The sequence below is a fragment of the Carassius auratus genome, unplaced genomic scaffold, assembly GCF_003368295.1.
Source record: "Carassius auratus strain Wakin unplaced genomic scaffold, ASM336829v1 scaf_tig00215374, whole genome shotgun sequence".
NCBI classification, from domain to species: domain Eukaryota; kingdom Metazoa; phylum Chordata; class Actinopteri; order Cypriniformes; family Cyprinidae; genus Carassius; species Carassius auratus.
The window spans coordinates 114,180-186,268 of NW_020528052.1; the positions used below are offsets into that span (position 1 = coordinate 114,180).

At 38.3% G+C, this 72,089-nt stretch overlaps 2 long non-coding RNA genes across 3 annotated transcripts; both read left to right on the plus strand.

Annotated features, from left to right (window-relative positions):
* The first annotated feature begins 40,810 nt into the window (after nucleotides 1–40,810).
* Nucleotides 40,811–41,637, plus strand: LOC113094357 (uncharacterized). Its single transcript, XR_003288062.1, has 4 exons — nucleotides 40,811–40,942; nucleotides 41,042–41,103; nucleotides 41,241–41,275; nucleotides 41,430–41,637. It is a non-coding gene; the product is annotated as an uncharacterized LOC113094357 (long non-coding RNA).
* Nucleotides 41,638–61,272: 19,635 nt separating this feature from the next.
* On the plus strand, nucleotides 61,273–62,855 carry LOC113094358 (uncharacterized). 2 transcript variants are annotated; one of them, XR_003288064.1, is made up of 5 exons: nucleotides 61,273–61,355; nucleotides 61,438–61,557; nucleotides 61,774–61,920; nucleotides 62,028–62,227; nucleotides 62,677–62,855. It is a non-coding gene; the product is annotated as an uncharacterized LOC113094358 (long non-coding RNA). The 2 variants fall into 2 exon arrangements; XR_003288063.1 differs by having other exon boundaries at nucleotides 61,438–61,920.
* The last annotated feature ends 9,234 nt before the right edge of the window (nucleotides 62,856–72,089 follow it).

Sequence of the window (72,089 nt, forward strand, 5' to 3'; positions counted from 1 at the left end):
CACGCCTGCCCAGTCCGTCCGCCTCGCCCAATGGTGAGTACAGTCTCAATTACCCCATCAGTATCTCACATACCTCATATCAAAGCCCAGATAACAATTAACTCACGTAATCTTTCCATCCATGTCCTGGTGGATTCCGGAGCCGCCAGCAACTTCATCTCATCTCACTTCGTAACCAAGCACCGTATTCCCATCATCCAGAATGAGACCACTTACCGTATCACTACCATCCAGGGATCACCATTAGGCGGTGGCAAAATAACTAGAAGGACACACGAGCTACAACTCGTTCTGCCCCACGGACACCGGGAACAACTGGCCCTCCTCGTACTTCCTCGCGCTACCGTTGACGTCGTCCTGGGTAGGCCGTGGCTGGCCCAACATAATCCACAAATCAACTGGAGTACAGGGGAAATCCAGGCATGGGACCCGGAATGCCAGATTCACATTCACCGTTCACCAGTCCAGAGTTCACAGTCTGCGCCACCGCACCTTCAATTGCACTCCACCTCCATAGGAAGACCTGCCCTTTACTCCTCCTACTCCGATGTGTTCAGCAAGGAACAAGCCACCCGATTACCGCCTCATCGGCCCTGGGACTGTAGTATCGACCTGCTGCCAGGTGCCAAGCTACCGCATGGGAAAATATATCCACTCTCCCGTCCTGAGCAGGTGGCGATGGAGGAATACATCCAGGAGGCTCTCGATCAGGGGTTCATCAGGCCATCCACATCTCCAGCTGCATCCAGTTTTTTCTTCGTCCCCAAGAAGGATGGCGGACTTCGACCATGCATCGACTATCGGGTGCTAAATGACGCCACCGTCAAGTTCGCCTACCCGTTACCACTCGTTCCGGCGGCTCTGGAGGAACTGCGCGAAGCCAAGGTGTTCACCAAACTCGACCTCCGCAGTGCCTACAACCTAATCCGTATCCGAGAGGGAGACGAGTGGAAGACTGCCTTCATCACCCCTGCCAGGCACTACGAATATCAGGTTATGCCCTATGGGCCTGCTAACAGTCCATCCATCTTCCAGAGTTTCATGAACGAAATATTCCGTGATTATCTCCACCAATTCGTCATTGTCTACATAGACGATATCCTGATCTACTCCCAGAACATAGAAGAACACCAAACCCATGTCTGCCACGTTTTACAACGACTCCGAGACCATCACCTCTACCTAAAAGCTGAGAAGTGCGAGTTTCACTGCACTACTGTCTCCTTCCTCGGATACGTGATCTCTGCGGAGGGAGTTCAGATGGAGTCTGCCAAGGTGGATGCTGTGGCCAACTGGGCGGAGCCCACAACGGTGAAAGAACTCCAGCGTTTCCTTGGCTTTGCCAATTTCTACCGACGCTTTATCAAGAACTACAGCCTGCACTCGGCTCCTCTAACATCCCTCCTAAAAGGAGGTCAGCGCCAGCTGCACTGGACACCCCAAGCTCGAGAGGCCTTCAGCCATCTTAAACACCTCTTCACCTCAGCACCCATTCTTCGACATCCTGACCCGTCCAAGCCTTTCGTCGTAGAGGTTGATGCGGCCAATCACGGCATTGGAGCCGTGTTATCCCAATGGTCTGGTGAACCTTGCTCACTCCATCCGTGTGCGTACTTCTCTAGGAAACTCTCTCCTGCCGAATGCAATTATGGTATCGGAGACCGTGAGTTGTTGGCCATTAAACTCGCCCTTGAGGAGTGGCGGCACTGGCTAGAGGGAGCCCAGTTTCCATTCACTGTTGTCACCGACCACAAAAATCTCCAATATCTGCAGAACGCCAAAAGACTCAATGCTCGTCAGGCTCGTTGGTCACTCTTCTTTGCTCGCTTTAATTTTCAGATCACGTATCAGCCCGGTCACAAGAACACTAAAGCAGATGCCCTGTCCCGTATGTACTCACCAGAACCAGACACCAACGAGCCTGATTCGATTCTGCCACCCTCCGTTTTCCTCGCGCCCATCCTCTGGCAGATCGACGAGGAAATTCGAGCCGCCACCCTCGAGGAGCCTGCACCTCCGGAGGTTCCCACGGGTCTTATGTACGTGCCCACAAGCCAGCGACTCCCTCTACTGGAAAGTGCGCACACGTCACCTGGCTCAGGACACCCTGGCAGCAGGCGAACCCTCTCGCTCATCCAGCAGAAGTACTGGTGGCCAAACATGGTTCGTGACGTTACCCGGTACATCCTCGGATGCTCGGTCTGCGCTGTTACCACCACGCCTCGTCAACTTCCCGTGGGTAAATTGCAACCACTGCCCATTCCTCGCCGACCCTGGACCCATCTAGGGGTGGATTTCGCCACTGACCTTCCCCCCTCACGGGGGTACACTACCATTCTGGTTGTTGTAGATCGTTTTTCTAAATCCTGCAAACTAATCCCTTTAAAAGGTCTTCCCACAGCGTTCGAGACCGCCGAAGCCCTCTTCACCAACGTGTTCCGGAATTATGGCACTCCAGAGGACATTGTATCGGACAGAGGTCCTCAGTTTATTTCCAGGGTCTGGCGAGCGTTTTTCCAACTCCTCGGGACATCCGTCAGTTTATCTTCTGGATATCATCCTCAGACCAACGGCCAGACCGAGCGGAAGATTCAAGAAATCTCACGGTACCTCCGTACTTACTGCTCCCAACACCAGGATACCTGGAGCCAGTATCTGCCGTGGGCTGAGTATGCCCAAAACTCCCTTCGCCAAACCACTACAGGCTTAACCCCTTTTCAATGTGTTTTAGGCTATCAACCACCGCTGTTTCCCTGGTCAGGAGAAGTCTCTGAGGTGCCCGCGGTAGATCACTGGTTCCAGGAGAGCGAGAGGGTGTGGGACTCAGCTCACATCCATCTCCAACGGGCAGTTGGGAGGCATACAGAGACCGCTAACCACCGCAGATCGCCTAATCCCGTCTATCTACCTGGAGACAAGGTTTGGCTCTCCACTCGGGATATCCGCCTCCGACTGCCCTGCAAAAAGCTGAGTCCCCGCTACATAGGGCCGTTCACCATCCATTCCCAGATAAATCCCGTCACCTACCGCCTGGACCTACCACCACACTACCGGATTTCACCCACGTTTCACGTCTCACTGTTAAAACGTCACACTGATCCAGTTTCTCCTTCCTCCACAGAACCGGAACCGCCTCCCCCTCCAAACCAACCCGAGATCCTCGGAGACAACATCTACCAGGTCCAAGAGATCCTCGACTCCCGGCGGCGGAACGGCCACCTGGAGTACCTCATAGATTGGGAGGGGTTCGGTCCCGAAGAGAGGTCATGGGTACCACGCAATGACATCCTGGATCCGGCTCTCCTCGAAGAGTTCCACCGACAACACCCGGACCGCCCGGCTCCCAGAGGTCGTGGTCGTCCCCGTCGCCGCTCTAGGGTGCCTGGAGTCACCCGTGGGGGGGGGGGGGGTGTGGGGTGGGGTAGTGTCACACCCTCAGCTCGTTCCCTCAGCCCCAGTCACCATTGCCAGTCACCATCCACTCAATCTCCCATGCACCGCCCACGTGAACCGTCACCTGAATACTAATTACCTGCACCTGCACCAGCAATCACCACACCTTTTAAATACTCACCTCACTCACTCACTCACCGGCTGGAATCAAGATTGCATGGACACTCTTTGTGGATCTGCCTGCTCCTTGTGGACCGTCATTGTGACTCTGTGGAGATTCAGACACAGCGATTAAGGGAAGTGACTATTTGTTGTACTGGCTTAGCTCTGTACTTGAACTCACCAGTTGATCAGTGCTTGAAGATTCACCGTCTGTGACCACACTTACCTGCTCTGTTAAAGTGCTATGCTAATAAAGCTTCACGAAAATACTTACCCGTCTTCTCCTCTCCTTGTGTGGATGTGACATAATACAAGTAAAATCAATATTTTATTATGATATACTGACCTATTTACAGTAAATGTAATTAAGTTTAGCTGATGTAATTAAAACAGTAAACTGAATATGTAGTTAATAATAATAACGCGTCTGGTTTGTTTTCAGCAGATTTATAAACGCTTCTCAACACAAATGTGTGAAGATGGTTGAAGTGTGTTGTGTGTATGTTATGTGTGTTATAAGAGACTCAAACTGTTCAAGCATCAAATAAATCCATCTGAAATCTGTTTGAAAACGCTGCATGTTTTTACAATAAACTGAAGGGGTTTTGGTGTAAATCAGCTGAGCGTCTGTGACGGTGAGATTTGTGTTTGTAGAGATAACAAGATTTAAATGATAATAAATACAAAAATTTACAATTGCTGTAAAATAAAAAGTAAGTATATTTATTCTACTACTATAACAGTTATGTTATTATCTTATAATAATAAAATAAAATTCATATTTTGGTTAATCTTAATAAATACTAACTTTTTAATGAATAAATGTTGCAATTATAAAATTTCTGATGGATTTTTTTATTTTTGTCTTTCAAATAATTAAATTTAACAATTAAACAAAAAAAAAATTGCCATATGTATAAATAAAATGTCAGTATTTATTAATAATAATATGAATAATTAATGAGAAAATAATTTAATATTTAATGCTAACCAAAATATAAATGATATATTTTTAAATTATAACTATATATAACTAAATATATATATATATATATATATATATATATATATTAGGGATGCACGATATTGGATTTTGGCCGATATTCGATATGCCGATATTTTCAAAATAATTTTGACCGATGCCGATACCGATATCGATATATATACAAATATATACTAATATATTTAAACTTTAATTTTAAACTTTAATTTAAAGAGAAATCCATGTATCTCTTCTGTACTGATTCTACCATCAATTTATTATTTTACAAATGTAGACAGACATTCACATCTGAAAAACAGGTCAATTATTTCACTTGGAGAATATCGGTTTGGCTCATCGGCAGAAATATTCATATCGGCCGATACCGATAATGGTCATTTTAAGCTTTTATCGGCCGATACCGATATTGTGCCGATATTATCGTGCATCCCTAATATATATATATATATATTATTAACAAAATATTATTTTTATTTTAAATATATTAATTAAACAGATAAATAAAAACTATTTCTATTGCAGTATATGAAAGACTAAACCTGCAAAAACAATAAATAAATACGCCAACTAATAAATAAATGTGTGTATAAATACATCCATTCTTGTTTCAATGGATATATAAATAATTAAATGTGTGATGAAAATAGCCAAATAAATTAAATAAATTGGTGAGTAAATGGGAAAGTTTTAAGGAAATGTTAAACTCATCTCAACTCTTTTCTTTTAATCCCTCGCTTATTTCTGAATGTATTTTCACATGTATCAACCATGACTCAGTCGCTCGTGTCATATCTGGGGGCGTGGCTTTCCCTCTGACAGGAAATGAATGTAAATCTGTAGAGCTGCGTAAAGTCACTTTTGCTGAGATCAGTCCACACAGATGAACTGCAGGGGCTTCAAGCTCCTCAATATATATAGTCTACATTCATGATGCTGAATTTTAAAGTTTCCTGGTTTCTCAGACAAAGCTTAAACCTAATCCTAGATTCAAATTTATGTTCGATCTGTTTTAATTGAAAGCAACTTGTTCTGAAGTATCTTAAAATATCTCAGTGCTATTGTTTTGTCTCTACTTAAATGTCCTTATTAAACTAAGTCCTAATTCTGTCTTAAAGCCCTGTCTGTAAACCAGGCCTGAATGTATGAAAGGGATGTTGATGTTGGTTTATTTACACAGGTCTCAGATCTGGATGGATCTTCTAAATGACTTGAATTAAATTTATTATACAATTACTATTTAGGTTATTATTAATAAAGACCCCTTTTTATTTTACAGTACAATTGGATTATTGCAATCATAATATGTTTATTTTCTCATTTGTTATAATTATAATTAATAAAAAATATGACAATATAAAATATTTTGGTTAAGTGTATAATAACAATACTATTATTCATATTATTATTAATAAATACTGACATTTTATTTTAGACTGCAATATGAATACTGCAATAGCTTTAATTGATTTGTTTAATTGGTATATTTAACATAAATTAAGCATAATATTTAGTTAATAATAATAATAATATAAACTTAATAAATGCATAAAAAATTGTAAAATTGGTGTAAAATAAAAATGTCAGTTCTACTACTACTACTAATACATATTTTATTTTATATTACAATAGTATAATTTTCAATTGTACCAGTTATTGTCTTACAGAAATAAAATTCATATTTTGGTTAATATTACTAATAAATACTGACTTTTTATTTAATACAAATTGCAATAATATATTTAATGGATTTTTTATTTTAATTTAAATAGTACAATTATAATTAATAAAATATATTTTTTGCACTCTTAAATCAAATATCAGTGTTGTACTACTAATAATAACCTAAATAATAACTTAATTGTACTATTTTATTATAACATTAAAGAAATGTTATTAATGCAGTAATCCTATCATATTGTAAAATAAAGTGAGAATTTTATATAAACCAAAAATATTAATTATGTATTTTTATTATTTAAATGATAAGTTACTACTATATTATCCTGTTCCATTGTAAAATAAGTAGTATTTATTATTATTATTATTATTAATATTATTTTTATTATTACATACATTATTGCAATAGTAAGATTTCTGTTTAATTGTTATAATTAACAGTAAATTAAAATGTATATTTTGTTGTTGTTATTATTTTAACAAACTATTATTTTACTTTATTTTAAATATATATTAATAAACAAATCAATAAAAATTCAATATTGTAGGAATCATACTGCACTGTAAAATAAAATGTCAGTATTTAATAATAGTGATAATAATTATTATCATTATTGTATTTTACAAAAAAAAATTAAATACAACAAAACATTTAATATTTAATGCTAACCAAAATATAAATGATATATTTTTAAATTATAACTATATATAACTAAAAAAAAATATATATATATATATATATATATATATATATATATATATATATATATTATTATTATTAACAAAATATTATTTTTATTTTATTTTAAATATATTAATTAAACAGATAAATAAAAACTCTTTCTATTGCAGTATATGAAAGACTAAACCTGCAAAAACAATAAATAAATACGCCAACTAATAAATAAATGTGTGTATAAATACATCCATTCTTGTTTCAATGGATATATAAATAATTAAATGTGTGATGAAAATAGCCAAATAAATTAAATAAATTGGTGAGTAAATGGGAAAGTTTTAAGGAAATGTTAAACTCATCTCAACTCTTTTCTTTTAATCCCTCGTTTATTTCTGAATGTATTTTCACATGTATCAACCATGACTCAGTCGCTCGTGTCATATCTGGGGGCGTGGCTTTCCCTCTGACAGGAAATGAATGTAAATCTGTAGAGCTGCGTAAAGTCACTTTTGCTGAGATCAGTCCACACAGATGAACTGTAGGGGCTTCAAGCTCCTCAATATATATAGTCTACATTCATGATGCTGAATTTTAAAGTTTCCTGGTTTCTCAGACAAAGCTTAAACCTAATCCTAGATTCAAATTTATGTTCGATCTGTTTTAATTGAAAGCAACTTGTTCTGAAGTATCTTAAAATATCTCAGTGCTATTGTTTTGTCTCTACTTAAATGTCCTTATTAAACTAAGTCCTAATTCTGTCTTAAAGCCCTGTCTGTAAACCAGGCCTGAATGTATGAAAGGGATGTTGATGTTGGTTTATTTACACAGGTCTCAGATCTGGATGGATCTTCTAAATGACTTGAAAGAGAGTCAACTCTTTAATGGCAGTCATGAGCAAATATGCTTGGTGCGGTTTGTGTTTTTAAGTGTTCTGCAGATGGACCTTATATGAAATATTAAACTTATTTGCATTTTATAATGGAAATGTTAAAATGATAGCTACCACAAAACTTCAATCTCTGCCATCATGTACTCACCCTAATGTTAGGCCATGAGTTTTACTTTCTTCCATGGAGCACAAAATGGAAATATTATGCATGTATTATGTATATCACCATTTACTTTCATTCAATGCTTTTTCGTAAAATTAAAGTGAAAAGAGACTGAGGCTAACATTATATTCCACAGCATAAGGTCATTTAACTTTGAAATAACATGAGGTTTAGTACACTGTTATTTTTAATATTTTCAAATTATTCTGAATTATTATGAATTCAATACAAATTAACCTTTATTACTATCAATACTGTGCCTTGAATGTTCACACCAAACAATATAATGGTAGACACATTTTCCTTTTTTACTCGAAGGTTTAATGGGAGAGAATGTGGATTTCGTGTCTCCCAGGAAGACTTTTTCATTGAACCTACTATTAGTTCATGTGGAGATGAACAGCTTCAGGCAAACGTTGAAGAACTACAAACTCAAAGCTATCTGACTACACCTCACACTTGGGAGACTGGTGTGGAGGACTATTTAACTTTAAAGAACATCGCCCACATTTACACTCTGGTTAGTTCAGAAACGTTTGTTATGAAAAACATAAACTGTTAAAGGGATAGTTCACCCACAAATAAAAACAGTCATAATATACTCAACTGCATGTTGTTCCAAACCTGTATGAGTTTCTTTTTTCTGAAGGTGATATTTTGAAGAATGTTGTTAACCAGACACTTGATGATACCCACTGATTTACATAGTAGGAAAAAAAAAATGTATGTTTGGGTGAGCTGTCCCCTTACATTGTTCTACTCTGTGCAAATCAAAACCAGTTGAGTTTTGGATACCAAAGTCCATTACATTCATAGCTTTTGGAGATTGGCAATTTGATTGTGTTGGCACAGGTGCTGCGATGGGAAATTAAGAAGTGCACTCAAAACTCAGTCGAGCCGAGGCAGAACTGTTGAAGGAGGCAGTGAATCCAGTCCTGTAGCAAACATCAGGATGATCCTGAGGAAGACTCCAGTTTCTTGTTCTGAAAAAAGAAAAGAAAAGAGGTAACAATGGAATAATATGAAATATGTACACAACAACAATAAAATGTGACGTTACAATCTTTTAGCTCTGGTGTCAAGTCTCTCCAGTATCCTAGGATCATTGTTTCTTCTTGTCGTCTGGTGTTACCAACTTCACTTCACTGATTCTTGAAGACAGCCTCCAATGATTCAGCTTTAGTTTCTCAACTTTCTCTGTAGCACATGTAGGGTCTGAATACACTTGGATGTTGTTCCAGGGCATGGATGATATCCAACGTGGAAAACCATCCCTAAATCTGGAAGCCAAACAAGATCACAAATAATGTCAATGATCACAAATAACAATAATATGAAACAATTCATGTGTAAATTAGAAATCAACTTACCTTTGTACGGAGTACTGATTATACTCTGTATAATATGCAGCACTGTGTGAAATCCTTCAATCCTTCTACACTTTGTGGTTAATCAAAAAAAGGCTGGCACACTTCTCAATGAGTGTGTTTAATTCATCTAATGAAGCTGCGCTGGATATCTGGTGAATAGATTACATAAAAACATTCAAAGGGAACACATTTCATTCTAATAATCTTTTCAAAAAGCCAGTACAAAAAAGATTTAAAACTGTTAATCCTTGATCCATAATATTTACAGGAAAAAAATATTAAAATAAGCTAAAATTAAAGTTGAATGCACCTCGGTAATACTTTACAATAATGGTCCATTAGTTAGTGTTAATTAATTTATTTATTAACATGAACAAACAATGAATAATACAACTCCTATTGCTCCTCAACCACAAACCAACAAATTGAAAGCTGGTGGTCATACTTCAGAAAACAAAGCTATAGTCTACATTCATGATAATGTGGGATTTTAATATTACTTTTCTTGCTGAATTTTAAAGTTTCCTGGTTTCACAGACAAAGCTTAAACCTAATCCCAGATTCAAATTTATGTTCGAGCTGTTTTAATTGAAAGCAACTTGTTCTGAAGCATCTTAAAATATCTCAGTGCTATTGTTTTGTCTGTACTTAAATGTCCTTATTAAACTAAGTCCTAATTCTGGTTTAATCAAAGCCCTGTCTGTAAACCTGGGGCCCGTTCTTCGGAGCTTACGGATCTGTTGCTATGACAGCAGCTCCGGGATGAGCTTCGAAGAACCAAACGATCCAAGATCATTGTTTTCCCTGTTTGAAGAAAGGACATGATGAGCACAGGATGTCTGATAGTTTTTTTGGAGACAATGATGATAAAGTAAAGTACTACACAGGGCTGCCAAACATGGGGACCTTTATGGCCTTGCTAAGTTTTTTTGGTGCCTCTCATGTCAGACCAAAAAGAGGAAAGTTCTTAGTCCATTTCAAATGCTTCTCTTAACCTTTATGCGCCTCAGACTGGATCTGCCTGCACAACATCTAGCCCATCTCTTTCGTGTTTCCCCAAAGACAGTATACAGAACATTTCAGGAAATTGTGTCATTTATGTTTGCAAACCTGAGCCCTTCCAACATATGGCCAGATAGAGACACTTCACAAAAAATGATGCCTCACCAATTTGTGGAGTCCTTTGGACGCAGAGTAGCAGTGATCATTGACTGTTTTGAGATTTTCACAGAGAAACCATCAAATCTAAAAGCACGTGCTCAAATGTTTTCCAGCTACAAACACAACCACACTATGAAGTATTTGATAGGTATTACACCCAAGGGATCTATTTGTTTTATATCCAAAGGGTGGGGTGGCCGTACAAGTGACAAACACATTACAGAAAATAGTGGTTTTCTTGAAAAATTGTTGCCAGGGGACATTGTATTGGCTGATAGAGGTTTTGATATAAAGTAAAGTGTTGGCATGTTGTGTGCAGAGGTCAGACTCCCAGCCTTTACAAAGGGTTACTGTCAGCTAGCTGCAAGAGATGTAGAGGAGACACGAAAAGTAGCTCACCTAAGAATCCATGTTGAAAGAGTGATTGGAAATATTTGTCAAGAATATAACATTTTAACAGGAACCATTCCCATCAACATGATCCTCCCATGTGAAGGTGAGGATATCACATTTTTAGATAAGATTGTCACTGTCTGTTGTGTGCGCTGACAAACCAATGTCCAACTGTAGTGTAGTACAGTGTTTTTCGACCCTTTTTGCAATCTATGTTAGTTGTCGGTAGACTATGGCTCTGTGTAGTAACTGCCGCTCCACCTGAACCAGTGTTGCCAAGTCTGCGACTGTTTTTCATGTCCGCGGTTTGAAGCAACCCCAATATCAATAACGTGATATTTAGCCTCTAAAATGCTAATTTTACGAAGGCAACCCTGCCAAAAAACGTATATTTTAACCCCGGGAAGTGATTTTTATCGGGGAACCTCCTGGAAGCGCGATTGAGCTAGTTTTGGATTAGTTTTGAGAAGCAACTGGGCAGAATTTGTTGTCAAAACCTGGCAACCCTGATCTGAACGCACGTGCTGGAGATATACTTCTAATTACAGGAGCGTCTTTACTGATGAGATGCGCATGAAAATCGCATTCGATTTTTTGCACAGCCCTATAATGTGCTGATGCTTGATCCTGCTTGACTAGCCTTGCATTAACAATAAAACATGTATGACAACATTTTTCATAAATTTGTTTTTATGTTATTCACTTTGACAGCTAAATGAAGTATGAAAACAATACTTGCATATTTTGACAATTACAAAATTGATAACTGCAAATCAGTGATGCACATGAACAGAATATTATATATTTATTATATAGTTTATATATTTGTGAATGCAAGTAATCATTAATGAATTAACATGAATTAACTTTTAAACTTTAAACATTAAAGTGCAGACACTCACTTTAGGTCATGCCTTTTTGTAGCATTTTATGTTCTACAACACACGTTTTTGATAACCTGTGTGTTTGTAAATGTGTTTTTGATCAAATGTGTTTGTAACCTGAACTGTGTCAACAAGAGAGGAACAGTTATTATTACTAGAAGTGTCTAGTAATACTTTGACAAAAATCTGAGTGTGTTTGCTTCCTGCCCTTCTTCTGTACTATTTTAGAGGTCTCGTGAGTTTTCTCCCCATCTGGAACAGGAATTTGTTTAAGTGGCATCTGAGTGAAGTAACAACTTACAAGTTCAGGGAGACACGCAAACTCAAAAAATAGCTGTGCCTTTTTAAGAAAATTATTCCAGAGCTGTGGGTCAGGTGCAACACGCAACACAGTGCAGTGTTTTAGGCCCCGTCCACACGGAGACGGAGCTTACCCCAATCCGATCTTTTTTTTCCTCGTCTCAAGAAATATCCACGTCCACACGAAACTGCAAAATGATGTAGTATACATGCCAGACCAGCATGTGGCGCTGTAATTCTGCCACAGAGATACACTAAAAACAGAGAAGAAGACTTGGACTATGCTCATAAACCTTGCGCGTGGTACACAAACGAACATGGAACAATACATTTATTAATCAGTGTTAATGTTAGTTAATAAAAAGACAATCGTTCAGTGTTTGTTCATGTTTTTGTTGCCGTTACGTGACGTAGAGGTGTCTGACTAGGGGGGAGACGTGGGCTGATGACGTCATCGTTTCAGAAAATATACGGATTAGCCGTCCAGACGAAAACGCAAAGACGGCGTTTTCAAATTTATCCACTTTGGGACCCGGTTTCAAAAAAATAGCGGTTTCACCTTACGAAAACGCCGGATCCGTGTGGACGAAACGCCTATCCGATCAAAAATTTGTGCGTATTCACAGAAACGCGTCTCCGTGTGGACGGGGCCTTAAAATCCACAAAATAAAATCGCAGTACTCTGCATCAGCCACAAAAATTTGTGTCTGGACTTGCTTGTAGTATGGACTAGTTCACTGAAATCCATTTTTTTATTGCGTAGCCTTCGCAGTGAATCTGGTGCTGAGAACGGCTGTACTGGGACTGTAAAAGCGTCACAATAAACAGGCAAAGTTGACAGAATTGCAGCTTTTGGAGATACTTTCTGCAGTTGTGCAAGAAATGATTCCCACTGCTCCTGTGTTGCAGTATTGAACCTACACATGTTCGATGAAGTCCTTAAAGCAGGTATACTTGCTACCTCACCATCCAGGAGATTATTAAGACACTTTCTTTGTGCTTTTGCAGAAGTAAAGTCTATTCTGTGCCCTACCTCCGCTCTCACTTTTGTAATGTTACTTGGTATCATCCAGTATGCAGGTTGGCCAGTAACTGTTGTTGTCTCTCTGCATCTGACCACTGCTTCCAACTTGAAGAGCAAAGCTGCAGCATGTGTGCATGTTTCGGCTATTCCTGCCATACATGTGCAGTGTCCAGAAGTTATGGCACCTGATAAGCTGATGATGACCCAGGGCTTGAGTGGTGTGTCATTCAGCAAGATCTGTTGATAACAACTTACTTTGGCTGCAGTTCAGCAATATATCAGACAATTTGTTTCATGATGTTTTATTGTGTTAGGTATTGGTTTGTGTAATTTATACAATAAAGAAAAAAATTAATGAAAGAGAGTACAGTATAACAATTTATTTGTAACAATTTATTTGACACGTTCAAACTAAAACTAAACAAACCATCCTTAATCAGTCATAAACAGTTAACATGACATTATCATCATCATCATCATCATCATCATCATTACAGCAAACACACCTTTGCTGTTACTACTGTGTTGTCGCAGTCCTTCGGTCGGGATGTAAATAAATCCTGTACCCAGCCATCGGTGAAATGTCCGTGGGCTTCCAGAGGTTTATAGTTTTTAAATTGTTCACTGGTATATGCGCTTATACCATAAACAAGATAATTTACAATGTCTAAGTATGAGGATGAAGGTAGAAATGCGGGGTCAGCACTCCAACTTAATGCAGTCAGCTCATATAAATCTATCTTATGAATGGATGACAATTTCTCCAAATAACGGTCCCTAGCATCTTTATTGAGTATCTCGGTACGGCCTTTTCTCAATCTTCATCTGCTTCTCCAGGTTTCCGAGTTATATTTACTTATATTTACTTATTATCGAGATAGTTATCTAAGTAGTTATATTAGTTATTTATTCTATTATTTACTTCTATTCTTGTAATCGTGGTTGTTTCAGTCAATAGCGATAACTCAAAAATGGCGCCGCGGTGGTCACACACAACAAAACCATGTGTCTGACAAAGAGTGATATAGATTATTAAAAAAGTGCTTATTTCATATTGCAGAGAAACTCAATGTGCAGAGTGAGAAAGAGGGGGATTGATGATAGAGACAGTGAATGCCTTGATACTTCTTGATACTTCATTTGATTATTTTACCCGTCCAGTCTAAGGATTTTGATTTATTTTTTTAAGTATAACCCAATTCAAAGAACTGAAAGAGCCAAAGAGTTTAGCAGTCCGGTGGACACATGAGTTGTGTGGTGTTGAATGCAGCATCAGAGGAGGCCTGGGGTGGAGACAGAATTGATGGTCTGGAACCTTTCTGCCTTATTTTTACTGAGGAGGAGGACATGGACTTGTTCCTTTAACATGTAGTTGATGTCATGAATTTGAAAGTATTTGATCAAACTGAAACTAAAGAAAATACATAATGTGCTTCTTTTCAGAAACAAAAGAAAATGCCTAATGTGCCTCTTTGCATTCCTTCTGTTTTTATTTTTTGGAAGTGTTCTAAAGTTTTATTCATTTTAATATTGCACTATTTTATAAAACTATTGTCAGTTTATCCAATAATAAAAATTGTACAGTAGTTGTAAATAGTTTGTCTTCTTGTGACAGGTTTAAAAAAAAAAAAATACAAAAATTGCTTCAACCTTATGTTTTTTTTTTAATCCATAATTTTGTGTTACTATTTAAACCTTTTAGTTTTCTTTTCTTTGATAGTGATTAGCTTTGCTGGTATAAATGTTAAAAAAGTTGCAGCCCACTTTAATGACAAAGTAACATTACAACATTATAATCATACAATAAACAAGCAGCAAAAAAATACTCCATATTCAGGGTTGGATAGTCACTCTCACGCATCTGGGGCCTGTTTCAGAAAGGAGGTTAAGTGAAAACGCTGAATATGTTAACCCTGAAATGAGGGAAACTCTAGGTTTTCTGTTTCAGAATGGGAGGTTTATCAACCCCCCCCCCCCCCCCAAAAAAAATTATAAGCCATTGTGGTAATACAAAATAATCTTAATGCAAATGGAAAAAAAAAAGATTATTCTGAGTGTCTATTACTAAGAGCAAATCTACTGTAGCTCCGCCCTCCATCGACACATAAGGTTAAATATGTCAACTCTAGTAATAAACAAATTACTTTACCCAATAGTATGTATTATGTACTATATAAAAGTATCCTACACTATAACAGTTTATCAGTTCACTATAGTCAACACTACAATACACAGTAGCATTTAGTTTTTTCAGTCTATGCCACAGGTATCAAACTTGGTTTGTGGAGGGCCACAGCCCTACAGAGTTTAGTTCCAACCCTGGTTTAAGACACACACACACACACACACACACACACACCTGCAGTTTTGAAATAAGCCTAAAGTAGGGGTGGGCGGATCGATCTAAATATCGATAGTATCGATGCCAACACTGGTACTGGTATCAGATCGATACAATTGTAATTGAATCGATATTTTAATTTAAATATCTCTCATCTACATTCATTATACTTTGCTCGTGTCTTCTACCTCTACAATCCTGAGCAAACGATGCTTACACATCCTGGCCCACTGTGCTACTTCTGCTGCTCTGCTGTGAGTCGTCGTTGTGTTGTCACATGACTCACTGACACAACGCGCCGAGGAACAGCGAACTGAGCGAAGCTGATAGCACATTGAAGTCCAGAAGGGGGGCTCAGGGAATGTAATTGCACAGGTATATTTGTTCTTTGTTTGTTCTTCAGTAATAATTGTGTGCACTTTATTCCTTTTGCTTTTAAAACCAGAAAAAAAGGGAAAGATTTGTTATTCTTTATTTTTAATTTTAAAAAAGGCTGTAAAGAATTAATTCTACAGTACCTAATAACTAATAATTTTGTGGACTTCAATACATTAATAAAAAATATTGCCTAATTAACTGATCATTCATTCACCTAAGAAATAATGACATAGACCTACTGCTCTCCCCTACACAATTTTATTTTATCGGTATCGGCAATACTTACCCTATATGTACTTGGTATCGGATCGATACCGATTTTTGCAGTATCGCCCACCACTAGCCTAAAGGACTTGATTAGCTGATCAGATGTTTAATTAGGGTTGAATCTAAAGTCTGTAGGGCTGTGGCCCTCCAGGATAACGCACAAGAAAAAATAAATCTTATTTTATTACCACATGTTCCCAAGACATTCTAAAACAATCCATCAATTGAATACTTAAGGATTGTTTAGTTATTCAATTAAAATCAATCTAGGCTATATGCTGCTGCAGATGTGGATAAAGTACAGACCAAAAGTTTGGACAGACCTTCTCATTCAAAGAGTTTTCTTTATTCTCATGACTATGAAAACTGTAGAGTCACACTCAAGGCATCAAGGGCTATTTGACCAAGAAGGAGGGTGATGGGGTGTTGCGCCAGATGACCTGGCCTCCACAGTCACCGGACCTGAACCCAATCGAGATGGTTTAGGGGTGAGCTGGACCGCAGACAGAAGGCAAAAGGGCCAACAAGTGCTAAGCATCTCTCAGGGAACTCCTTCAAGACTGTTGGAAGACCATTTCAGGTGACTACCTCTTGAAGCTCATCAAGAGAATGCCAAGAGTGTGCAAAGCAGTAATCAAAGCAAAAGGTGGCTACTTTGAAGAACAGAGAATATGACATATTTTCAGTTGTTTCACACTTTTTTGTTATGTATATAATTCCATATATAATTCCACATGTGTTAATTCATAGTTTTGATGCCTTTAGTGTGAATCTACAATTTTCATAGTCATGAAAATAAAGAAAACTCTTTGAATGAGCTCCGTCACTATGTTCTTTTCATCGACTATTTTTAACTTAAAAATTAATTTTATACACCATCGTTTCAGTTTATATAACGTGTGAATATATCCTCTATTGTATTTATCAAGTTCTGTGTGTTGATGACTGACCACAGCTTTGCCCAAACTTGAAAACGGCTTTATCTCTGATGAACGGAAAGGACAACTCAAAACTGTTCACTTTCTTTTCTTTTATTTTCTTAAAGATGGTTTGATAGATTGGGTTGGAACAGAATAGGTTGATAACCTTTAAGATACACAACCAAAACCATGAATTAATTACAGATAAATCACAAATAAATTTCAATACCACTTTCTCAAAGTAATAATAAATAGATGTTACTGAATCCTCAAACCAAACCAAACAAAGTAATTTAGATTAACCTAGGATCTCTAATAATTAATTATTAAATTATTAATTATTAATTAATTATCATCCCCAATTACATTCCTGTGAGCTGTGTGCCACTTAGTCCGGACAAACAGGTTTGGTCCGGCTAACTGGCTCCATTTCCTCCAGAACCGGTCAACTTCTGCTTGGATGGTTCTTAATCTCTTGTAAGAGTAGCCTTCAAAGTCAAAGATCCCTGGATCTCCTCTGGGTCCAGTTCTTCCAAGCAGAAGTGAATTTGGGCTAATGTATTCTACACAGTCCTCCCGGCTCTGAGTCCTGGCATCAATAGGTCGTTCATTGGCGAGGTTGGAAGCCATATAAAGAAAAGTCTGAAACTCACCCCATGTGAAGACTCCATTACCCCCCAGATAGTCCGGACAAACAGGTTTGGTCCGGCTAACTGGCTCCATTTCCTCCAGAACCGGTCAACTTCTGCTTGGATGGTTCTTAATCTCTTGTAAGAGTAGCCTTCAAAGTCAAAGATCCCTGGATCTCCTCTGGGTCCAGTTCTTCCAAGCAGAAGTGAATTTGGGCTAATGTATTCTACACAGTCCTCCCGGCTCTGAGTCCTGGCATCAATAGGTCGTTCATTGGCGAGGTTGGAAGCCATATAAAGAAAAGTCTGAAACTCACCCCATGTGAAGACTCCATTACCCCCCAGATTGTGCAATGGCCGCTTCACAGTCCGGACAGCAGCTTCAGCAGCTCCGTTCCTGTGAGGTGAGTCTGCTGGATGGATCCTACAGTTCCATTCTGTGCCATGCTTGGAGACTTCATATTCAAGCTTTGATTTCTCCAGTCGGTCCAATAACATGTAGAGCTCTTTGAGGGCAGGTCTGGCTCCGACAAAGTTCTTTCCAGGATCCGACCACAATTTCCTCGAATGTCCCCTCAGTGCCGTAAATCTTTGGTAGGCTAACAGGAAGCCTTCAGCTGACTGGTCACTGACAAGGTCTGTGTGCATAGCTCTGGACGCCATGCAACAGAAGACAATTCCCCACACTTTGAGTTTCACCTTCTTTCTCACCTCATCCTTCACTTCGTAAGGTCCAAATAAGTCCACTGTCGTGTACTCAAATGGATTGGCTGGTGTTATTCGCTCCGATGGAAGGTCACTCATAATCTGTTGGCACCTTCGGGCCCTAAGTCTCCTGCATGTCACACAATTATCAACGATCTTCTGAGCTAATTTCCGGCCTCTTACCACCCATGCTTTCCTTCTCATCCGGAGGAGTGTGCCTGCGATTTCTTCATGATTTGCCTTGTAGGCTTCTTGAGCTAGAAGAGTGGATACCCAGGATGTGCAGGGCAAGATTGGTACTGCAGTTTTTTCTTCATTAAAGATTTGGAATCTTCCTCCACAGAGCAAAAGTCCAGTGCTTTCCTCTTTGACCACAGCAAGCCTGCTGAGTGTGGTGTCTGGCAAGGTTACCTCCTTTTGAGCTGCAAGGAAGAGATCCCTGAGTGCATCTTCACACTCCATGATGGTAAGTGTAGCTTCCTTGACTCTGGACTTGATCTCAAGAGCTGAAGGAATCTCCTTCCTCTTTGACTTGCTTGTGGTTGAGGTCTTGGCCAGCATTTTTTTCCACTTTGTGGCAGCTCTCCACACCCAGGCAATGACTCTCATCAACCTGGTTAAACTGCTGAACTTACTGATGTTAAGGATTTTCCCCACTGAAGAACCAGAAGGTGGCCTCCGGACTTGGATTTGGTGCCCTTTTCTGCTAGGGCTGCTTTGCAGGTCCTTGTTTTGGTCAGAGGTTGGAGACATTTGCATTGCAGTGGTAGGTGGAGCATGTTGGTTTTTTTCAACCTGTGCTCGGGTCAGTGCTGCTGTAAAACATTTCCTTTGGAACTTGTTTATACCTTCTTTGGCATCTGCAGCGACATCTTTGGCTGATTTTGTCGGCCAGTCCTCCACTTGTCGTTTCAGAAACTCTGGGCCATTTTGCCACACAGAGTTCTCTTTGAGGTCTTCTGGGGTTGCTCCTCTTGTTGTGAGGTCAGCAATGTTTTGTTCACCTGGAATCCATCTCCAGTCTTCAACTGATGTGGACTTCTGGATCTCTCCCACTCTGTTCGCAAAAAAGGTCTGGTACCCATAACTGTCCCTTTGGATTGCACCCAGCACAGTTTGACTGTCCAACAGATGGATCCAACGATCAACTTGCATCCGACTGTGCTTTTCAATGTATTTCCTGAGTCTTGCAGCGAACACAGCACCACAGACCTCAGCCTTCACTGGTTTTCACTTTTGGTCAAGTGGTGTGAGCTTGGCTTTGGAGTCAACAAGCCGGACCAGGATGCCTTGCTCGGTTTCCCACCTGAAGTATGCAACAGCTCCATAGCTCTGGTCGCTCCCATCTGAGAATGTTATTCCCCAGGGTTCTCCAATCCTTTTGACTGGTGTTAGGCTTCTATGGAAGGTAATTTGGTTGAGGCATGTGTATTCCCCAAAAAGGTGGATGGCTTTGTGTCTCGTGTTAGAGTTTTGCCTCCAGCTTCTTGAAATGCCTTTCTGACTAGAATGTCTCCTTTCTGTTTGGCCGGTGTAGCAAGGCCTATTGGGTCATACAAACTAGCTACTTGGCTAAGCAATTATCTTCTAGTCAGTGGGTTTGGAGTTTTTCTTCTTACCACTTCTCCGACGAGATTTTGGCTGATTCTCATCTTCTTTTTTCTCTTTGAGAAATGTATCGAGGTCATAAGATACAGTTTGTCTGGTTCAACCAGGTAACCAAGTCCAAGGGCTTTGTTGTCTCCTTCTCTCATTTGGATGGGGAGAATGAAGACTTCATCTGACGATGCTGGATGTTCTGATGTAGACGTCTGCCTCCCACTTTGGCCTGATCGGACCCAAGGCTTGAGGAAGAATCCGCCTGCCTTCAGAATTTCTTCGACTCCTTTGGTGGTTTCATCTAGCTTTTCCAGGTCATTATGAGATGTCAGTATATCATCTACATAGGAATCCTCTTCAAGGACTCTCCGTTCCTCCTTCAGATGAGTGAACATTGGCAGCTTTGCTGTCTCTCTCATGGCCAGTTGTGCGATGCACCCTGCTGGTCGATCGCCAATGTTGACCCTGGTGATGGCATATTCCTCAATTTCTTCATCTTCACTGTTTCTCCAGAGAAATCTATGGAGGTGCATCTCCAGGTCTTCAAGCCACACAGAATTGTACATCTTGATGTCGCCGAGGGCAGCATGGACTCCTCTCCTGAACCTTAGTAGCACTGCTCATAGACTTGAGTTGTGTATGCTGCACACCACTCTGGTTCTTTCTTGAGCTGTTTCTCCATCCTCAGAAACGTGGCTCCCACTGCGCTTCTGTTGTTGGGGAGGGAACTTGGATCCTCAATCCAGGGGTATTTTGCATCCCAATGAGGCTCCTGACTATGCGCATCTGACTTCATATAACTGAGGCCTTGCCTGATCATCTCAAGCTCTCTTTCTTAACTCAGAGTCATGTCTTTGCCTCCTGGTTGACCGTTACCACACCGGCATCCTCCACACATGGGTTCGCAGGCCGCACCAATGCTGTCCCACTTCCACCAGTCCAAGAACTCTCTGCCAATAACAGTGGTTTTGGTTTCAGCTCTAGATTCCTGCATCTCAGCAATTTCTTGATACTTCACTGCTGTGATTCTCATCGATCGTGCAAAGTGAGTCTCAGAATTGTGCAAGGCCATGTCCACTACTTCACAGAGGTCTGGATGTGCTCCGCCAACTGTCTTTCCTAAAGGGCTTTCCCACAGGACAAGATCTCCTACTACCTTTACTCTCTGTGGAGCAAGTCTTCCTTCACGGTGGCTTATGAGAAGCTCCACGTGTTCTGGTCTGTGAAGATCTTCCAGGTTGGAATCGGGGAAGAACCTCTTGAGTTGCTGCGCTTTGATTACTCTGTGAACTTTTGCAATCTCATCCAACCCATAACAGATCAGCTCATGAGCTTTCTCCGTGCCTCTAGGTGTCTTGACTCTTACCTTGAGTAAGTATCTGTTGGTCTTTACCTTCATGGCCATGCCTCCAACTCCATGGACGACAAGCGTGATCTTTTCGCTTTGAAGCTTCAGTCACCTGGCAACTATATGAGTGATGTAGTTGGTATCTGATGCGAAGTCAATGAGAGTTCCAATTTCCTGTCCTGCGTTGGTGGTTACTTCGAGAAGCATAAGAATAACTGGTAACTCACGTGTGCTTGAGTCCATCACTCCAGGAAGGCTTCTTCCAGTGCAGTGTGATTTTGCAGCCATATTGGTGAAGGCTCTCCTGAATTTTTCTGCCATATCCGGGGCAAGCTTAGATATTAATTCCTCTTGCTCCTCTGTGAATGTTTGCCTCCTAGTGCTGGGTTTTCCCACTTTCACAGATTCTTTCCCCTTGAATCCTCCTTTCAGGCAGAGAAAGAAATGGTGATCTGAAGAGTTTCCTCTCCTGCAGTCTCTGTTCCTGCACAGGTACGTGTCCGTACATTCATCATCCTCTGCATGACATCTGAGGCATCTTCTGCATGCTCCCAGCCTTTCGACAGCAAGGATGTCAAAGTGATTGTCAAGTGTGACTCCATTTCTTGGATTGACCATGAATGTCAGCCAGTCCCTCTTTATATTATCTGGCAGCTTGCTCTCTATGGATCGGATCACAAGGGGATTTTTTTATGGCTCCAGTACTTTCGATTAAAATACAAATCCCATAATTAAACTTATATAATTTATACAATACACATGCTTAGAGTAACGTTACTTCTGCCAAGTTCTACATTCACATAATAAAGTCTTCGCTATTTAATTTAAATTGCACATTACAACCAAGCAAAAAATCATATAGCCTGAACTCAACACATTCAAACACAATCACATTCTGTCCTACCAGTTGCGTCTTTGGATGATCAAGAGCTGTGGTTAGGGTATCTTTTTCCAGGAACGGGTGAGAGGGCCAAATGAGCTCTTACCAAACATTTCAATGCCATGCACTCCTTGTGGGTGCGCCGGTAAATATAGTCCCAAGAGCACTTCCGAGAAATTGGTTCCACCTCCTGTCACTTTTTTTCTCACTGTTGTATGGTTGCCCCCTTCAGTTTGGGAGTGCTCTAAGTATCCTGGGTGAATCTAGGCTGGAGTGCTCAGTACAACTTGTAACCATGAATTGACACAACAGTATTCTACAACAAAAACAATCAGAGCGCCTCGCTATCACTAGTTTTATTTTGATCTCCCAGGTCCGCTATTAGCTTTTGGCCCGTTAGCATCAGCAAGCGTGGTTGCTGCTAACTGCGCTTATATTGCTAATTCTCTATTCACACACATTACCACTACTGTACTCACTGTTACTTGCTTTAATGGCGGATGAATGTCTCCACTCTGTGCAGCTCGAGCTCGAGGCCGTGGGGAAGCAGATTCGCGACCTGGAGGAGAGGCAGGCCCAGCTGAGAGAGCGGAGAGCTGCGCTGGAATCATCCCGGGCTGACGCTCACAAGTCCGGGGTAAGTATACAGCGTTCTGTTAACAGTCCAACCACGTCTACTCCGTGTGTTTCTCTGCACAGGCCTGGTGCACCCATCCACAATGGAGGACGCGAGCCGGGCCCCGGGCGACGACTTCTCCCCCTCCTGCCTTCGAGATCTCCATCCGGAACCGCTTCGCTCCCCTCCGTGAGACAGGACGCGACGCTGTGATCATCGGAGACTCCATCGTCCGACACGTAAGTGCTACGTTAGCCGAAGGTAAAGTGCACACTCATTGTTTCCCTGGTGCTCGTGTTCTCGATGTTTCTGCGCAGATACCCGCGATCCTGAAGGCGGGAGAGCCCTAGAGCTCTAGGGAGAGCCCTAGAGCGGTCGTGCTTCACGCCGGGGTTAACGACACCACGCTGCGGCAGACGGAGACGCTGAAGAGGGACTTCAGCAGCCTGATCGAGACGGTTCGCAGCACAACGCCCGCGGGGACGATCGTCATGTCAGGACCACTGCCCACATATCGACGAGGACACGAAAGGTTCAGTAGACTTTTTGCTTTAAATGAATGGTAGTTGTCATGGTGTAAAGAACAGAAACTGCTATTTGTTAATAACTGGAATCTTTTCTGGGAGCGTCCTAGGCTGTTTCGCGCTGATGGATTACACCCCAGCAACATCTCCAGGACACTTTGCTCCATGTGACTAGTAAGTCAATTCTCAAATAACCATTATGATGAGTTTTGTTCCACCCGCTTAAATGGTAAAAATACTTGCACTCCAAAAACTATTAAGACTGTGTCTGTTCCCCGAATAGTGAGGTCAAAATATAAATATAATGTAGGATCTAGAAAAAATCTTATTGCGATTAAACCAGAAAAATTTAAAGTAAATTAACAAAAACAATTTTTAAAGTTTGGGCTCATAAATATTAGATCACTCACACCCAAAGCAGTTATTGTAAATGAAATGATCACAGATAATAGTTTTGATTTACTCTGCTTGACTGAAACCTGGCTAAAACCAAATGATTATTTTGGTCTAAATGAGTCTACTCCGCCAAACTACTGTTATAAGCATGAGCCCCGTCAGATTGGTCGTGGCGGAGGTGTTGCAACAATATATAGTGATATTCTCAATGTTACCCAGAAAACAGTATACAGGTTGAACTCTTTTGAAATACTTCTGCTAAATGTTAAACTGTCAGACATGCAAAAGAAATCTAATGTATCTCTTGCTCTGGCTACTGTGTATAGACCACCAGGGCCATATACAGAATTCCTAAAAGAATTTGCAAATTTCCTCTCAGACCTTCTAGTTACAGTTGATAAGGCGCTAATCATGGGAGACTTTAATATTCACGTTGATAATACAAATGATACATTGGGACTTGCGTTTACTGACCTAATAAACTCTTTTGGAGTCAAGCAAAATGTCACCGGGCCCACTCATCATTTTAATCATACACTAGATTTAATTATATCTCATGGAATCGATTCTACTGCTATAGATATTGATCTATAGATATATCTCAAAGTGATGATATTACAGACCATTTCCTTGTATCGTGCATGCTGCATATCACTGATATTAACTATATGTCTCAGCGTTACCATCTGGGCAGAACTATTGTTCCAGCCACCAAAGAAAGATTCGCAAATAACCTGCCTGATCTATCTCAACTGCTATTTGTACCCAAAAATACACATGAATTAGATGAAATGACTGACAACATGGGCACTATTTTCTCTAATACATTAGAAACTGTTGCCCCCATCAAATTGAAAAAGGTTAGAGAAAAACGTACTGTACCATGGTATAACACTAATACTCACTCTCTCAAGAAAGAAACTTAGTCTTGAACGCAAATGGAGAAAAACTAACTTGGAAGTTTTTAGAATTGCATGGATAAATAGTATGTCCAGCTATAGACAGGCTCTAAAAACTGCTAGGGCAGAGCATATACACAAACTCATTGAAAATAACCAAAACAATCCAAGGTTTTTATTTAGCACAGTGGCTAAATTAACAAATTACCAGACGCCACCTGATTCAAATATTCCACCAACGTTAAATAGTAATGACTTTATGAATTTCTTCACTGATAAAATAGATAACATTAGAAATACAATAGCGAATGTAGATTCTACAGCGTCTAACACTTCAGTTTCATCCATCGCACCCAAAGATAAACTGCAGTGCTTTACAACCATAGGACATGAAGAGCTAAATAAACTTATCACTGTATCTAAACCAACAACATGTTTATTAGATCCTGTACCCACTAAATTACTGAAAGAGTTGTTACCTGTAGCAGAAGAACCGCTTCTCAATATCATTAACTCGTCGTTATCTTTAGGTCACGTCCCAAAACCATTCAATCTGGCGGTTATCAAGCCTCTTATTAAGAAACCAAAACTAGATCCTAGTGTACTGGCAAATTATAGGCCTAATTTCAAATCTTCCATTTATGTAAAAATTTTTTGAAAAAGTTGTGTCTGCTCAATTGAGCACCTTCCTGCATAAAAATGATCTGTATGAAGAATTTCAGTCAGGTTTCAGGCCACAGCATAGCACAGAAACTGCACTTGTTAAAATTACAAATGACCTGCTCCTTGTGTCAGATCAAGGCTGCATCTCATTTCTAGTCTTACTTGATCTTAGTGCTGCGTTCGACACCATAGATCATGACATACTCATAGATAGATTACAAAACTATACAGGTATTCAAGGGCAGGCTCTAAGATGGTTTAGATCCTACCTGTCCGATCGCTACCATTTTGTTTACTTAAATGGGGTGTCATCTCATTTATCATCAGTAAAATATAGAGTGCCACAAGGATCCGTCCTAGGTCCCCTTCTATTTTCAATATACATGTTGCCCCTTGGTAATATTCTTAGAAAATACGGAATTAGCTTCCACTGTTACGCTGATGATACTCAACTATATATCTCAACGAGACCAGATGAAACTTCTCAATTATTTAAGCTAACAGAGTGTGTTAAAAATGTAAAAGATTGGATGACAAATAATTTTCTCCAATTAAATTCAGATAAGACAGAGTTATTAATTATTGGACCAAAAAACACTACACAGAATCTTGTAGATTACAATTTGCAACTAGACGGATGTACTGTTACTTCCTCTACAGTCAGAAATCTGGGTGTTATATTAGACAGCAATTTGTCTTTTGAAAATAATATTTCCAATGTTACAAAAACTGCATTCTTCCATCTTAGAAACATTGCCAAGCTACGAAACATGTTTCTGTAAAGTTGCTTTGTAACAATTCGTATTGTAAAAAGCGCTATACAAATAAACTTGAATTGAATTGAATTGCAGCTGTCGATTTGGAGTGATGTCACTTGATGAAGCAGGACACATGTCTATGCAGCAAGATGTCCTCGACACAAAACAGTAAGACCCATTCAGAAAAATATAATAACCTCCACAATGTTTTCCTTGGTTGATAAAACAAATAAAATAAGTTGAATGGATAATGTTAAAAAACAATGTAGGCTGTAGGCCTAAAACCCTATTCTAGCCTACTGTAGCCATGTGGCCAACCTTGATATCTTTTGTAGAAAAAAAGAAAAATGTTTATTGTAGCCTACATTTACCAAGTTTATTTTTATTCATATTTTCAATTAAGGCTAGGCTACTTTAATTGCTCAGCAATACTTTAGGTAAACTTTATATACATTTAAAATAGGCTAATAATTTAAATAGTTTGGATAAAACCACTGCTTTTTAATTGACTTTAAATTTGCTAGCTATTAAGTTACCACAAAAGTTTAAGTATCAAATCTAACTGCGAAATTAAACTGAAAGGCTAGCCTGCTACAGAATAATAATAGAAAAACAATTAATTACACAGAAAGTCATTTATTAACAAAACCAAACAACTAATTTGGAATAATAATAATAATAAATAAAAAAAATAGGCCTAGGTTACTAATGACAAAGTGAATCACAATCACTCACCTTCTTTTATATTTTAGAACCACATTAAAATACAGGGACAAACCATAGAACAACAAAAAAAAAGAACACAGAACAATCAAGTGCAGTGAACATAGACTACATGCACTAGGGTGAGTAGCAATATAAAAAATACAATCACTATAACAATATAATTTTACTATAAATGTGCATTTTAACTAGCCGCTTTTTTTAACATTAGCTACTCGACTCAATTAGCTTGAGTCCTGAACACGCAATGCTACCTTCAGCACCGCCACCAGCGACCTCACCAGCCACGCCACCTTCAGCACCACCACGAGCGATTCATTCTGCTGAGCTGTGGTCGGGTGGATTATGCAAGTCACCAGGGAGACATCGTTGATGGTCATTTCGAAATCAGAACGATTAAAGAAATGTTCCTCGATAGACTCCAGATAGTTGGGTGAATGCTTTATGCCGTATTTGTCAAAGCAGTTAGGCATAAATCTGACAGAGTCTGTGAGTTATCTCCCTGATCTGTAGTAAGAACAAGAACTCCGCCGTAGGTTGACTTGTAGAAAGGTGACCTTTGCATTAGTTTGCAAGCTTCACATCTCTGTGTAATGAATTTTGGAATAAAATTATTCTGCAGGCTGTGGCACTTCGGACAGGACCGTCATCTCGATCAGGTACGTCCAGTGGTGGGATTTCTTTAATTTTGCTGGATGTCGTTAAACGAATTTCTCCACTTTGCTCTCGTGTAGACAAATTCGAAAATGAATATGATTTCAATGTTTGAATTTCAGAAATAAGGCTGTCCCAGAGCGTGAGCTTCATTTCTCCGGTCCCATCGCTGAACCCATATCTCCTTCAGTTCACACTCCTCTTTCCTGACCAGCATGATTTTGTCTGGGCCCTAGAGCTTTAACATCGGCTACACTCAGCCTTGTACTGCTTGGAGGTGCACTGCTGGAGAAAGGAACGCTCACAACATCAAGACATGTGGCTCTATTACAGATCACATCGAATCCATTAGTATCGGAGTAGCCTGCAGAAATACAATAAAAGACGGAGATAGTTTTTCCATCGAGAAGCTCACAACTCCCTCCTTCCGCTCTGAATTACAGCGGTAAAATTCTTCTTTTTTTAGTTTTCGCATGAGAAATGTGTAGATACCCTTCTACATCCCAATCCTTCTCTCTACATGTCGCAGGGCTGGCCATAGTTATCTCAGGTAGCTATTGCCTACTCTCTCCAGCATTCGATCGACAAGGGTGCAGATACTCAGCCAGCAAAGTAAAATATGACCTGATGTTATTGGTTAGTTACTTTGAACCTACATGATATCAAAGCAATGTTTTATTTGACCTTAACATGAAAGGCCTGCACAAGTTCCAAACACACTCACTTAGGCCTACCTATAGCATCTGTGAATGTTGAAAAAAAGTAATTGAATTTAAGGCGGGCGTACACGGTGCGAATTCGGATTGTCGGAAGATCGTATGTCCACGCACACGGCACGAATGAGTTTATCTGAAAATCATACGGACGAGATGATATACGACACGATTTTACAACCCGCGAATTCAAGAAGCAATCGCACGAAGTTGATAGACTCGTTCCACTTGAAGCAGCGATGCACAGAATGATCACTGAATGACATTAAAGCACACATATCCAATGCACTCGAATCGCTCTCGCGGTACTTTGATGTCATACAGGTGATCATTCTGTTTATCACTGCTTCAATTCGAACGCGCCTAATATAACTGCTCTCCCTCTCTCATAAATGCATATCAAATATTGATACGAGCCGTTTCCTACATGTCCAGGTTATTTTTCAGCAATAGGAAAATTGGACGTTTGGTCACCCTCTGTGTGTGTGTGTTGGTTTATTAAATTAAATTAAATTTATGAATTTTTTATCTAACATGTGTTCCCTGGGAATCGAACCCACAACCTTGCGCTGCTAACGCAATGCTCTACCACTTGAGCCACAGGAACACATATATGCTCATTCCCTCATCATTGGGCAATCCTGGAGTGTGGCCTGAGGGAATCCACAGTATTACAGCACAACATCACACAAGCCATGACAGAAAGTTATGGAAACTAAACAACCGAAAGCAATATATGTCTTCCTTAGATGTAATGTTAGTTCTGTACTTTAGCGTTGGGTAAAACACCATTATAATCTCCTTTGTGGTAGAGAACGATGCTTACATAGGCTACAGGTAACAGTGAAGATGTTGAATTAAACATACACACAATCAGGTTTTCCACATGACCCTATAATCAAAACCTTATACTTAGCGCTTTCTTCATTTCTGCAGGTCAGTTTTTGTAACTGAATTACTTCATCCACCTGTTGCTTTGGTCGTAATCAACAGCTGCGTGCACCACCTGCAGGTGAGCGACTGACAGCAGATGGAGATCATGCATCAGTGCTCTACTGATATTCCTGCAGTTCCCGGATGTGCAATGGGGAATTATCTGCCGAATTGTAACCACTGAAATTGTGGAAGCAAATTTAGAAAGTGAAATAAAATGAACCGAAATTGCCTTTTGAATATTATACATCGTATTTTTTTAAACTGATTGAATATTTCGGAAGTGAATTCTGGAAGGTGAATATGAATTACTAATATTTTTATTATGAAAAGGTGTGTGAAATATTTTGAACTGAAATATTCACAGCTTAAATGAACAACTGTGTAAAATTTCAGGATTTAATAAGGTAAGCCCCGGAAATGAAAGGCATTAAAATGCAATTACTGTTAATGCAATGCAATGCAAGCAAGTATTTAAAATATATTAATTTTTATATTTTTATTATTGTTTTTTTATGTTATTGTTTAATTTTTTTATAAACATTTATATTTAAGTGTATTGTATTTATATAATTTTATTTTGTCATGAATTATTTTGGATTCGTATCATTTTGTATTGTCTTAAGTTGTCAAAGTTGTTAAAAATAGTATTTTTCTTAATAAAAGCTGTACAGTTATTTTGTTTGGGTGTACTGCCATTTAGTTGTCTATTAGATGTATATATGCAGTTATTAATAGGAGTCCAATTGATGACTAGTCTATTCTTGGGCTATGATCAGAGGTCTATTAAATTTTCACTGACAGCCCAAATTTAGCCTCTAGCCTAGACATCTGGGCTGTGTTTGGACAGCTGTTAGACATATTTAAAAACTGAAAATTGCTTGCTGGTTATTCTCCACACTGGTGGTATCCGTGTTTTGTTCTCAATCAATTCAATTCTGTGCATACCAAAACATGAATTACAGTGGAAAGAAGTATTGGGGTATTAAAAAGGAGGTGGTCACAGCACATTTTAATTTGTTTGATTGATCATTATGTCAGTTTAGACAGGCTAATATTTCAGATAAAGTACAAGTTTTGAATACACCCCGAATGTGCTTGTTAGGAACGGCAGTGGAGCAAAAGAGCACAAATGTGATAGCAGCATGCATTGTATTGCATAATTTGGCCAAGCAATGGAAAATGCCAGTTGATGGTCTGGGAGGTGAAGAGATTGAAGAGGTCCCACAGGAAGAGCACTGCAGATAATTTCAAGACCCAGAAGTGCAACAGGGTGTAACTGTCAGGCGTACATCACACAAAATCAGTTCACTTAAAGTACACTATAGCACCTAATTGTCCTTTTTATATATTGTCAGTATTAAGTCCATACACAAATGATTTACAATAACTTATCTTTTTTTTTACGATAACTTTTTTTTACTATATTATTTTTTATTTAACCTCCTCCATTCATTGTATTACTCAGTGTAGTACTCAGTACAGTATTATTTAGTTTATCTCTTAGTTGTGAATTCAATTACATATCTGAAAATAAAAGTAATTTTTTTTTTTTTTTTTTTATTTCTTCTTGTCAAATTAATTTTATGGTGTCTGCACACACATATTAAATAACAATACAAATTATATTGTATAAGAATGATAAATATTAAAACAAATGTTGTGCTGCAAACAATTTACATACAATAATGAAAAGTATAGGTTTCAATTACACAATTTAAAGTGCCCCATTATGCCTTTTCGAATATTACCTTTCATGCAGTGTGTCATGTAGCTGTATGTGAACATAAACTATCTGCAAAGTTGTGAAGCTGACCGTGCATGATAGATAAAGTCCTTCAAAAAAAAAAAAAAAAAAAGACTAAACCAGTCATCAGAAATTCACATCTTTTTCTGTTACGGCTTTACGTCACAAAGTAACACATTTGCATAATGTCTGCGAAGCCTACTTGACTGCTTACAAACACACTCAAATTTCAGTGTGGTTAACATCATGTTGAGAAGATGCTGTAAGAGTAAATTTGTTTTATCACATCATTTAAATAACACAAACTTGTTAACACTTGACACTTACCACTGAGAAACGTCCTGCTCCAGTTGTGCTTGTGAATCAGTCTATGGTTGAGCCAATTCAACCATTTCATCATCAGACTCTGGCTCGAATTGCTGAGGTACAATCGATACTATCTTTATTTAGTTTTGACGCGTCTCCAAGGTTTTCATTTGATCATGGCAATCTCTACGACTCTGGACTAATCACAAAGGACTGTGCCATCTGACCAATCACAGCAGTGCTCATGGAAATGAGAGGTTTAGAGAGTCTGATTCTTTGAACTGCTTCGCTCAAGTCATTTATGAATCATTTATTTACCTTTCATGCATGTAAACCTGTTTTAAGAGACTCATAACACAATATAGCAACCTTGAAAAGGCATTATAGGGCCACTTTAACCCTTGGTCTTAAAGGGTTAGTTCATCCAAAAAGCAAAATTATGTCATTAATAACTCACCCTCATGTCGTTCCAAACCCGTAAGACCTCCATTCATCTTCAGAACACAGTTTACGGTATTTTAGATTTAGTCCGAGAGCTCTCAGTCCCTCCATTGAAGCTGTGTGTACGGTATACTGTCCATGTCCAGAAAGGTAAGAAAAACATTATCAAAGTAGTCCATGTGACATCAGAGGGTAAGTTAGAATATTTTTAAACATTGAAAATAATAATAATCTGTACCCACAAATTCATAATCTGCGCGCACACTTTCGCATTCCGTTCCCATGGATTTGTAAACTGTAGCCTACTCACGGATTCATGCAGCAAGCTCCTACGTGTTAACATACAGTTTTAATGAATATTATTATGTGGAATGGGTCTACAGCAAAGTATCTTAAGTGATTCTCTGTATGTTTTTCTCATACAGGTGAAACATTGTTGAAAACATGCAGCCGGTCTCTTACTGTGGAGTCACCGGCTTTCAGTTAGCCCCTTAGCATGATAACATAGATTTCATTTTTAAACAGCATTTATACATATACATATACAGTATTGTTCAAAATAATAGCAGTACAATGTGACTAACCAGAATAATCAAGGTTTTTAGTATATTTTTTATTGCTACGTGGCAAACAAGTTACCAGTAGGTTCAGTAGATTGTCAGAAAACAAACAAGACCCAGCATTCATGATATGCAGGCTCTTAAGGCTGTGCAATTGGGCAATTAGTTGAAAGGGGTGTGTTCAAAAAAATAGCAGTGTCTACCTTTGACTGTACAAACTCAAAACTATTTTGTACAAACATTTTTTTTTTCTGGGATTTAGCAATCCTGTGAATCACTAAACTAATATTTAGTTGTATGACCACAGTTTTTTTAAAACTGCTTGACATCTGTGTGGCATGGGGTCAACCAACTTGTGGCACCTCTCAGCTGTTATTCCACTCCATGATTCTTTAACAACATTCCACAATTCATTCACATTTCTTGGTTTTGTTTCAGAAACAGCATTTTTGATATCACCCCACAAGTTCTCAATTGGATTAAGGTCTGGAGATTGGGCTGGCCACTCCATAACATTAATTTTGTTGGTTTGGAACCAAGACTTTGCCCGTTTACTAGTGTGTTTTGGGTCATTGTCTTGTTGAAACAACCATTTCAAGGGCATGTCCTCTTCAGCATAGGGCAACTCTTCAAGTATTTTAACATATGCAAACTGATCCCTGGTATGCGATAAATAGGCCCAACACCATAGTAGGAGAAACATGCCCATATCATGATGCTTGCACCTCCATGCTTCACTGTCTTCACTGTGTACTGTGGCTTGAATTCAGAGTTTGGGGGTCATCTCACAAACTGCCTGTGGCCCTTGGACCCAAAAAGAACAATTTTACTCTCATCAGTCCACAAAATGTTCCTCCATTTCTCTTTAGGCCAGTTGATGTGTTCTTTGGCAAATTGTAACCTCTTCTGCACATGCCTTTTTTTTAACAGAGGGACTTTGCGGGGGATTCTTGAAAATAGATTAGCTTCACACAGACGTCTTCTAACTGTCACAGTACTTACAGGTAACTCCAGATTGTCTTTGATCATCCTGGAGGTGATCATTGGCTGAGCCTTTGCCATTCTGGTTATTCTTCTATCCATTTTGATGGTTGTCTTCCGTTTTCTTCCACGTCTCTCTGGTTTTGCTCTCCATTTTAAGGCATTGGAGATCATTTTAGCTGAACAGCCTATCATTTTTTGCACCTCTTTATAGGTTTTCCCCTCTCTAATCAACTTTTTAATCAAAGTACGCTGTTCTTCTGAACAATGTCTTGAACGACCCATTTTCCTCAGCTTTCAAATGCATGTTCAACAAGTGTTGGCTTCATCCTTAAATAGGGGCCACCTGATTCACACCTGTTTCTTCACAAAATTGATGACCTCAGTGATTGAATGCCACACTGCTATTTTTTTGAACACACCCCTTTCAACTAATTCAACTAATTGCCCAATTGCACAGCCTTAAGAGCGTGCATATCATGAATGCTGGGTCTCATTTGTTTTCTGAGAATCTACTGAACCTACTGGTAACTTGTTTGCCACTAAGCAATAAAAAAATATACGAAAAACCTTGATTATTCTGGTTAGTCACATTGTACTGCTATTATTTTGAACAATACTGTATATATATATATATATATATATATATATATATACATACATATACATACATATATGTTTCTCGAAATTGAATAATTCAGATTGCTTTCATTTATTTATTTCAAAATGTTTATGTTGTCCATTGTTGATAGTTTTCATACTTAAGCTGTGAAAAGAACATTTTTAAGGGTTCAACACAATAGCTTTTATGATGCAGAAGCCACTTTAGTTTTTGATCCTGAATATATTATTCAGGTGTTTTGTTATTTATTTCAGAAATCCTTGTGATATACAATATTCAGTTTGTGCTGGTCTGACTTAATCAAAATAGTGTTTAAAAATTACTTTATGTTTTACTTTGTGTTTGTATAGACCATAACGCATAAAAGTGAATTAATGGGAACATTAAACAAAGGTTTTTAAAAAAGTAACTAAAGTTACTTTTAACAGTAATGCATTACTTTTTGCCTGAGTTACAGCAACTTCCTGTTTCACAACAAAACAACAAAATTTGTGAGGCCGCCAGAGACACCCCTTGATGAAAACTCAAAATCTTCACAATTTAACATCACAAAGATCTCTTGATGATCCTCACTTCACCAATTAATCAAATCACAGTCACAATCTGACACATTGTGATTTTGCTAATCGTAAAGACTGCGATGTGGACATGATATTACTCTGTTCCAGAGCTGTCACCCTTGAGTGACAGTCTTACTAACCAATAGAGTGAGCGCACCTCCGTTCTCCCCAATCAGCTCTGCTCTAACCAACTGTGTAAACGCCCACCATTAAAAAAAGAGAGAGAGAATGTTTGTGTGTGATTATGGCATCTGCAGGGTCGATAACTTAATGTAATATGAGATTACTTGGCTTCTAACTGATAGACACCAAACAAAAAAGGTAACGTTAATTTACAAGAGCTGTGTCACAACAATTATCAAGAGCTCCCTTGTCGGTTCTGCTTTCAGTACCTAAGAATTAGGGCTGCAACTAACGATTATTTTGATAGTCGATTATTCTAAAGAGTGTAGCCGATCTGACTCGAACCAGATGATTAAAGAGTCGATCAGGGCTGTGGTTGAAACATGAGCCAAATTCCTCAGTAAGGCAACAGGAAGTCATAAAACATTCTGTGCCAAAAGTCCCAAGCAAGATAACCAACGCTTTCAAAGAACAGCTTTCAACATTAACACCACTAGAACAATTACTGAAAATTTTGATTCAGAGAAGAGATTGTCAAATTTGTTGTTCGCAATTGATAGGCAACGGTCAAGACAACATTTGAGGTGTGGCCCACCGGCCAGTTTAAATACGTAGGACACCATAAAATCTTGTTTTTTATTTTTTAGCTATGCATTTAGCTTCTGCTATTAGTCATGCCTGCTTTTAGTTTGCTTTTAGCTTTTGCTTCTTAGCTCTAGCTTTTAGCCATGATGTTTGTCATCACTGTTCTTTGAGCGCGGTTCTAGCGTGCTTCGGCCTGCACGCCTGCTGCTACTTAGCCACAATGAGAAGAAACACCACCTAGTCTCGTCAAACTTTACTTCTTTTCTTTTCCATTTGAGAGTTTTGTGTTCTGAGTTAAGTTTTGTAACCGAGTTCAACTTCAACCAGCCACACAACTCTGCATCTTCAGCCAACGCCCAACCACGGTCTTCCCAAGACGTCACTTCAGCGACTACTGAACTTCCAGCTAATCAGCGACATCGGAAACCCCCTTTCAACGATAACAAAGGGACACCTTTACACAGGCAATGTACCTTCAGACATTTGTGCTGGTGTATCTAATATAATTTTAACCTCATTGAGGAACTCAATGCGAGTGTTAATTAAGTGATTGATGGCTGTTCATGTTTATGCAATTTAACGTATTGCTGTAAAGTTGGGATTCCACATTCCCATTCTCTTAAACTCATCTTTCCCTAACTTTCGATCTTCCTGCAACTTGTGTGAACGTGTGAGTGCGTGTGCTTTGTGTTAGATTAGTTTATATGTCTTAGATTTATCTAATAAAGCCTTATTCATATTGAAAAGAGAAGTATCTTGTGTTTTGTGCTTACAAGTTAATGTCTTAAACTGACGATCTTGTTACTGTGCTAATTGATAGTGTTTTCACTATAGTTTGGATATTAATATTCAGCGCAGATTTGATGTTAAACGGCTCGTTCAGTGAATCGCAGGGCGTCTCAGTGATCAGCCGTGAAACAGTGATTCTGTTCAAATTCCCTTTAAAATCTTAAATGATTAGCTTTGAGCTAAATTAACCCGTTTCCCTTACACGATTATTAGAATGATTCATCTACTAATCGCTGATTATTTCACTGATTAATCAATAGAATTTGATCGATTATTCAGCTCTTGCAATTAGTTAAAATACTGTTTTACATAACAAATAAATAAAAGATAGTCTAATAATTTCAGCTTTGGGAAATAATATTATGTACAATTATTATATAATTAATTTATACAAATAAATAGATTTGACAAAATGAGGTGACAGAGAAACCATTTAATTACTATATGAAAATTAACAGAAGGACACATCATTTTGCATAACATCTCCTTTCGTAAGTGTGTAACATGGATAAGAGACAAAATCAAGTTAAGTGATTAGATGTTTTCATAAATTCATTTTATTCACAAAATACACTACCACTCAAACATGTTTGAACAGTAACATTGTCTTTAAAGAAGTATCTTCTGCTCATCAAGCCTGCATGTATTTGATCCAAAGTACAGCAAAAAACAGTAACTATTTATTTTAAAAAACTTTTTTATTTTAATATATTTTAAAATGTAATTTATTCCTGTGATTTCAAGGCTGAATTTTTAGCATCATTACTCCAGTCACATGATCTTTCAGAAATCATTTCATTCTAATATACTGATTTGCTGCTCCAAAAAACATAATTATTATCATTATCCTTATTATTGAAACAGCTGAATATAATTTGTTCAGGTGTCTTTGATGTTCTATTCATCAAAGACACCTGAAAAATATATTCAGCTGTTTCAATTATAATAATAATGATAATAATCATAAGCAGCAAATCAGTTCAGAAGATCAGCATTTATCTGAAATATAAATATTTTGTAGCATTATAAATGTATGTCAATTTAAAGCATTCTTGCTAAATAGAAGTATTAATTTCTACGATAACCCCCCACCCCAATAAATTTTTTTAAAATAAAAATTATATTGACTCCAAGCCTTTTAATGGTATTGCATATAATGTTACAAAAACTTTTTATTTCAGATAAATTCTGATCTGATTTATTACATTGCTGTTTGCTTTGATTTTGGATTAGATTGGTGTTCTTGTTGTTGATAAGTGATCACACATTTTTTTTTTTACTTTAGAAGATAGTTACATTTACATTACATAAAAAAAAAACATACAAATGAAAATAGCAAATAGAAGCAATTCGGACCTATATAAGGGTAACAGTATTCAAGTGCTGTAACAAGCCTCAAACAAGGGTCTTGCTGATGAAAAAGATGTTTCTTTAGACGTTTTTTGAAGATGGCTGCTCGAATTGAGATAGGCAGGTTCTTCCACCAGCTGGGAACAGTCCAGGTAAAGGTCCGTGACAATGTTTTTGTGCCATTTTGGGATGATATGACGAGGTGTCATTCATTTGCAAAACTCTGGAAGGCGCATAAGTCTGAAATAGCGAGAGTAAGTTCTTTAGTGCAGAGCCAGTAGTTGTCTTGTCTACAAGTGCCTTGATTTTGATGCGAGCGGCTATCAGCAGCCAGTGCAAACTGATGAAGAGAGGTGTGACATGCGCTCTCTTCAGCTCATTGAAAACTACTTTTGTTGCAGCATCCTGGATCGGTCTCAATAGTACATGCCGGAAGGCCTGCTAAGAGAGCAATACATTAGTCCAGTACAATAGTCCAGCAATACAATAGTCTAGTCTGGAGACTATTGTTTTTCTCTACTTCCTGTTGGCCTTCTGTAGCTAATCATAGTTCCGTGTAGCTGTTTTATTTTATTTTTTCTCTAGAATCTTACTATCACTGTCTGTTTGTTTGTTTTTAAAGTTGTAAAATATAACTTAATTCACACCATATTTCTGATATTATCGATCAATCTTATCAGATTAACTTTGATCGTTCACTCTTCCGTGACTGCAGTACACCTGCAAAGCGTTAGCACTCGTTAGCTTGTCATTAGCATTCTCTTTTCTCCTCTCTCTCTCGCTCCAGTTTTTCACAAGTACATCAAACAACCGCAGTAAGAATATTTCATCAAGCACGTGAGTAATGCCTTCTTCTGCTATCGTTATTTGCACCTCTTGCCACATGTACAGTTTATCTATCTCTGTCGCTGATGAGGGATTCACATGTGATAAATGCAGGGAAATAGTTAGGCTGACAGAGAAGATTTCAGATATATAGACACGCATCCAAACTTTAATTGAGGACAGTAAGAATGTTAGGGCTCTAGATATGGCTTTGGATGCGTCTAGCTCAGGGATTCCTGTACATTGTCCGGTTCCAGCAGAGTCCCTGCAGCAGGGCAACTGGGTGACGGTGAGGCAGCGTAGTCTTGGGTCAAAACACCGCTCTTCTGTTCCGATCAAAACATTAAACAGGTTCTCCCCACTCAGTGATGCACCCACTGAGAAACCTGATGAAAGTGCTCTAGTTATTGGTGATTCTATTGTACAGAACATGAATATAGAGACACCAGCCACCATAGTCAAATGTTTACCGGGAGCCAGAGCGCCTGACATCTTGGCAAATTTAAAAGTGCTGGCTAATGCTAAACGTAAATACAGTACGATTGTTATGATGATAAGTGATGATATCTCAGATCATTATTTAGTTCTGTGCAAACTTCATATAGCCAAAATTGTAAATTCTACTTCTTGTTACAAGTATCGAAGGACCATCACTTCTACCACAAAAGACTGCTTTTTAAGTTATCTTCCTGATGTATCCAAATTCCTTAGCATATCCAAAACCTCAGAACAACTTGATGATGTAACAGAAACTATGGACTCTCTCTTTTCTAGCACTTTAAATACAGTTGCTCCTTTACGCTTAAGGAAGGTTAAGGAAAACAGTTTGACACCATGGTATAATGAGCATACTCGCACCCTAAAGAGAGCAGCCCGAAAAATGGAGCGCAGCTGGAGGAAAACAAAACTAGAGGTATTTAGTATTGCTTGGTGGGAAAGTAACATATCCTACAGAAAAGCATTAAAAACTGCTAGATCTGATTACTTTTCTTTTTTAAAAGAAAACAAACATAACCCCAGGTATTTATTCAATACAGTGGCTAAATTAACGAAAAATAAAGCCTCAACAAGTGTTGACATTTCCCAACACCACAGCATTAATTACTTTTTGAACTACTTTACTTCTAAAATCGATACTATTAGAGATAAAATTGCAACCATTCAGCCGTCAGCTACCGTATCACATCAGACAGTGCACTATAGACCCCCTGAGGAACAGTTCCACTCATTCTCTACTATAGGAGAGGAAGAATTGTATAAACTTGTTAAATAATCTAAACCAACAACATGTATGTTAGACCCTATACCATCTAAGTTCCTAAAAGAGGTGCTTTCAGCAGACATAGGTCCTCTTCTGACTATTATTAATTCCTCATTGTCATTAGGATATGTCCCCAAAACCTTCAAACTGGCTGTTATTAAGCCTCTCATTAAAAAAACACAACTTGACCCCAAAGAACTTGTTAACTATAGACCAATCTCGATTCTGCCTTTTCTGTCCAAGATACTAGAAAAGGTGGTATCCTCACAATTATATTCCTTCTTAGAGAAAAATAGTATATGTGAGGATTTCCAGTCAGGATTTATACCGTATCATAGTACTTAGACTGCTCTCCTTAGAGTTACAAATGATCTGTTCTTATCATCTGATTGTGGGTGTATCTCTCTATTAGTTTTATTGGATCTTAGTGCTGCGTTTGACACAATTGACCACAGCATTCTTTTGCATAGACTTGAACACTTTGTTGGCATCAGTGGAAGTGCATTAGCATGGTTTAAATCGTACTTATATGACCGCCATCAGTTCGTAGCAGTGAATAAAGATGTATCATATCGATCACAAGTGCAGTATGGAGTACCTCAAGGCTCAGTACTAGGGCCGCTACTCTTCACGCTTTATATGTTACCCTTGGGAGATATCATCAGGAAACATGGTGTTAGCTTTCACTGTTATGCTGATGATACTCAGCTCTATATTTCCTCGCAGCCCGGTGAAACACACCAATTTGAAAAACTAATGGAATGCATAGTCGATATAAAAAATTGGATGACGAGTAATTTCTTACTGTTAAATTCAGAAAAAACAGAGGTGTTAATATATTATAATAATAATAATAATAACAACAAAAATTAAAAAAATAAAATAAAACGTCGAGCCATCTGTTGAGTGCCAGATCAGATTATTGAAAAAAGGGGCAGGAAATTATAAGACTGTGTCTTCTTCATGCTCCTATTCAGCATTAAATGTTTTTTGTTGTTGTTGTTGTTGTTGTTGTTGTTGTGGATGTGATTCTTTTTATGTTGTGTCTGTAATAACTTCATGGCTGAATAAAAAAAAAAAAGAACTTAAACTTGAATAACCTACATAACATTGTTCGGGAGGCAGACACACTTGCAGTTTAAATCTAGATTAAAGACCCATCTCTTTAACCTGGCTTACACATAACATACTAATATGCTTTTAATATCCAAATCCGTTAAAGGATTTTTAGGCTGCATTAATTAGGTAAACCGCCCACCCAGCACCAGACGTCATTTGGACGTCGTTTTCTGGTCTAGATCAAGTCGGCCTGTCATGGCCATCTTTTAGACCAAAAAGCGTTGAAAACTGGTCTTCATTTGGTCCGTCGGATTTGGTCCAAATTAAGCCCAAAAAGCGACGTTGAAAATTGGTCTAAGATTGGTCCGTCGGATTTGGTCCAAATTAAGCCCAAAAAGCGACATTTAACGTTTTTTTTTTTTTAATTTAGCCCAAAATAGATGTAAATGGGCTTTAGCCCAAATTTAGCAGAAAAAAACTTTTATTTCGCACCACAAAGCCATTAACATAAATTAGTGAAGAAATATATTAGACATCATGTCTGAAGCAATGTTAAATATATTTAAATATATTTTGAAAACACTTGATGGTCACGCGCTGTACTGGAGTCACCATGGAAACGGGGCTCAGCTCAACCGTCAAGCAGCTGAACAGACGCTGTCTCTCATGGTTGTTTTCACTAATTTCAGGTAAGTTTAATCCCTAAATTACACAAATGTTACATAAAAGTGTCCCTGAAACTTTCTTTCATGTAAATGACACGCTTTCGTTGAAAATGTACTTTATAGAAATGGTCAGTGTCTTCAGAAAAAGTCCGTTAGCATCTCAACTGTAATGCTAACTACAAGAGGTAACTTTATGTGCATTTTTCACAATATATTTCACCTACATGAGCATGAATCTGTAATTTTCCTATATATGTGTGTATTTATATAATATTTTCATAATATGTGTGTGTGTGTGTGTGTTTGTTTGTTTGCCTGTTAGTTATTTTGATGTCCACACTGTAAGAGTATTAATCGGTTAGTAAACCCCTTTTTTGTATAACGTTATTCTGTAAATTAATTATTTTCTGCATTTCACCTCTGCTATAGTTTATTTATAATAAACATGGCATTGTATAATAAATATGGTTGGCTTAGACAGATTGACAGAATGACAATGTTTATGTTCTAGATTCTTCCATGCTGATGGCCATGCCTGTATCCAGCTGAAGAACATTTTTAGACATTATGAAACATATAACTAGTAAGTAATACCTCAAACATACACTATTATTCAAACGTTTAAGGGTCAGATTTATCATGTATTTACATTGACATTTATTCATTTAGCAGGCTCTTTTATCCAAAGCGACTTACAGATGAAGACAGTAGAAGCAATCAAAAACAACAAAAAGAGCAATGATATATAAGTGCTATAACAAGTCTCAGTTAGGTTAACATAGTACACATAGCATGGGAATTTAAATAATATAATAAATAAAGAGAAAACAGATAGAATAAAAAAAAAAAAAAAAAAGAGTAGAACAAGCTACCCAGACAGCACATGTACGTCTGGCCGACGTCGGCCCAATATCGAAACGTCGGCCTCTATACCTAAAACATCTATAAAACATCGGCCTGGCGGAGGCCGATATAATTTGGTCAGTGCTCTGTTCTCCAGCTCATCAATCGTCGGCCCTGAGTTGGTTCACGACCGCGGGCCGATGCCGCGCTTATCTGTGTGCGCGTGCCCAGTTATTCATCTCTTTTAGCCACCCAAAGAGAGAGAAGAGGATAATCCCAGCGACATCTGTGGCTCTGAGGTAACGTTACGATTTCACTTCAGCTCAATTAGACAAAAAATACTACTTTGTTAATTCTGTGACACTGAAAAGGTACTAGTAAGGCACACGGAGTGTTTTATACAGTCTATGGGCAGCTGAAGAGACTGGCTCATTTTCAAATAATGTTACCGTTAACTTTTTGAGCCAACGGTCACGGTAGCGATTTTTTTTTTTAAATGAATGTTAACGCCTTAATGCGTTTTCAGAAGTTTCTCGGAGGGAAAATGTAAAAGAGGATAATTAAAGAGAAGTCCTGACTGCTTTTTCACTGTGTTTTTCACTCTTTTACAGGCTTCCAGAAATAATCCGGTGAAATAATATGGTGAGCTATTGTTGCTGTTGCTTCTGAACTACAAAATGATTTTTAAATTAATTATTGAATGATTATTGAATGAGACTGTACATTATAAATGTAATGGCTTTAACTCTAGATGTTTGTTTGTGTGAATAGAGCTCGGGCATAGACGTCATGTAATGGTGCATTGTGGGTAACGACGGCCATTTTTGAGGCATCGCAAAGCAGGTTTGTAATAAGATAATAGCCAGTCTCCAGAAAAAGTTATAGAATGTGACAAAAAAAGTTGCCTATACCTATACGGACAAACTTAATAATGAAGCCAAACAACGCTACTTAAAAAAAAGAGGTTGTAGGCGGAATCGATCCCTATGAACACATGAAAGTTTACCAAGCCTCAGTTTCCCTGATAATTTCTCCTACCGGGTCTGTGGAGTGAGCGCTTACACCTCCGATCAATTTAAAAATGTCACTTTCACTTTTTAAAAAGTCACTGGAGGCTCACCTGCAGATCACAAATGGATCTGCAAATTAAACGTGGAGAAAACAATCTTTCTCACTAAGGAAATGTTAACATTAACCAAGCATCAGTGGTGACACACACACACACTTATCAGATTCTGCGAGCTATGAAGCTTGTCTATGCGGGTTTGTTACACTTCAGGAGTAATTACTCACCTATCATACTTGCAAAAATCCAGTTTTCCTCCGGTAGTTCTGTAATCCGGTATAATATTGACGAACATTCACCTCAGACACAACCCACCATTCACCAAAACAAGACGCTTAACTTCCTATTTTGAAGTTCGTTCCAGTTTTATTTATTTTTTTAAACAAGTTGTTCAAATTTGTTAAATACAGTCAGCACAAAAATATCAAAAAGCAAATTAAGTTCAGGATTGGGTCAAAAGAAAATGTTTAAACAAAAAATACAGACACTAAACTGACTCCCTTACTGGCCAAAAACTAGAGAAAGCGTAATGTGTTTGTGTCTGAGTTTGTGTGTGTGTATGTGAGAGAGAGAGAGAGATAGAGACCATACACAACATGTCTCACCATAACTATGTATTATAATATTATCGAAGGTGATGGTTTCCCTCCGTACAGTGGCGACCCAAGCCATCTGACGCCTCTTGGTGATTTCAGACACCTTGTGTTTTTTTTCCAAGTAGGAAAATGTTGAAAACTAATATGATTCACGAGGCGTTTACCCTGTCGATCATGAAACCGATTACAGCAGTTCACAATACAGCAATACTGAACCATTTCCCAAAAAAATAATCAAAATTAATGACCAAATGACCAACGTTACCTAATGCCTACTATACAGTACATCTACTTCTGTACCGCGACTCCCACAATGCATTGCGACGTGACGCAACGATCCCGACCTCTATACTGTGTGTGCGTTGAGTCCTGCGCGAGCGGGGAGCAGAGTTGCCATGGAAACGGGGCGTCAACACAAAAACGTTACTGGCAAACAGTAATCTCCGTCTCTCGCTGCGGTTTACACTGTTTTAGGTAAGTTTAGTCGCTAAAACCACACAAATATTACATACAAATGTTCCTGACACGTTTCTAGCTTGTTTTTGACATGTTTCAATTAAATTTATTTTATAGAAATGGTTTAGTGTCTTCGGAAAAGTCCGTTAGCATTTTAGCAGTTTTCAGGTGGGCTAACTCTATAGATTTAGCTCTTGTTGATGAAACTCTGGGCTTTTAATCAAATCTTCGTGTGTGTATGAGATATTTTGATGGCACTTTGAATGTTTTGCTGGTGATTTGTCAGTATGTTATTGGAAAAGGCTGATTTACTGAATCGATGACGTCACTTGAGAGTGTAATCGGCTGAAATCAAGTTCACATGAGTTTTGATATTTCATGATAAACAGATATTAATACAAATTGTTCTGTGATTTCAGGAGGACAGAAAGAAACTCTACAGAACAGAAGTGAAGCTCCGAGATTTCAACATTTCTGAAGGGAGATACTGACTTAGAAATACAGGTGACCTGAAGAAGCTCATGAAATACATTAATATGCCTTTTTTCCGAATATATTTCACCAATTTTAAGAAGTCCCTGACATCATAACGTTAGTCACACTCAACCTAAAACTAAAAATAGTTATTTTAAGATTATATTATTAGTAGTAGAATATGTATATTACATACATTGCTCAGCATAAATGAGTACACCCCACTACATTTGTCAGAAAACATTTAGTTTCCTTTCAGAATCAACATTTTCTATGAGATAATATACTACAAAATACTCCCACAAATGTGGGCCATTGATTGCAAACAAGATTTGTTAATTTGCACACACAAAAAAGTGATTTTCCTAACAAATTCATTCAAGCCCATGTTGCAAAAATGAGTACACCCAAATTATAGTCTTAGGAGAAAAGCTACACTTAAGACTGCAAAATTCTAATTAACAGGCATTCAACCACAGGTGAGTCTAATGATTCATTTAAGAGGTGTCCAGCAGACAGGTGACTTTAAAAGGGCATTACTTAAAGAAAAGCATTTCATGCTGTCAGCAATGGCTCCCCATGGAAAAGAAATGTCACAGAATCTGAGAAAGGAAATAATTTCTTTACACAAAAAAGGTGAGGGCTACAAGAAGATCAGCAAAGCTTTACATATCAGTCAAAATACTGTAGCAAAGGTGATCCAAAAATTTAAGAAAGATGGAAGTGCAACCATCTTACAGAGACGTCCAGGCCGTCCACGGAAGTTAACATCTCGACAGGAGCGTCTTCTGATGAGAAGGGTTGAAGAAAATCGCCATGAAAATTCACTGCAGTTAGCTAAAGCAGTAGAAAGCCAAACTGGAGTGACCGTTTCCCGTGACACCATACGACGCACACTGCAGAGGAATGGCATGCATGGGTATCGTCCACGAAGGAAGCCTCTCCTAAAACCCATGCACAAAAAAGCACGCCTAGAATTTGCTAGGGCCCATGCTGAAAAAGATGAAGACTACTGGGACTCTATACTCTGGAGTGATGAGACAAAGATCACTGTTTTTGGAACTAATGGTTTAAAAACTGTATGGCGTCGTAAAGGTGAGGATTTCAAAGAAAAATGCATGGTGCCTACAGTGAAACATGGTGGTGGCAGTGTCCTTATGTGGGGCTGCATGAGTGCTGCTAGTGTTGGGGAGCTGCATTTCATTGATGGTATCATGAACTCAACAATGTACTGCTCTATACTGAAGGAGAAGATGCTGCTATCACTCCGTGCACATGGTCGTCGTGCACTTTTCCAACACGACAACGATCCAAAACACACATCTAAAGCTACTGTGGCATTTCTGAAGAAGAACCGGGTGAAGGTGATTGAATGGCCAAGTATGTCTCCTGATCTGAACCCAATCGAACACCTGTGGGGAATTCTGAAGCGACAAGTTGAGAAACACTCTCCAACCAGCATCCAGGCTCTAAAAGAGGTTATTCTTGAAGAATGGAAAAAGATAGATGTTGCAATGTGTCGTCAACTTGTTCGTTCCATGCCTAGAAGACTTGGTGCTGTCCTTAAAAATCATGGTGCTCATACAAAATACTAGATTTAGTAGTTTTTGTTGTGGAGTGTATTCATTTTTGCTTCAACTAATTTGAGTAAAACTGAAGATTTTTTGATCCAAGTTATATTATTAACCTTTAATTTCATGTTATGGAGTTAAATAAGTGTTCAATAAAACTCAGCCTTGTGAAACATTTGGAAATTGTTCTTTTGTTCATTGAGCTACTGATTGAATTTGTACTTTTTAAAGGGGGTGTACTCATTTATGCTGAGCACTGTATGTTATTATAATTGTTATATATTATTCTGTCTTTTATCTCCATTTCACCTCTACTCTTGCTTGTTTCCTTCTAATGAACCTGGAACTGCAGAGTAAATATTGTTGTCTCCGTGTCAGATTGCTTGTTTTGTTCCTGGACTGTTCAGTGATGATGAGCAGAGTCTGAGTGAACCTGCTGTCAGACAGTGAGTACCGTGGGGTTTCAGTCAGGGCCTTCAGTAAACAACTGTAAGATACCTGTACACATCTTACACATCTCTGTTACAGCTAACACACCCCTATGTGTAATGCACTTATTATGCCCCACACAGTCTCTCAACAACAATGACGTCTGATCAACAACTTCAGCAGTAGGCTAGATTAGTGTGGGTTAAAGGGATAGTTCACCCCAAAATGAAAATTTGCTGTTAATTTACTTTCCCTCAGGTCTTCCAAGGTGTGGGTGACTTTTTGGTAACACTTTATAATAAAGTTCAGTTGTAAGTCACTTTTAAGTGATTAGTTAATGATGAACTAATCATTTACAAAACATTCATAAGCGCTTAAGTGATATACTTATAATTTGTGTACTTTTTGTAAATAAATTTAAAAGTCATTTACAAGTAATTAGATTATGATTAACTAATTATTTACAAAACATGACTATGCGTTCATAGAAATAAATGATGTTAATATTTTTATCTATGTTCTGATTAAGTTCAAACAGTTCCTTAATGGTTAATAGTTACTAGTTAATATATTACGAATCACTTATAAATCATTGAAATGTCAACATTGTACTATTATCTCAATAAACATTATAAATCATTTACAAAGCTTTCTGCACCCCCCAATCTAAAGTGTAAACTACTCATCAGTTGTAAATGTTTTACAAACTTTGTGGTTTCCAGTTGTGTGTGCATATATATATATATATATATTAGGGGTGTAACGGTTCACAAAATTCACGGTTCGGTTCGATACGATACACTGATGTCACGGTTCGGTTCGGTTCGATACGTTTTAGATACAGCAAAATGTAAAAACATCTCAACTTTTCAGAATGCCGCAAGCGCACCGCGGGTCATGTGACAAGAACCAACCAATCAGCTTCATCCTTTCCCGTAACAACGTTGAGAGCTCAGCCAAGATGAAGGAACAGCTGATCATAGTTGTATATGGATTGCAATTTTAAAATAAATTCAGTAGCAGAGCTACTGCAAGCGATTTTTAGAGCTGCAAATCCATTTATCCTTCGCTGAAATTTCCGCGTCTCATGGAGAGAGCACGTCATTGTTGCTTAGCAAAGACAGACGCCTCATGAGCGCTTCTGCCCGAGCGCTTTGGAAAGGAGGAGAAAGACGCGCTTAGCGTTTTCCATGCGTTTTTAGGCACGATATGTGAAGTAAGGCGAATGTAAGGCGCTCGCTCACTCAGCACGCGCTGAAGGCTCGTTGCAAAATGTCTAATGCATTTAACAGACCAGAAATATAAGATCCTAAAATAACCAACAGGTCTGGTGTTTGGGTTGGATTCCCCCGTAAGCTATAGTTTCTAAATGCTGCAGGGATAGTTTGCTGCGTGCATGTTTCTCCTTTTTTTCGTCTTTTCCCAGATAGTACTGACGCATATATATCCCAGATATTCCCGCTGGTTTTTTTTTTTTTTTTTTTGTAATCCAGCTGGTGTACCCTGTCATGTTGCAGATGCGACATACCGTTGTTTTTTTATCCACCACTCTCTTGCCATCACCATTATAGCTTAAAGGGAATCCAAAGTGCACCCAAACACCAGACCTGTTGGTTATTGGAGGATCTTCTCATTTCTAGTCTGTTAAACGCATTGGCTATTTTGCAACGAGCCTTCAGCGTGTACTGAGTGAGCGAGCGCCTGCTGAGTAGCCTAACATAAACATATAAGATGGTGTTTTTTTCTTCTTCGGGAGTGTCAGGGGCGTTGCCTGTTACGTTGTTTGGGTTATTGGGCTACCTTGTTGAACGCATATCATTATATTTCTTTCTCTCTCTTTTTTTTTTTTCAAATATAATTAATTACTCCAACGAACCGTTCGGTATACATAATGCGTACCGCGTACCGAACCGAAAGCGTCGTACCGAACGGTTCAATACGAATACGCGTATCGTTACACCCCTAATATATATATATATATATATATATATATATATATATATATATATATATATGTATATATACACACACACACACACACAAAATCAACCAACCTGTAACCGGAAAGTTTACATTTACAACTGTTGAGTAGTTTACACTTTAGATTGTGGGTGCAGAAAGCTTTGTAAGTTATTTATAACTTTATCTACATAACATAGATAAAAATATTAACATCATTTATTAATCATCTATGAACACATAGTCATGTTTTGTAAATTATTAGTTTACCATTAGCTAATTACTTTTATTACATGGCTCTGTGGGTACTTGATTCTGATTGGTCAGTTGCGACATTCCGATGCTTGTTATCCCTGGATAACAACCTGTAAAATGTAATAACAGAGCTCATCCGGGTAACAGCAGTTGGTGCTGTACTCTTGCTTGAAATATTTTTTTCTTGGTGGAAGCGGTGCATTTTTTTTAGCTAATAAAATATAAAAACTGTGTACAACAGTTGTGTACAATTGTTTAATTATGTCATCCTGGTTAGGGTTGGCCTGATTGACGATGCCATCGTCCATCGCCGATGGCTGATAGACATCACGATGCTGCGCCGGCAAACAGCGTCATCAGCTCCAGTATCTCGCCCGTGCATCTGTTGTCATGCGACAGAGAAGTCACGTTCTATAGACAGTTTCTATAGACAGTTGTGAACGTGCTGACAGCTGGTTGCCCAGGCTATGGATTAAAGGTAATACTGTTGTAAGTAGTGTTCATTTTCTCCTACATACCGATCATTTCGCTTCATTAGACCTCAATGTATCACCAGGAGCCACCGGTATTGATTTGGTCTTGGTTTTTATTTTTGTTTTTTCTTCTGGACATCCACACAGCACCACAGTATTATCAACTAGAGTTCGACCGATAGTGGATTTTTCCAATACTGATAGCTAGTTTGGACCACACTGGCCGATACCGATTTATAAACCAATAGTTTTTAAAATGAATACTGAACGAAATGGATACTGAACGAGAGCAGCGGTCTGCGGTCGCGCAGTGGGTTCCCGGGTTTGTGTCCGTTTTCGAACCACATTCAATTCAAGTAGCGGTCTAAAACTGTTTATTTAATCACCAAACAGACATAAGTTTGCTTCAGGAATGAACTATGTGGCATATGTGTTTAAAGAGCCACTCAGATGGGAAATCAAAAATTACCTGTATTACAGTGTATGATGTAGCTGTCCATCAGTGTAAACAATGTGCAAATAATTAAACCAAAAAGTACACGATTTATAAAGTTATTGGCTTCTAAAGTAAGGAGTCGACTCTGAATCGCTGAAACGAGTCGTTATAGATTTCAAATATTTTGCCCATCTCTATGTACCTCACTAGGAGCACTTTGCATAATAATATCCGCCTACCGTCATGGGAGAAACTGACCTCTGACCTGCACCGCAACGCCCCCCCCCCCCTCCTCACACACACACAGACACAGACGCTCTGGTTGGTGTGAGAGCATCATGTCGAGGAGACCGTTTGTTTTATTTTCACTGCCAAAGAATGAAAATCAGAAGAACCAATGGCTAAAATTCATTTTTACCACAATACCAGAGCAGTACAACAAATCCTTGTTGTGTTCACAACATTTCACTGATGACTGCTTTTCTAATCTCGGTGAATACAGCGGGATTTTCAAAGCGTTTGGCCATAAAAGATGGTTTATTTAGAACAACGAGCATCTCCGAATCACAACGCGAAGTATGATTATGAAGTTATGTGTCTGTTTTCTCCTGAGCGTCTTATCAGTATGTGTGCTGTCTGCGCTGATCTTCATTTACAAACACGTCATTAAAATGAAGTGTAACTCCGTGAATACTCAACGAAGAGACATGGGGGGGTTATCTATAGAAAGCTTGACATGTCTACTTTAAAAATAAACAAGTGCTGCTAACAGATATTCTGTGATAAAGTAATCCATATGAAAACAACGCGATGTCTGTTTTTCATGTCTCCCTTCGTTATATGTGATCACACCCCCGCGCTGAACGCTATTCAGATTCAAACTGAAGTGCGCGGCTTGAATACGGCCACACAGAAGAAAAAGCAGCGAGACTGTTCAAGTTTTTTATTTTACTGTTTGCTTCGCGATGAGAGGAATAAGATATAATTCACCCCAAACAGATGCTAACGCATAGTTTACCGTGGAGGTGTGTGCGGAACAACCACTGATCTATATTATAGATGGCCATAGACTTTTTAATGTAGGATATTCCAGGTCAACCTCAACTAAACTAATCACAAGCAATTTGTGAACATTACACAAATGTAAATGATAACTAAATAGTCTTTAAAAGCATGTTTCACACAATTTTGTTTTTTATAGGGCCAGCAGAGCCCTGCTCACCCTGACGGCCCACCGCTGCTGTCAGACAACATCTTAAAGATGCTATAAACTGCAGGACCAGTAAGTACAAACTTGAACATGCACAACTGTTTCATAAGTTTGGGAAGGTATGGTTTTTTTTGTGTTTTTGAAAGTCTTTTATGGCAACCACAGTTTAATGTATGAAATGAATACAATTCACTACAATTTAAAATAATAGTTTTCTATTTGAATATATTTAGTGAAGTAATTTATTCCTGTGATGGTAAAGCTGTATTTTCAGCATCATTACTCCAGTCTTCAGTGTCACGTGATCTTCAAAAATCATTATTATATTCTGATTTGCTTCTGAAGAAACATTTCTGACTATTATCAGTGTTGAGTGAAGTGTTCCATCACTTTTTAAGGATTCTTTGATGAATAAAGTTTTAAAACAGTACAGTGTTTGAAACAGAAATGTCTGTTTTAACTTTTGATAATTGATAAGACAGTGATAATAATTGAAAATGTTTATTGAGCAGCAAATCAGAATGATTTCTGAAGGATCATGTGACACTGAAGACTGGAGTAATAAAAATTAGCTTAGATCACAGAAATAAATTACATTTCACAATATATTCACGTAGAAAACTGTTGTTAAATTGTAATATTTCACAATATTACAGTTTTTTTACTTGCTTTTGATCAAATAAAGGCAGCCTTGGTGAGCAGAAGAGACTTTTCTCCAAGACGTAAAAAGAAAATCGTACTGACCCCAAACTTTTAACGGTAGTGTAAATTACAAATATAATGTTCCACCCACTGAAATGTGTATTCCATTCTAAAGAGATGCCTGTTCCACAAATATTACATTTACAGGGATCACATGAAACACTTCATCAATAAACTGATTTTTGAGAGCATTAGTGGCAGTGTGTCGATTTTTGTTTATTGATTGGTGAATTGGAAGTGGATGTGCGTTAATTAAACCTACTTGTGATTAAATCATATATATATATATATATATATATATATATATATATATATATATATATATATATATATATAGCAAAATAAGCTCAAATTGAGGCAGCAGCATCTATGGTGCATGGCCTGTAGTGAGGTCACTAAATTCTAATACCAAGAATTTATCAAAGTCCACTAAAGGAAGCAAAACCTATTGGTATTTTACTTTGAAAATAGCCTTCCTAATAATATTTGGCGCTCGGACACACTTTTTTTTGTTGTTGTTTAAATTAAATTAAAATACATAGTTTAGTATTCACACAACACATCTAATAACCATGCACTCCAGTTATATGTGATTAAATAAATAATATTTTGTCTGAAATAATATGAACAGCAGCAGCTATTCTAAACTTTCTCCTTTTTATTTCCTGTCTCTATCTCAGGATCGCCATCCCAAGGTTTCTAGAGATTACAGCAGCTCCAGACTGAATCCAAACTCACTCGTGAAGACTTCAGATGACACCAACGCTCACAAAGACTACAGACGACAACTGTACATGAACACACAAAACATTGGACACACAAAACAATTATTATCCTTATTTTGCCTATAAGGGTAAATTTGATGATTTTCAAACTGCTTTATTGTAACGTCTCTTATATCTGTAAATGAACAATATTTACTCTCTTAGTTATGTGGACCTACATGTCCCCTTTTATTTGTAAGCATCACTTTAAAAATGTTGAAAGATAATGTTAATGTTAACTGAATACAAAACTAGAGACTTGTTTAGTAAGATTTTATCAGAAAATATTTTTGAACTTTTATCATGCAATTTAAAACATTTTAATTGCTTAATTAGTATTGTTTGCCTGGTTTTATTTTGTTTATGTAACTCTTTTTAAAAAGTTATTGGCATAAAGTTCGCATGCGATGCTGACAGCACTGAAAACATGACTTATTATTATGAACTAGAAGATGGTCTTCCCAGTGAGTCTCAGTCATCTCTGGCTTTTTAAACTGTAACCTTGAAACATGCATTTCCTGTAAACCTACTTTGAAATAAATATTGTCAAAAGCTGCTATACTCATACAACATTTAACCATACAAGTACTGTAGTAATGGTTATTTTTGTTCTTACTATGGGTTTACTGCAAAAGCTGTAGTAAAATCATGGTGATTGTAGTAAAACTATGGTTGATTTTGTTTATTCTATGGTTTTACTGCAAAAGCTGTAGTAAAATCATGGTTAATGTTCAAAAGACTACAAATAATCCCGGATTATCCACTTTTGATCAAAGCATCTGGTAAATGTTATTGTATTTGTACATGTAATATGAAATAAATGAAAATATTAATAAAGTTGCGTCTGTTCTTGAGAGTGGTGTGTATTGTTTTATTATAAACCAGCTGCGGTAGCCGCGGGTGGTCCGTAACGATGAGCAAAACGCCGGTGAACCGGGATGTATCGTCCCAGCATCGGCCGGAGAGCATTTCCGATCAGAGGCCGACGTCGCCGAGACATCTTGCCTATTAGCAAACGCTCCCTGAGCGATATCGTACCGATGGAGTTTTGTAGGTCGGCTCGACATCGGCACAACGTATGTGTGCTGTCTGGGCAAATTAATAAAAGGACAGAATTTGGTTTGCATGTGTATTAAGATGTATATTTAGTATTGAATGATGTGTAGATTATATGTAATAGATTTCTCTTTTAGGAAAACATTTTCAATTGGTTAGTAAAAGTTATCATTAAACAGGTTTGTGTTTGTTTTCATCGCATTTACTCTGTTTTAAACAACAGATGACGTCAGATCACTGAATCATTTTGCGATTCAATTGATTCATTGCTGTTTTCTCCAACACTACTAACCAGTATCCGAGGTCTTGTTTAAAATGAACTGATTCACTATATAGGGAGCGAAATGAGACGCACTCTAACTTCTGTTCGGGAACACTTTACAAGCATTAACCATCATTAATAACACTAGTTAAAGCATTACAATGTGACACGGGTTCAGACTTGTTTTCACAGTGTAATAATATACGACTCTAAATGAGTTTAGTCGATTGAAACACTTTAAACTATTAACATCACAAACCTTTCTTCAGCCGAATCACAGACGCGTGAGAGCGCGCAGCCTTATGACGTCACACCGCCAGAGCAAAATAAAAGTCTTTTTTTTCCTAAAAACATAATTTTACATTTAAAAACAAATGTAATACAGTACTGGAGCAATCGAAAAGACAGCAAAAATATTTAACTGTTTAATCAACTGAATTATCATGTCAATATCATCTTGTTCAATCTCAGTTTCTCCTCAGAATATAACAGGCAATAAATCAAATGTAATCTTTATTTAGTTAAAGTGCATTATATTAAAAGGTTATTTCTTAAATATATACATGCATGTGTTTGTATTTATATCCATTTACATTTAGTTGTTTAGCAGACACTTTTATCCAAAGCGACTCACAAATGAGGACAATGGAAGCAATCAAATGTAACAAAACAGCAATGATATATAAGTGCTATAACAAGTCTCAGTTAGCTTAAACGCAGTTCACGTAGCAAGTTTTTTTTAAATTATATAATAAAAAGAAAACAGATAGAATAGAGAAAGCTAGTGTTAGATGCCTTTTTGCTTTTGTTAATTGTATAATAAATAAAAGGAAAATAGATAGAATGCAAAAAGAATAGAACAGTAAGTGTTATTTATTTATTTGGAGAAAACAAGTAAATTAATAGCGTTTAAGTCTAAATGGGGCACTTTTTTAAAGAATAGAATTAGAATAGTGAGTGTTAAAGACAGAGATGGGTTTTAAGCCGAATCTTGAAGATGGCGAAGGACTGAGTTGGGAGGTCATTCCACCAGGAGGGAACATTTAATTTAGAAGTCTGTAAAAGTGATTTTGTGCTTCTTCTATCTTCAATCTTCTATCAAGATCTGTATACTACTCATCAATATATATATATATATATATATATATATATATATATATATATATATATATATATATATATATATATATATATATATATATATATATAGAGAGAGAGAGAGAGAGAGAGAGAGAGAGAGAGAGATTATAGTTCTAATGCTCACAAAGTTTGCATTTATTTGATCAAAATACAGTGTAATACTAATTTACAGTTATAGTGTAATTTAAAATACCTGTTTTCTATTTTATATATATATATATATATATATATATATATATATATATATATATATATATATATATATATATATATATATATATATAGACCAAAAGATTGGACACACCTTCTCATTCAAAGAGTTTTCTTTATTTTCATGACTTTGAAAATTGTAGATTCACACTGAAGGCATCAAAACTATGAATTAACACGTGGAATTATATACATAACAAAAAAGTGTGAAACAACTGAAAATATGTCATATTGTAGGTTCTTCAAAGTAGCCACCTTTAGCTTTGATTACTGCTTTGCACACTCTTGGCTTTCTCTTGATGAGCTTCAAGAGGTAGTCACCTGAAATGGTCTTCACTTCACATGTGTGCCCTGTCAGGTTTAATAAGTGTGATTTCTTCCCTTATAAATGGGGTTGGGACGATCAGTTGTGTTGTGTCAGATGTCCTGTTGAGAGCTTTGTTGTTGAATATAAGGAACGGCGAGCTGAGGCTGGGAAGGTTATAAAGTGTGTGAAGAGAGAGAGTTGGCAGAAGTTCTGTGGCACTCTTGGTTCTGAGACTACTGTTAAACAGGTTTGGAATATAATTCATTGTATGGCGGGAATTAATAGAGGTTTTTCTATTCCTGTTTTGGTAGAAGGGTGTAGAGAAGTGGTTAGTAACCAGGATGAGGCTGATCTGTTGGTTAGGAGTTTCCAGCGAGTGCACCGTGATCATAATGTTGGTAGTGATGGTTTGATTAGGAGGGAGCTAATGCTGAAGCAGGAAGGGTATAAACTTAACAAAAATAATGACAATAGTGATGTAATTTGTTCTTTTCTTACATGAATTAAGAAGGGCAATAAGACGAGGGAGGCACACTACTCCTGGGAGAGAAGAATTGGGATATGAGATCTTTCAGCATATGGATGACTTCGCATTGGAGGAGGTATTGGCATTGATTTAAAAGAGGAAATAATCACCTATATTAACAGACATGCAAAAATGTGCCGTACAAAAAAAAAAACCACTGGTAGACTGTTACATACATTTGTTATAAAAAAGGTATTGCTCTTATACTAAACATCTTGCACTTGTACTAATGTGTTTGTAAAATGTGGTGTATACAATGCTGGACACTGAAGATAAATATAAACTAGTATCCCTTGATATTCTGAAATGTTTAATGCTATTTAAATGATAGTTTTAATATTAACAATATTAGTAAAAGTTAAGGTTTCTCCTAAAATAAAACTGAAGACATCTTAAGACAAAGATCTGGATGAGACACATAAGAGAATCAGGTTGTGTATCCTGAGCGTAGAGTAAACTCTGTCAGAGCTATAGTCTTGAGCAGCACATCCACGTGAAGCACAACTGAACCTCAGACAACAAGGGTTCGAATCCCTGCTGAAGGTACTGTCTGCCCCTGTTCAGTTCTCACCTGTTCAGTTGTTGTCTCTTCTCCTGCTGTCCTCACCATTAAAGGTGAAAAAAACCCCACTGCAAACGTGTCTCAGAGTCTTGCAAGACTATAAAGAGATCGCCCATGTTTCTTGCCCATTGTCATTGTGGATTCCTTTCTTTCTGAACTTTCTCATGTCTCTGTTGTGTCTACTTTTATTTCTCCTAAGGATTTTTAGAAGAAACATCTGAGACACTATTGAGACTAAAAGGAGAAATACATGAGAATCACAACTACTTCTCCTGAGGTTAAGAGCAACCACATTTTCTCAAATACTTCACGTCTCATTTGTGTCTACTTCCACTTCTAAGGACTTTTAGGAGAAACATCAGAAATGGTGTGTATACTAATATGAGAGATATTCGAGAATCTCACTGAAGTCTCCTGAGTTAAGGAAAAGCAACCGCTGAGCAATACATTAAATAATCACATGTGTACCATTAATTTTTAAATATTACAGTTATTACCAATACTGGTATATAGCAACACCTCTAATTAACATGATTATGATTTTTTTAAAGATACAATATATATAGTATTGTTCAAAATAATAGCAGTACAATGTGACTAACCAGAATAATCAAGGTTTTTCGTATATTTTTTTATTGCTACGTGGCAAACAAGTTACCAGTAGGTTCAGTAGATTGTCAGAAAACAAATGAGACCCAGCATTCATGATATGCACGCTCTTAAGGCTGTGCAATTGGGCAATTAGTTGAATTAGTTGAAAGGGGTGTGTTCAAAAAAATAGCAGTGTGGCATTCAATCACTGAGGTCATCAATTTTGTGAAGAAACAGGTGTGAATCAGGTGGCCCCTATTTAAGGATGAAGCCAACACTTGTTGAACATGCATTTGAAAGCTGAGGAAAATGGGTCGTTCAAGACATTGTTCAGAAGAACAGCGTACTTTGATTAAAAAGTTGATTAGAGAGGGGAAAACCTATAAAGAGGTGCAAAAAATGATAGGCTCCATCCATCCATCCATCATCCATCCATCATCTTCCGCTTATCCGGGGCCGGGTCGCGGGGGCAACAGTCTAAGCAGAGACGCCCAGACTTCCCTCTCCCTAGCCACTTCCTCCAGCTCTTCCGGGGGGACCCCGAGGTGTTCCCAGGCCAGCCGGGAGACATAGTCCCTCCAGCGTGTCCTAGGTCTTCCCCGGGGCCTCCTCCCGGTGAGACGTGCCTGGAACACCTCCCTGGGAAGGCGTCCAGGAGGCATCCGAAATAGATGCCCGAGCCACCTCAGCTGGCTCCTCTCGATGTGGAGGAGCAACGGCTCTACTCTGAGCTCCTCCCGAGTGACCGAGCTTCTCACCCTATCTCTAAGGGAGCGCCCAGCCACCAGTCGGAGAAAGCTCATTTCGGCCGCCTGTATCCGGGATCTTGTCCTTTCGGTCATGACCCACAGCTCATGACCATAGGTGAGAGTAGGACCGTAGATTGACCGGTAAATCGAGAGCTTTGCCTTACAGCTCAGCTCCTTCTTCACCACGACAGACCGGTACAGCGACCGCATTACTGCAGAAGCTGCACCGATCCGTCTGTCAATCTCACGTTCCATCCTTCCCTCACTCGTGAACAAGACTCCAAGATACCTGAACTCCTCCACTTGAGGCAGGAACTCTCCACCAACCTGAAGTGGGCAATCCACCCTTTTCCGACTGAGAACCATGGCCTCGGACTTGGAGGTGCTGATTCTCATCCCAGCCGATTCACACTCGGTTGCAAACCGTCCCAATGCACACTGAAGATCCTGGTCTGAGGATGCCAACACGACAACATCATCCGCAAAAAGCAGCGACGAAATCGTATGGTCCCCAAACCGGACACTCTCCGGCCCTTGGCTGCGCCTAGAAATTCTGTCCATAAAAATTATGAACAGAACCGGTGACAAAGGGCAGCCCTGCCGGAGTCCAACATGCACCGGGAACAGGTCTGACTTAATGCCGGCAATGCGAACCAAGCTCTTGCTCCGGTCGTACAGGGACCGAAAGGCCCTAAGTAGGGAGCCGCCGACCCCATACTCCCGGAGCACCCTCCACAGGATGTCGCGAGGAACACGGTCGAATGCCTTCTCCAAGTCCACAAAACACATGTGGACTGGTTGGGCAAACTCCCATGAACCCTCCAGCACCCTGGAAAGGGTATAGAGCTGGTCCAGTGTTCCACGACCGGGACGAAAACCACACTGTTCCTCCTGGATCCGAGGTTCCACTATCGGCCGAATTCTCCTCTCCAGTACCCTGGCATAGACTTTTCCAGGGAGGCTGAGAAGTGTGATCCCCCTATAGTTGGAACACACTCTCCGGTCCCCCTTCTTGAAAAGAGGGACCACCACCCCGGTCTGCCAGTCCAGAGGTACTGTCCCCAACCGCCATGCGATGTTGCAGAGGCGTGCCAGCCAAGACAGCCCCACAACATCCAGAGACTTGAGGTACTCGGGGCGGATCTCGTCCACCCCCGGTGCCTTGCCACCGAGGAGCTTTTTAACTACCTCGATGACTTCAGCCCGGGTGATGGACGAGTGCTCCTCCGAGTCCCCAGCCACTGCTTCCTCAACGGAACACAAGTCGGTGGGATTGAGAAGATCCTCGAAGTATTCCTTCCACCGCCCGACGATATCCCCAGTTGAGGTCAACAGGTGCCCATCTCTACTGTAAACAGTGTTGGTAGGGCACTGCTTCCCCCTCCTGAGGCGTCGAACAGTTTGCCAGAATCTCTTCGAGGCCAACCGATAGTCCTTCTCCATGGCCTCACCGAACTCCTCCCAGGCCCGAGTTTTTGCCTCCACGACTACCCGGGCTGCAGTCCGCTTGGCCTGCCGGTACCTGTCAGCTGCCTCCGGAGTCCCACAAGCCATCCAGGCCCGATAGGACTCCTTCTTCAGCTTGACAGCATCCCTTACTTCCGGTGTCCACCACCGGGTTCGGGGATTGCCGCCTCGACAGGCACCGGAGACCTTACGGCCACAGCTCCGAGCAGCCGCAGCGACAATGGAGGTGGAGAACATGGTCCACTCGGACTCAATATCTCCAGACTCCCTCGGGATCCGGTCGAAGCTCTGCCGGAGGTGGGAGTTGAAGATATCTCTGACAGGGGGCTCGGCCAAACGTTCCCAACAGACCCTCACAGTACGTTTGGGTCTGCCGAGTCTGTCCAGCTTCCTCCCCCCCCAACGGATCCAACTCACCACCAGGTGGTGATCAGTTGACAGCTCCGCCCCTCTCTTCACCCGAGTGTCCAAGACATATGGCCGAAGGTCTGATGACACGACCACAAAGTCGATCATCGACCTCCGGCCAAGGGTGTCCTGGTGCCACGTGCACTGGTGGACACCCTTATGCTTGAACATGGTGTTCGTTATGGACAAACCGTGGTTAGCACAGAAATCCAATAACAGAACACCGCTCGGATTCAGGTCAGGGGGGCCGTTCCTCCCAATCACACCCCTCCAGGTGTCACTGTCACTGCCCACGTGAGCGTTGAAGTCCCCCAGTAGAACGACGGAGTCTCCAGTCGGAGCACTTTCCAGCACCCCTCCCAGAGACTCCAAGAAGGCCGGGTAGTCCGCACTGCCGTTCGGCCCATAGGCACAAACGACAGTGAGAGACCTATCCCCGACTCGAAGGCGCTTGGAAGCGACCCTCTCGTTCACCGGGGTAAACTCCAACACATGGCGGCTGAGCTGGGCGGCTATTAGCAAACCCACTCCAGCCCTCCGCCTCTCACCATGGGCAACTCCAGAGTGGTAGAGAGTCCAGCCTCTCTCAAGAAGTGAGAGGCGGAAAATGATAGGCTGTTCAGCTAAAATGATCTCCAATGCCTTAAAATGGAGAGCAAAACCAGAGAGATGTGGAAGAAAACGGAAGACAACCATCAAAATGGATAGAAGAATCACCAGAATGGCAAAGGCTCAGCCAATGATCACCTCCAGGATGATCAAAGACAGTCTGGAGTTACCTGTAAGTACTGTGACATTTAGAAGACGTCTGTGTGAAGCTAATCTATTTTCAAGAATCCCCCGCAAAGTCCCTCTGTTAAAAAAAAGGCATGTGCAGAAGAGGTTACAATTTGCCAAAGAACACATCAACTGGCCTAAAGAGAAATGGAGGAACATTTTGTGGACTGATGAGAGTAAAATTGTTCTTTTTGGGTCCAAGGGCCACAGGCAGTTTGTGAGACGACCCCCAAACTCTGAATTCAAGCCACAGTACACAGTGAAGACAGTGAAGCATGGAGGTGCAAGCATCATGATATGGGCATGTTTCTCCTACTATGGTGTTGGGCCTATTTATCGCATACCAGGGATCATGGATCAGTTTGCATATGTTAAAATACTTGAAGAGGTCATGTTGCCCTATGCTGAAGAGGACATGCCCTTGAAATGGTTGTTTCAACAAGACAATGACCCAAAACACACTAGTAAACGGGCAAAGTCTTGGTTCCAAACCAACAAAATTAATGTTATGGAGTGGCCAGCCCAATCTCCAGACCTTAATCCAATTGAGAACTTGTGGGGTGATATCAAAAATGCTGTTTCTGAAGCAAAACCAAGAAATGTGAATGAATTGTGGAATGTTGTTAAAGAATCATGGAGTGGAATAACAGCTGAGAGGTGCCACAAGTTGGTTGACTCCATGCCACACAGATGTCAAGCAGTTTTAAAAAACTGTGGTCATACAACTAAATATTAGTTTAGTGATTCACAGGATTGCTAAATCCCAGAAAAAAAAAATGTTTGTACAAAATAGTTTTGAGTTTGTACAGTCAAAGGTAGACACTGCTATTTTTTTGAACACACCCCTTTCAACTAATTGCCCAATTGCACAGCCTTAAGAGCGTGCATATCATGAATGCTGGGTCTTGTTTGTTTTCTGACAATCTACTGAACCTACTGGTAACTTGTTTGCCACGTAGCAATAAAAAATATACTAAAAACCTTGATTATTCTGGTTAGTCACATTGTACTGCTATTATTTTGAACAATACTGTATATGATATGTAAGTAACAAAGTGATTCTTTAGGCCAAAGAACCTACTTTTTCCTGGAGAAGATGAGGATGAAGAAATTAGTGTTGATCAGTCAAAAGATAATGCAAAGAAAAGGTAAGTTTCCATTAATTTTCTTTTTTTTTTTGTCTACTTATTTCTTACATGACATATAGCTTCTTTCTCTTTCTCTGAACAGAAAAGAAGAACTGCCTAGAGCTCCGAAGATCTTTCACTCATTTTCTTCTGACTCCCAAAGGATGCAGAAGACTGGATCTACTCTGAAGTCTGTGTTGGCCAAATCTAAGCCAACAAAATTGTAAGCAGTATAAGTTGTTATTTTGAGTAAGGTAATTGATTAATTTAACTTGTGAAAATGCCTAAAATGATCTGTTCTAACTTTCTTCAAATCCCCACATAGTTTACCAAATATCCCTCCTAATTCCCAAAGTCATCATACTTCTAATGTACCTAAGAGAACCCACACACATTCAGTTTCAGAGAAGCTGTATTTCTCCTGACTTGTTTGAGATAGATTATACTCTCCCTGACCCTTTTCAAAGAAGTCACTCTCCCCCTGACCCACTGCAAAGATGCTGCATTTCCCCTGATCGGCGTCAGAGAGGGATTGTTTATCACCAGCCACAAGGACTATTAAGACATCAAGCTGTTCTTGAAACTTGTAAGTATTTGTTTATTGGGAAATGTGATACTATCGTGTACTACTTTTACATATTGTGTACCATATGGACTTAGGGGGTTTATTTCAGTTTCTTGCTTTTGTTTCAGCCCTCCTGCGTAACATTCTCACAAATCAAGAGATCATGATGGACCAAATGAAGATAATCTATAGGACAGTTCAGGGTCTAAAATCTGTCAGTGAAGAAGACATAGGCCTTGAAGCAAACCTACTGCCAGTAGCTGATCTTCAGTCTCTGCAAAACTTGGAGGAGCTATTGAGAAAATTTCCTGACTTTCAAAAGCAATTGGTAAGTCAGTTATATTCAAGACATATGTTTTGTTTAGGCTTACTAAAGGCATGTGTGTGTGTGTGTGTGTGTGTATGTATATATATATATATATATATATTATATAATATTTGTTTTTTTTTTGTATGTTGTGAAAATGTAAAACTTAAGCTTGGATGAGTTGGTTTCTTTTGATGAACACAAAGAAGACATTTTGAGGAATTTTGGTAACCAGACAGTCAAAGGTAACATTGGTAAAAAAAAAAAAAAAAAATATGGAAGCCAGTGGTTACCATCTACTGTCTGGTTAACATTTAAAACAAATTCTGCTGTGTTCAACAGAAGAAAGAAACTCATAGAAGTGGAGGTGAGGAAATGATGGCAGAATTTATATTTTTGGTTGAACTATCCCTTTAGTGGATAATTGGCATTTTATTTTAATAATTAATAAAATAAATGTTAATTCACAGATAAGCATGTTGGCAATGAAAGGTGGGACAGACACCAGAGATGGAGTTTGGAGAATAATGACAGCAACAATCACAAACTCCCTGGCCAAGAATATAAATATGCGTGGTGTTAATGGGAAGATCAGCTTTAAAAGCTTGCAGTTACGAAACATTGTTCTTGGTAAGTCTGTTGTGAGCATGACCACTTTTAAAAAAAAAATCTAATTAATTTAAAATTGTACAGTCTAAAACATTTTTTTTTTGTATGCCCCGTACTTCAATTTCTACAACTGTTATTTTAAAACTGTATCATAATTTAAAGTTTAAATTGACCAATGCAATAAGTAAACAACTGTTTAAGATTATTAAATGCATTTTTTTGGGGTGAAAATAAGATGTTATGCTTTGAATGCGTTACATTATCAGTACTTCAACGGTTCATTGGTTACTGTTTACACCACAGTTTCCATATATAAATATTTTTAAGGTTTTTGTTTGCTAAAATGGTCTTATTTGTTATAATACTGTTCTCAAAGTCTGACAAGCCAGTTAGTCAATCAATTATGCCACATAAGCAATCATTTCCTGTATAAAATGTAACCAAATCAACCTTATTTTAATTTGTTACCTAAATTTATGTACAGTAGGTGGATGAATGTTTCTATATGTATGTTAATTTTGTATTATTCATTTAGTATTTTGTCTTTTAGCTGCTGTGAGGAAAAAATTGCCTCACACAACATGCCACCGATCAGGAGATTGAATCAACCATTCAAAGATGGCTTCAGCTTGCTCCTGATCGAGATGGAGGAAGGAGAGAGCGCTTAAGGAAAAAAGAGGCCCAAATAGGATCACTTTCTCCCACACACACACATTCTGATGTGTAAATTTTTTTAATTTGCTCTATGTTTGTTTAGAGTAAATAAGATTATAATGTTCAAATTTCAGTACTAGATTTATTTTAGATTCATTTAGTTAGGTAGCTCATATAGCTTTCACACAGTTGCACAACTCTAGCTGTCCTTTCTTTTCTTTTTTTGGCTTGTGCATTACTAAAGCTTGAACATTTTGAAATTATATGCTCTTTTACGGGTTGTAATAAGATGTTACACTACGAATGTACAAAATAAAATAGCATTCACACTGTTACACAATTCTAGGTGTAATATATATATATTCTTGGCTGGTATTATTGTTAAAATTTAAATTGAATAAAATATAGAATTTTTCTGTAACTTATTTGTTCACATGGTTTGGGTAAGATTAGTCTGGGTTATGGCTGAGCTTTTTTGGTTTCTGGTTAAAGGGTGGTGTTGATATGGTTAACTTATGGCTGAGAATTGGTACCAATAATAAAACCTGTTTTGGCCCAGTTCAGGGCAAGTTAAGGGTGACTTACTGGCTGAGATTCGGGCCAGTTATGGCCCATGTGTGACCCTTGTCTTTAATCCAGTTCTGGGCCACTTCAGGGCCGTCATTCTTTGCGGTACTTGGACCGAGGGTTATTGGTTTGTGTCTGAACTATTTTTGAGAATTGAATTTTCTTGTGCCTTTTTTGTTCACATGGTTTGGGTAAGATTAGTCTGGGTTATGGCTCAGTTTTGGGGTTTCTGGTTAAAGGGTGGTGTTGATATGGTTAACTTATGGCTGAGAATTGGTACCAATAATAAAACCTGTTTTGGCCCAGTTCAGGGCCAGTTAAGGGTGACTTACTGGCTGAGATTCAGGCCAGTTATGGCCCATGTGTGACCCTTGTCTTTAATCCAGTTCTGGGCCACTTCAGGGCCGTCATTCTTTGCGGTACTTGGGCCGAGGGAAAAGTGATTGTGTGGCCCGGAGCTGGGCCAGAAAAAAATTGCTATGTGGGTATTTGCTATTAAGTACTTTGCAACTGACAAAATCGGAACTGGAAATACCTGGAAATTCATATTATAATAAAAAAACACAGCATAAATCAGTGATGATCCTAACATAAATACATGGAAAGAGTTTGTGGTGAAGATTAATTTTCATTTATATACTTACTGAATTATGCTTTCCAGTGAGTAGGGTTTCATCAGTGGATGAGAACAAGATTGTGTTTATCAGTCTCTGTAACATCAGAACAGGATTCACACATTACTGATGATTTTTGATCAAACTGAGGCACCTATTAACGATAGTTTGCCATGTAAGTTATCCAACAATTTTTTTGTCAAAATATCAACACTAGTAAAATGTAAATTAACTCTATTCAATTACTTAAAATGTTGTAACTTTATATAATTAAATTACTTAACGAGCCGTCTGTAGAAAGCAGCCTTAACCCCTTTGCGTGCAAACATCGCCGATGGCCCCAGTTTATTATTGTTTCACTTTCACAGCACATTAAACATCACTGTCTTACTTCATCTGGACAAACTGTGCATCAATGGAAAGTTTAAAGACTCAAGCTTCGATATTTGACCAATATTTTGATAAAACATTGTTGCAGTGACAGATATTTAGTGATTTATGTCAGGAGTGGAAAATAATAAATCCGTATTATGCCACATTTTGAATAGAAATTCACAACTCACTCATATTCAGTCACGTCAAGAGCGGTTTATTTGTGTTCACATAGACTCACTGAACAGCGTCAATAAGGATTTACAGACCAAAGATGCATATCTGCGGAGATATATGGATATATTTACTGATGTTTACTTCATATTTCTTCAGACAGAATCGTCATTTCTATTCATTTTCCACGGATTTACGCGATCAGATGATAAACAGCCTCTCCCAGCGATCTGTGTGTGCGTGCAGTAGTCACAGCTCGTGCGGTGTGTGACTCAGACTCTGATTGGGTCTTTCAAACGTCAATCTTAGAGTTTCATATCTGGACACCGCCCCATCGTGTCACATGTTTCCTGCACACTTCCTGGTAGTTATCTGGCCAAAACAACACCGAAACACCTCTGTACACACGAAATATCTGAATAATAAACCCGCAATTACGATAGTAAAGCTTGGTATGAGAATTTCTTGAGATCTGGGGCGTTTTTATAAAAAAAAATTTAAAATGTACATCGCAAATGCTAACTTGTGCAGCGATGAAAAAGGCTACAAATAACATATTTTTACAACAGTAAACGACCAAATTCCACCCCTGATCGCTAAAGGAAGTTATTATAAACACTCGATCGGGGTTTAAAGTGAGTTTTGAGTAAAAGTGTACTAATAATTTCATAAATTGTCAGATGTAGCTTGATGCTAACGTTAGCACCAATGCTACTAATAGCAGGTGCTTATCTTCTTCATAATGCATTTTTGTCTCAATAATTCACGTAAGGTCGTAAGAAAATGTTTTGTTGTATTTTTATAGTAAGACTTTTGATAAATAAGGGCTAAATGCAAAGAGAGACTGAAGTGAGATCGCTGCTTTGTAAAGCCTGAAAAACCACAATCAAGGCTAATAAGGGTGGAATAAAAACAAAAGAATAATGATAAAAGAATAATGCAGATAATGTGTCATACCTGGCGAAGGTGTGAAAGACTGGTTTGGTGAGAACAATACAATAATGAATCAGGAGTTTTGCAAAGCCAACACACATATAAAATACACAGAAGAGTTTACATGCGAGATCTTGCAGAGATGACAAGGGCCATAAATCAATCTGATTAGCCTTCTCTAAAAACACACATGACATGGCGTTAGAAAATATTTCATAAAATTCACAGTTTTACAGATTCGATTATGACATTTTTTTATGAAGTTTTGGAAGACTTGTGGCCTTAGCGATGTCACAAGGTGACGATCTTTAGGGGCGGAACCAAAATTCGGGAAGTTTGGTTCCGCCCGGAAAAACAGAACACCGGAACTTCCGGTAGCGCCGTAAGAGGGAAAATCAGGGAATTCGATGCACCTGTGCCTAGTTAGGGACAGCGGTTGGTGATTGGAGGATACGCTGGACAAGGCAGTACTTAAGGCCAAGTTATTTCACAGTCTGGGAGCTCTTTCTGGTGTGTGTGAAGCACTGTGTCGTGCCCGTCTTGGTGCGCTGCTGGTGGCTGTCTAACTCTCTCTCTCCCTCAGGCTGGAATTGTATGATTGTGAAGACATCGCGAACCTTAAAGGTTGAGAAGTGAACGGATTATACGGCGAATTGAGACCACGTGAAAAAGGGGATTGGAAGCGGCATTGATGTGAGTACTAAGAGCAAGCCGAAAGTGCCCTGTATATTGACCTGGCGTTGTGTAGATCTCCCCAGGAGGAGGAGGGCGGCCCTACCCCTAATATAGCGTGGTGGGAGAGCCGAAGGAATATTTATTGAAGTAGTCACAACGACGACATCACTAGCTAGGCCGCATATTCCATCGCCAGATCCGAACCAAGCGAAGTGAAGGAAGACGGGTGTCCTTTTCGTACACTGAGTGTGGTGGGTGAGTCTTCGTGCTGTGAAAACCTATAATTTTGACGTGGTGCTGTATATTGCTGTGGGTTGCTGTGTATTGCCGTGTGTCCTGTCAGATAAACCCCCGCCTTCACGCACTCCGTCGCGGGAGGACAAGGAGACTGCTGGTTCTAGCCTAGTTCAGTACAGTATATGTTGTGAGCGTGCTTCAGATCTCCGGAGATAGCACGGTACGCTGTGTTCAGCCCAGAGGTGGGAGCTATTCAAAGCAAACTAACTGTGCTATTGTGCCCAAGTTGATACCTGTGGAGAGAAAAGGAGAGAGAGTGAATAACACGAGGAGGAATAGAGCGAACCCTGTACTTACAGTACGTTGTGTCCAGCCCAGAGGTGAAAGCCATCCAAAGCAGAGTAACTGTGTTTTGTGTCCAAGTTGATACCTGTAGAGAGGAGGAGAGAGAGTGGATAACACGAGGAGAGACCGAGGAAACCTGTACTTACGCCGCTGCCTGTGGAGAAAGAGAAAGCGAGTGAGCACCCAAGGAACGAACTGTGTGAACCAGTACTTACCGTGAGTTGTATTCGGCGAAGAGGTGAGAGCAAAAACCAAGCCGAATTAACTGTGCCTTTGCGTCCCAGCCGTTGCCTGTGGAGGAAGAGAAAGAGAGTGAGCACCCCGAGAACGAACTGTGTGAACCAGTACTTACCGTGAGTTGTATTCAGCGAAGAGGAGGAAGAAGGAGGGCGCTACGGATACCTAAGACTCTGGCCGGGCCCCGAGTCCCACGCCCCGGATCCCCGTGGCCCCCTTGCTCCCTGACCTCTTCCCGGCCATAGCCCATCTGGAGGGCCGAGTCAGAGTTTAGTTTTAATTGCCCTTTCCCTATTCCCCAAGCTATTTTTAAATATTTAAATAAAGATTGTTTTATCACTTGTTCTCGTGTTGTTTGGCCATTGGGTTGGCTTTGGGGACCTCCTCGAGGTGGAAGTTGAGAAGGGGTGTGGCTTAGTCAAAGCATAGCCGCCCCTGGGTGTGACAGCTACACTGTGTTTTCAAACTCATTTCCTACATCAACATTTTTTTAAATACATTTAAAACATATGTTTTTAATATTTTTATTTTTGTTTTTATGTTTGAGCTTATATATCTCTATTATCATAACAGTCTGAGTGATTCTGATTCCTGAACGGTAAACTTTAAAGTGTCAGCTTTGTGAACAAAGGTTGATTATGTATCTAGTCAGAAAGAATCATAAGCAGAAACCTTTTTATTTTGGGTATGTCATTTTGGTCTCCATGCAAAAAAAGGGGGGTTACTAGTAAGGGTTTAATGAGATGATGAGATATTGTACAAAGACACACAAAGACGATGACACGGGAACACTCCAGAGGGATGATTAAGGCGGTGAGTCCAGACGGTAATGGAGTGCAGGTGAAGAGTCCGGGTGTTGACGGCGTGAGGCAGCAGGAGAGAGTGGCACAGGAACTGCGGGGAACAGAGCCGAAGGTAAGTGTTCGTGGCTGAGTGATCGTACCCCCAGATGGGGGTAAACACAACGGCATGAAACAACGATCTCACAAACACAGAACGTGAGACAAGCCATTATATAGTGGATGGGTAATGAGTGGCAGCTGTTGCTGAAACAATTAACGGAGACGCCCACAACTAATCAGTGCAGACGCAGAATTCACCACAAAGTGTAAACAACCCGAGATCACGGTTTACCAACCGTGACAAGTCCTCAGCGAGCAAGGAGACCTCACCATTGGCTTCGGACAAGCCAATCACCACTATGTCCTCCACCACTGGTCCTTGATACTAAACCTTGGAAATTGCAAAAAAAGGTAATCAAAGAAAAAAAAAAATGATATAATGATAATTAATCTCTAATGATTTTGCTTTATTTTTTTATCAGGATAGTTATGTTTACACACAATTTACGAAGGGCAGTATTATATTGTGAATATTGCCATGGCGGAAGGTTGGTTCTAGGCACAATGCAGTCTTGGGTGTGTTATTGATTTTAATGAAATAGTAACCACACGATAATTTAGGAGTAACAATGTTTAAATGCAACAAAACAAACAATCAAACACAACTGAAAAATCTTTCCAAAGTCTAACGTATTTTTTTAAACTAACAGACAGACGTGTTTGATTATGCTTCAGTTGTTCTGCTCTAATGTGTATGTCACATACCTCATCAGTTGTGTGGACAGTTGAGTTAAACTTTGTGGTCTTGGCGCTCGCTCGAAGGTGAGAAATGATAACTGTATCATTCATTTTAAATTTGGACAAGGCCTGGTCCCGCTTTCTATCCCCACGTCCAAGATGGGTACTTCTGTGTCCCTCACAGTCGTCATCCTTGAGACCTGCATCTATAAAGTTATGCTAAATTAAAATATCAGTTGTTAAATATTAGTAATGTTTAGGACAATTTTTGGTAAGGGGCTGTTCACATATTGCGTCTTAAACTGAAGAAGGAAAACTATGTGTTATGTTTGGGGGACACTGCTGTATTCATATATCAAATAATACTGCTCCAGAGGGAGCATTTAATGAAGTAATGAACAAATTGTGAATGGTAGATAAAGCAAATGCCGGAAGAGACCAACAAATTTGGGATTGGATTGATGGGAAATTTGGAGCATCAGGAGCATGGTTTGCTAAACTGGGAATGTTTTAGGAGCTAGATATTAATAGGAGGATTATTATTTTGCTGTGTATTACCTTTATTAAGAACATTAATCGTTAATGCTACTGTTAAGCAAATGGAAGTGATAAAAGTCCCACATAATCCTAAAATAATGATGTAATTAAAACAGTATGTATATGTAGTTAATATTAATAACGCGTCTGGTTTGTTTTCAGCAGATTTATAAACGTCTCAACACAAATGTATGTAGATGGTTGAAGTGTGTTGTGTGTATGTTATGTGTGTTATAAGAGACTCAAACTCTGTTCAAGCATCAAATAAATCCATCTGCATGTTTTTAACAATAAACTGTGAAGGTGTTTTGGTGTAAATCAGCTGAGCGTCCGTGACGGTGAGATTTGTATTTGTAGAGATAACAAGATTTCAATTATAATAAATACATACAAAAATTTACAATTGCTGTAAAATGAAAAGTCAGTATATTTATTCTACTACTAAAAATATTAATAACAAATATATAATTTTATTTTATATTATAATAGTATAATTTAAATTATAACAGTTAAGTTATTGTCTTATAATAATAATAATAAAATTATTTCATATTTTGGTTAATCTTATTAATTGTAATAACATTTATGGATTTTTTAATTGTCATTCAAATAATATTTAACAATTAAACAAATGAAGAAAAAATATTGCAATATGAATCATATTTTTTAATAATTCAATTTTATGCAATTAGTATTAAGGTTATTATTAATAAAGACTCCATTTTTACTTTACAGTACAATTGGATTATTGCAATCATAATATATTTATTTTATCATTGGTTATAATGAAGTATTATTAATAATAATTATAATTAATACAAAATATGACAATATACAATGTTTTGGTTAAGAGTATAATAATAATAATAATATTCATATTATTATGAATAAATACTGACTTTATTTTAGGGTGCAATATGAATACTGCAATAGCTTTAATTGTAAAATAAAGTATTAAAATAAAGTAAGCATAATATTTTGATAATAATATTAATAAATACTTTTTATTGAATAAAAATTGCAATAATATATTTAAAGGATTTTTAATTGTAATTTGAATAATAAAATTATAATTAATAAAATATATTTTTTGCACTCTTAAAATATCAGTGTTGTACTACTAATAATAACCAAAATAATAACTTAATTGTACTTTATTATTATAACAATAATGTTATAAATGCAGTAATCCTTTCATATTGTTAAGTAAAGTATTTAATATAAACCAAAAATATTAATTATGTATTTGTTATTATTTAAATAAGTTACTACTATATTAATCCTGTTCCATTGTAAAAATGAGAAGTTAGTATTTATTATTATTATTATCATCATTATTACATACAGACTTAAATGTTCAATATGATTAATGCAATAGTAAGATTTTATTGATCTGTTTGTTATAATTAACAGTAAAGTAAAAATGTATATTTTGTTGTTATTTTTAACAAACTATTATTTTACTTTATTTTAAATATATATTAATAAACAAATCAATAAAAACTCTTACTATTGTAGTAATCATACTGCACTGTAAAATAAAATGTCAGTATTTAATAATGGTGATAATAATTACTATCATTATTGTATTTTATAACAAAAAATCAAATAAAACAAAACATTTAATATTTAATGCTAACCAAAATATTAATTATATATTTTTATTTAAATTATAACGATATATATATATATATATATATATATATATATATATATATAATTCTGTTACACTGTAAAATAAAAATCTTTATTTAAAATAATAAAATACAGAATTACTGAATTATTAAGATTTTATTAATTTGTTTAACAATAAAGTAAAATGTATATTTTATTATTAGTATTTACAAAATATTTTTATTTTATTTTAAATATACTAATTAAACAGATAAATAAAAACTCTCATTGTTGCAGTATATGAAGGACTAAACCTGCAAAAACAATAAATAAATACGCAAACAAATAAATAAATGTGTGTTTAAATGCATGTATAAATAATTAAATATGTGATGAAAATAGGCAAATAAATTAAATAAATTGGTAAGTAAATGGGAATGTTTAAGGAAATGTTAAACTCATCTCAACTCTTTTCTTTTAATCCCTCATTTATTTCTGAATGTAGTTTCACATGTTTCACATTCGTTTTTTTGTTGTTGCTGGAAACCACAATCCTTTTGCTGTCAAACCAAGTTACAATCTTTGGGCACCCTGGATTGGACAAAATACTAGGAAATCTGGCTCTGTCCTAAACACAGAATGGGAAAAAGTACATTCATCAAATCAAAAAAGGCTTATTGATGAGATGACACTGAAGGTGTAGGGTTGTCTTGTTTACTTTCTTCTCAAAGTATT